Source organism: Cavia porcellus, unplaced genomic scaffold, assembly GCF_034190915.1.
Source record: "Cavia porcellus strain 051 isolate PalLab524CR breed Dunkin Hartley unplaced genomic scaffold, mCavPor4.1 scaffold_6, whole genome shotgun sequence".
NCBI classification, from domain to species: domain Eukaryota; kingdom Metazoa; phylum Chordata; class Mammalia; order Rodentia; family Caviidae; genus Cavia; species Cavia porcellus.
In genome coordinates this window covers 92,951,687-93,019,824 of record NW_026947489.1, presented here as the reverse complement: position 1 = coordinate 93,019,824, position 68,138 = coordinate 92,951,687, and the positions used below count along the sequence as shown (strand labels likewise).

Sequence of the window (68,138 nt, the reverse complement as noted above, 5' to 3'; positions counted from 1 at the left end):
GGTGGGGTGCAAAGCCTGCCCTGTGCCTTCTAGATGCGGTCCTCACCTGCTCTGCTTTGTCACCAGCCTCCTACTTTCTTATTCTCCCCCTCCTCCTCCTTTTCTTTCTCCTCCTCCTTCTTCTTCTTTGGTGTCAGGAATCGAACTCAGGACCTTGCACTTGCCAGGCAGGCGCTGCACTGCTGAGCTAATATCCCTGGATTCCTAGTTCTTCTCTGGAAGAATTTATGTGTGTTACTAGGAGTACATTGCCAGAGAAGCAGGAAATCAGGCCGTGTACACTTGGTCTCTGTGGAGCGGAAATCCTATCTCCCTCCGACAGAGAGGGACGGATATGGAACGTGTCCTTCTTTACAGTTTTATGAGCTGTGATTGAAAATCTCAGGGCATGTTTAGATTTTTCAAAACCTGATTACACTGAGATCGTGTCGCGTTGCCCCCAGGAAAGACCTTCCCTGCCCTTGGACTGTTCTCACCACTTTCTGCAGCGGGCCTGGAAGCTCTCTCTCACATGCGGCTGCCATTGAGCCACTGTGGCTGCCCGGATGGCCTGAAAGGATTCAAAACATTTCCCTTTCATGGTCATTTTGACTCTGGGGAGGAGCCAGAAACCACACAGTGCCAGATCTGTGAACGAGGTTGAGGAGGACGCAGTGCACTGGTTTTTACAAGCGTGCTTTTCTGCGGGTGACACTCGGTGGCTGCAGTCACCGTGTTTCTGATCGTACCTCACAAAGACACAAAGAAAGACCTTGCAGACCTGCTTCAGAGGAGATGGCGGGGCTCCTGTGTTTGAAGCAAGGGGAGCATTCTGGGGGGTTTCATGGCAATGTGGGGTGTTGCTTTGTTTTGTTATGTTTTTGAGACAGGGTTTCACTACACAATTCAGGCTGACCTTAAACACATTCTGTTGCCCAGGCAGCCTCGCTCTTGCAGAGATCCTCCCGCCTCAGCCTCCAGAGTGATGGTTTTACAGGCATATGTCACCACATCCAGCTAGGGAAATATACTTTGACTATAAGAATTTTTTTTTAAATTTCAAAACATGTCCTATTTCTTTTTTTTAATCAGTCCTTGTATAGTATAGACCTGGGCAGACCTGTGTGGTCTTTTCTTTTTTCTTTTATTTGTTCTGGGGGTTGAACTCATGACCTCTCAACCTCACACTTGCCAGGCAGGCACTTATGCCACTGAGCTAAATCTCCAGCCCACTGTGTAGTTTTTTTCCAATCAATGGGACACAGAAGAAATTCAAAAACATACACAGGTGTAAGAGAAAAACTTTTTTTGTTACATAACACAATTCAGTGTCTGTTGATTAAATTTTAAATACGAGACTAGAATCATAAATGTCCTTAAGTGACCTCCCCAGAATCCCAGGAATTTTATAGAATACACTCAGGGAACCACTGGTATGTTAAAACAAAACTGCACTTGGAATTTGAATTTAAACAAACCTCACTCAAGCCCTCACTCAACCATCTGCCTCCCCCCACCCCCACCCTCCACCACTCCCCCTGTCTGTCTTCTCCTCCCCCAGCAGCTCCCCCCACAGATCCCTTCGCAGAGCTCCAGGCTCTGTGTTCCATAAATGCTATCGCAACCGGGCAACCGGGCATGGTGGAGCACGCCTGTAACCCCAGCACTCAGGAGGCTGTAGCAGGAGGATCTCTATGAGTTCAACCGGCCAGCCTGGGCTACAAAGTGAGACCCCGTCTCCCAAAACAACAAAGTTAGCATTAGAGCTGAGTCGAACTGCAACACACCGAACTGGATCACAGCAGCCCTCACCCACTGCCAGGCTGAGACAGGAAACCCAAACTGTGATCCAGGTGGACAGACCCCAACGCATCCCATGCAAACACTCGGTTCCATCCTGCAGGAACTTCTGAGCCGCTGTCACAAGGATCTCCACAGCCGAGCCCAGCCCACCACTTTGCCAAGGCGGAGTAAACACCATCATCTCCCAGCAAACGCAGCATCAGTTTGGCTGGGCTCTGGCCCCCGGAGAAGGGGCGCGTGCAGGGTAGTCAGAAGGGATGGAGGTCATGGGGACCTCTGCAAAGAACTGGGGCGCGGCCAGGAAGCTGGTGCTGGCAGGGGATTAAGGCGGGACGGCTCTCTGCTCTTCTCTGCCTCCTCATGCAGCCCAGAACAGGAGGAAATGTCTTGTGCTGGGCCTTTCCCAGCCGCCTCCCTCTAATTGAATCTCCATCAAGCAGGCTCCAGCGATTAGTCAGGCAACAGCGGAGTCCAAGCAGCATCTGGGAGCAGAGCCTGAGGGCAGAGAAACACAGCCCATGCGAGGAGCCCTTGGTCTAGCAAAGAACGCAAGGCCCTGGAGTGGAAGGAGCTCCCTCCCAGGTCTTGGGGGAGCCCCGCCATGGGAGACAGCATCCCACCAGCGGAGAGGACAGAGCTGCGATGTCTAACCACACAGGATCACAGGGTCCTGAGTTCAATTCCTGGTACCGAAAACAAACAAAACACCACGAAAAATCCAGTCTGCACTGGTGTGGAGGATGTCAACCCTAAGAAAATCCCTTCTAAGAGACTCTGCTTGTTTGTTTGAGTTTCTCCTAGCCATGTGGGTATGGTTTTTGTTTTTATTTTTGTTTGAGGGGTATCAGGAATCAAACTCAGGACCTCGTGCTTGCCAGGCAGGTGCTGTGCCACTGAGATAAATCTCCGGCCACTGTTTGAATTTCTTAGCCCTGCGAGAGCCCGGCTGTCCAAGCCGTGAGTCTCAAGCTTCTTCCTCTCCCTCCTCTCCAGGTCCGGTCTGATCCTTCTTCCTCCTCACCTTTCTTCTCAGTCCCACATCCCAGATTCCTGAGGATGACTCCCGAAGGGTGGAGCAGGCTGTGTTGGGCTTTTCTTCAGGGAAAGACTGCTCCTACTACCTCATTTAAACCATCTGAGCCCCCCACGAGGGTGCCACTGTTATTCCTACTCTGGAAATGAAAACCAAGCCTCAGGGAACCCGCGCGGGCTTGCACCCAACTCGGACAGCTCAGAAATCCTCAGCCCCCGCGGGTGTTCTGTGACGGGAGGGTGAACAGTGACTCAGGCTTGCGGGAGAGGCTCTGTGGGAAGCCTTCTGGGGTGTGGCGGATTCTTCTCGCCGCCCCAGGACACACATGTGTCTGTGCCTCCGAGTGGGTGAGGGGAGGCCCCTGCCACCACCCCTGGAGGGGCATTCCAGGGACCAGCTCACCTGGTGCAGGGAGGCTGGGACCCAGGGGACCCGACCGGACTGAGCACTGGCTCCTTGGGAACTATGCTGTTTCAGGGTGCGAAGGACCTGTGTGCTGCGAGCTCCCAGGACTGTGCCTCCCTCACTGGGAGGACGTGGAGGGAGGAAACCTCGCCAGGCCGAAACCGAGCCCTGCCGACTCCCCACGGCCCCGCACCCCCACCCTGCTCCCCCAGCCCACCCCGAGTGGTGTCACAGAGGGGCTTTGACACTTCTTGCTTTTGTGCAGTCACCAAGGGACCTGGTCTCTGGATCTGACAGGGAAGTCACTGAGCCACTCTGAATTCAAACAGCAATTCTCTCCGAGACCCCCTCCCCCTCCACACCTTTCCCCTGCCCCACCCCAGACACCTGCACCTCCTGACCCATCAGTCTCCCTCTCTTACTCCACCGTCTAGTTGACCTCTGCACTTCTCAGGGGAGTTCAAGGTCCTCGAAGACACAGGTCCCCCCATGCCCTCTGATCTCCAATGCCCTGGTCCCCACTTGGAAGGATTCCTGCGGGGACTCGGGACCCCTTCTCTTCCCTTTCTCCTCCCTGGCCAGCTCATCAAGATTCGAGACCCCACTGCCTTCTTCCAAATCACGGGGCCCATAGACCCCAAAATGAAAGCGCCATCCCTGGAGGGGGGCAGCCTGGATGACCCCCCCATACTGCTCTAGGCTCTCCTGCGCCTAGAAGGCCACTGAGGACCCCCCACCCCCACCCAGGATCCGCCTATACAGCAGGCCCATGGGCCAGGTCCGTCTACACTGCAGGCAGGGATGGCAATCCAAGACCAGAGGTTCAAGCAGTATCCCAACCCTGAGCCCTTTCACAGCCACAGCAGGAGTGGGCTCCAGGGCTGCGTGGGGTGAAATGGGCAGAGTGGGCCCCCATGGGGTGCACCCCAGTGCTGGCACTGTCCTCAGCATCGGAGAAACAGGTAAAGGGGCAGAAGCCGAGCCCTGCACGTCCCCCACCATCCTGTACATGGGGTGCCCTGAGAAAAAGTCCTCCAGAGCTTGCCCCTGGGGACCCATGGACCCCCCACGACTCCTTCCTCCGTCTGGGTACGTGGAGGATGGAGGCCCAGAAGAAAGGGCTGCCCAGGAAGCTCTTCTGGGGACCTCGGGCAGAGGCAGGAAGGGAGGAGAGCCAGGCCAGAGCCTCAGGGGCAGGGACAGGCTCAGGGGGTTCGGGGAAGGCCCCTGGAGCCACAAGTCGAGCAAACGATGATGACCCCACGGGGAGGCCGTGGGGGACAGGGAGCCACCCCACTGCAGGCACAGTCCGCAGGATCCCTGGGCCACGTGCTGAGAGGGAGGACAGACCACCAGCTAAGCACCACACTGCCCAAGGCCAGGCATGTGCCGGCACCTGCATGCCATCACCCTCCTCCGGCTGCTCCCTCTCAGGCTGCCCCAGCCTCAGGGCCCAGCCAGCTCCTGCTCCCCTCACTCGGCCCCTCTGCTGTCTTTCAGCCATGCTATGATCTTTCCCAGTAGAATATCCTCATGCCACTTCACACGTGCCGCTGTTCCCCATTGTACCTAGCAGGGCACACAGGCTGGGGCCTGCCACCCTCAGCCGCACTGGTAGGAGCCCTGTGTCTCTTGCTGCACTAGCTGCCCTCAGGTTTCCTCGGCTCAGCAAATCACTACCACTCCTACCTCAGGATCCTTGCACTTGCAGTTGCTTCTGCCTGCAAACTCTCCTGCTCCTTCACCCCCTTTGCCTAGCTAACTCTTATCTTAGGTTTGGGGTCCACAGCGGGAGGCTTCCTGACCCCTCCAAGGGCAGGTCAAAGTGTCTTTCACAGTCGGTGATGATATAGCTGCGTGCTTGTTTCATGGATGTTGACCCTCGGTCCTCCTCTCTCCCCCTTCTGGCTTCACAAGGGCTGGGATCTGGCCAACCCTGGGCTCTGGTGCTATGCCTGAGACACAGAAAGGAAGCTCAGTGCTAGGTGTGAAGCACACTCACCTGGAAAGAGAGCGGGGAGTGTGGGGAGAGATAAGGTGGTCAGAAGGCAGGAAATGAGTTGCCCGGGCAGTTGAGAACTGAGACTGTGATCAAAGGCACAGGAAGTGGGCTGGTTTCTTCTGGTTTCTTGGGTAACGGAAGAATCTGATCAAAGCCACACTTTCCCGTCTGGGTGGGGCGGGCAATTCATTCACCATTCACCAGGATCTGGGCATCTGGGCGAACCACAGGATCCCCCATCCACCACGGAGCACCTGTGTCGTGCCAGGTGCTGTGCCCGGGGAGTTGTGTCCCTCCTCCCCCTCCCTCTTCCCCCCTCCCCCTCCCTTCCTTCGACTCCCCCTCCACCCGAGTTCATGGGCATCCAGCCTCGGGGGAGACTGCTTTCCACTCCAGCCGCAGCCCAGGTAGTGACTCATAGGCAGCAGTTTTTTTAAATGCAAACAGAATGGAACAGAAAATGTCAGCAGATCCCCCATGGGAGGGAGAGGCAATGTGTGTGTGTGTGTGTGTGTGTGTGTGTGTGTATGCGCGTGCATGTGTGTTAGAGACCCAGGTCCCCGAGTGGAAGCATTCTTAACTGTGGGTCATAATCAAAGAAAGTTTGGCAAACACCAGAGTAGGCATTATTTAAATAATTCCATTTCCACAGGCCACGGAGCACAGCCAAGAACAGAGCTCTGGGAACAAAAGAACAGTGGGACCCATAGGGGCTGGGCCGGAGAGGGGCGACAGGAAATCATCCCTGCGGGCAGGGTGCTTGGGACAGGAGGAGGGTCAGAGGGGAACTCGGCAGAGAAGAAGAGAGCAAGACAACCAAGGGGAAGGAGAGGCAGAAGTCTGTTGGGAACGGGGACACGGGTCTATCACAGGAACGGTGGCTGGAAAATCTGGGGGGAGGAGAAGCCAGAGGGGGTGTGGGGTGAGGGAAGGGGAGGGCAGTGGGATACAGGGCAGGAGCCTGGGGACAGAAGGAGAGCTTGGCTTCCACCCCCAACCCAGGAGAGGCTGGGGGTTCCCTCCGGCACTTACCCAGCCAGAGCCTGCTGAGCAGCCTGACCCAGCCCACCCTGAAGCCGCCCACAGACCAGGCTGGGGTCAGGGCGACACGAAGCTCCAGCAACAGTCCAGACAGGAAGCGGTCACCGCAGGCCATTGTCTGCCAAGTACCCCATGCCTTGGGGCAGCTCCCAGGCACAGCTGCTGAGGCCAGGATGAGCAGGGTCCCCAGCTGGGGACCTGGAAGAAAACGGGCCAGGGACACAGAGACAGGGCTAGGTGGGGGCCCAGAGAACTGTCCTTCCTGAGGGGCAGAACGAGTGGCCTTCATCATCCAAGTCCCCAGGTCACTGCTGAGGGCTGGCGCAGTTGCACACCAGCCGGGGGACAAGAGGACCTGGGCAGAGGACATACGCTGGCCGCCTCTGCCATGGTCACCCTCTGCAGCCTCCAGAGTGCTCCAGGGTCCCCTACGGCCTCCACGTTTGATTTAGAGCGATGGCCCTCAAATCCCTAGCTCCAGCCCTCCAATCTCCAATCCTATGTCAGCTGCCACCCAGCCCTCTCTATGAGCCCCTCAAATGGGGTCCCCAGAGAGCATTCACCCGAGCCCCAGTCCCCCTCAAACCTGCACCTACAGCTTCCCAGTGGCACCCTGGTGATAGCCACCAGGAAGTGGCCCCTGCCAGTCACAGCCCTCAGTTCAGCCCTCCTCTCCTCCCAAATACAGGTCAGCCCCCTCCCAAGTCCTTCTGCATCCAGAGTCCTCAGAGGACCTGGCTGAACCCCTTCTCTGTGATAGAGACTTGCATGCTGGCGGCACTCCCAACTAAGCCAATGCCCCCACGTGTTATTACCACTAACAACCTCTACTTTAGTCACCTAGCAAATACCTCTTTCCCATCCCTCCTCAGCCCTCCTCCTCCAGAAAGCCTGACCTGATTGCTTCCAGCCCCCCCCCCACTGCTGTCCATCTGTCCATCTGCAGCTCAGCCTCCCGCATTAACCCGGAAGAGCTTGGCTTGCTTCCTCTTGGCTTCTCCATCACCTGGACAGCTCCCAGGAGCCCCCACCCAATGAAGTGACCCTGGGCTCTACCCGTGTGGACCAGATGTCCATCTGCTATCCACCTGGGTGACAGGATAAACTGCTCCCCTTCCGAGCCTCAGTTCTTCCATCTGTAGCTTGCAACTAGCAGCAGGTCCATGCCAGCTCGAGCGACTGTGATTCCAGTTGCAATCCCACCAAGGATAAGTCCAATGCCAGTGCAGGGACCAGAGGGCAAGGGAGAAAGGGCACAGGGCTTGGGGACAGTGTCCTCCACCAGCCTCTGCCCTGACTTAGCGCCTGTGACTTAGCACCCAGCGTCGGAGGCTGTAGGACGAAAGGCAACCAATTCCTCCGAGCGCCGGAGCAGTGCTGGGGCCCTAACCAGGCCATCGCCAACCTGGCTGAGGCTGGTGAGGGATCCAGCAGCCAGGGGGACATGGAGAGGCACATGCGTGACCACCTGTGACCCCACGAGCGAAGGGAAGGCCGGGCCCGCCCTGAGATGCTGGATATCCAAGCCCAGTGTTCTCAGCACAGGACGGTGGACTCCCCCACACACACCACTGGGCCCTGGGCCCCCAGCTCCTGTGTCCCCAGGTGACCCCACTGCATTCCTGCGGCTTGGGTTTTGCTGGTGTGGCGGCAGTGACTACAATCTTGGCACCGGCCCTCTGGAGAGTGAGGAGGGGTCTCCAGGGGCCAAATTCCTCTTCCAGTGAGCTTCCCGGCGGTCGCCTCCTCAGAGGCAGCTGCGGAGCAAAGAACAAACAATGTGGGATTCAGTTTCACTGCAAAATGAGCCCCTGGCGAAAGCAAAGGAGCAGGGAGGGCCTGAGCAGCTCAGGGCCAGGCTGCGCCCCCTCCCCTATGTCCCGCTCAGTGGTTGAGCAGCCCCATTCCTGAAGCTCTGCGCTCTCTCCCTCGATCCCCCACACCAGGTCCTCAGCCCTGTCACAGCACTGGCTCCAGCTCTCCCTGGACACCCTGACCTGACCATAGACTGTGGGGAACCCCAGCCACTGAACCTTCTAGGGATGGGTCCACACCAGTGGGGTCTTATGTTGCCACCACTGCTGGGCAAGATTCAGGCTCCAATGGCAAAGACCAAGAGACAAGACGGGCTGTCTCCCTGCAGCATCCCTAGAATGACCTGCAACACCAGGAGCAAAGAGGAGGAAAGGGCAAAGGGTCAGAACCACAGCCAACCTCCCCCAGCCCTGGCCAAGGTCCTCACAGACCCCAGCAAGGAAGATCCCTGCAACGCAGTGCAAGGTGGTGCACGCCTATAATCCCAGCTCTCAGGAGGCTGAGGCAGGAGGATTGTCGAGTGTGTGAGGTCAGCCTGGGCTACGTGGTGAATTCAGGGGCAGCTTGGGCCCTTGAGATGCAGTTCTACTGTGTCTCAAAAACAAGAACTACAACAACAACAGAGAGAAAGCCCCCTGCTGACGTGGTCTCCACACGGTGGGCAGGCACTCAGCCACGAGGACTGAAGACCTCACACAGGTGGTGGCACGGGTAACCTCAGAGTCACTATGATCAGAGAAAAAAACCAGACACCCAAGGTCACTTACTGTACGATCCCGTTTATATCAAATGTCCAGAATGGTAAAGCCATAAAGATGGAGCCCAGATTGTGGTTGCAGGGCCTGGGGGGAGGGCTGTGAGGGCCCGTGGGTATCGAGTCCCCTTTGGGAGATAAAAATGCTCTGAATTACACAGAGATGGTGGCTGCACGGTACTAAATGTCACCAGTGGCCAATTTTCCTTTATTTACACTTTACAATAAAAGGGAAAAAAGTCTGTGTCCCGGGTCACCAGCTGTCCAAGGGTTCTGCTCCAGCCACCACGGGGTGAAGAGTCTGTGGGTTTTGTGGATGTGCCCGCCAGATGTCAGCGTGCATGAAGAGGACCAGGAAGTCCTCCCCAGACTCCCCGGGGTTCCTTTGCCTGGGTACCCCCTATCCTGGCCCAGGGATGGCTCTCTCCAGGGCAGGGGCTGGAACTCAGCGTCTCCAGGCTGGGCTGCTGCAGGACAGAGCCAGGGATGAGATGAGGAGGGGCAGGTCACAGGCTGGGCACCTGGGCACACTTCATTCCGCTGGTGAGCGTGGCTTACATTTGATTCCTTACACTTGGGAGTGTATAATGGTTCTTTCACTGCTGTGTAACAAGGAATCACAGGTTTAGTGTGTAGTAAAACCACACTCATTCATGAACATATATGAGAATCTACTTCTAGAGTCCTTTTGGGCTGTCAGTAGAATTCAGTTCCCCGTGGTTGTAGGGCCTAGGTCTCCGCTTCCCTGCTGGCTGTCTTGAGAGGAATCCTTCAGTGCTTCTAATCTCTCTTACGCCCCAGGCAGCAGGAAACTTCTTACAAACAGCTCAACTGATTTGGCCAGGCCCACCAGGTCATCTCCCTATTGAGACCCCTGACTTGGGACCTCTTCAAAATCCTGCTATACCAGTACTTGAATTAGTATTTGACTGGGTAACTATTCTTGGGGTACAGGGATGGGAAGGGCATTGTTAAATTCTGGCACCAGGGGGCTGGGGATTTACCTCAGCGGCATAAGCTCCTGCCTTGCAAGCAAGCAGTCGTGAGTTCAATCCCTGGTACCAATAAAAACGAAAAAGACAAAAAAAAAAAATTCTGGCACCACCCATCCTCCTTCCCCGCCCCCCCCCCATGACCTTTCCCCAGGCATGTCGAGCCCTGTCTTCCTTCCCAGGACTTAACTCAGGGGATTTCTCTTCACCTAGCACGCCTTGCCAGCTGCCCTGTCTGCCGGGAGTGCCAGGCCACCTTGAATCACAGGAGAAACCACAGTTCTGAGATGTGAATCCACTTCCCCAGTCTAGGAGGAAGGAGTCCCCAGTAAGAGTCCAGTGCCGGGTGCAAACTCGTTCCTACATCCTTGGACTTGTCCTATCAGGTCAGTAGTTAAGGAGATCTGGGGACACGAGTGAGGCCCCCTGCTCCTTCCTGGCCACCTGCACACCCTGCCTGTCGGCCCTCCCGGAGCTCTGCTCTGTTGACCCCGACTGCCCCTTGCCTTCAGTGCTCCTGGACCCCCAAGAGGGTCCTTTTCCTGCTGAGCACATGGTGGGACTACATTTCCCAGGATTCCGTGCAGCCAGCCGGGCTACCTCTTGGTGTGGCTCTAGAGAACCGGCCTTGTCCTCTCTCTTCCCTGTTTGCTGTTGGGTGAGGAAGACCAAGAGTGGAAGGAAGTCAAGGCCTCACTGCAGTGGGTAGAAGAGTCTGGCACTGTGAGAGTCAGCACATTAGGACCCAAAGCCACACACTGATGCTTGTCCCTGAGAGGGCCACCAGGTGCACATATGGAGCTGGACTGGGGGATGGACATTCACCCTGCACCGCCTCCACACCCAGCCAGTGAGGGCCTGGGTTTCAGGCTGATTCACACAGCAGGCAATGGAGCCCCAGCAAGGCAGCTGGGATCGGTTTGGGTGTTACATTTAGACCTGGATTGCTTTCTTGCTTTTAGAGTTGCAGACGTGCTGGTCATGGCAGCACATGCCTGTCATCCCAGCACTCGGGAGGCTGAGGCAGGAGGATCGCAGTGAGTTTGAGACCAGCCCAGACTACACAGTGAAGTTCAAGGCCAGCCAGCACTGCACATTGAGACCCCATCTTAAAAAGACAAAATTTTAAAAATAAACAGGGCTTGGGGTGTAGCTCACCATGAAGCCCTGAATTCCTGCCAGGTACCACAGAAGCGGGAAGAAGAAAGGAAGGACAGATGGGGAAGAAGGAAGAGGACAAAAAGGACAATTTGTCTAAATCTACAGTCAGACAGTAGAAAAATGGCAGTTTCCCCAAATCTGAAGACATTTCATTTGGTATAATAGAGGAAAAACAAGCACATAAATTCTATCTACTGAGAGCTACCTCAGACATTTCCAAAAATGAAGTCTCTTCACTGGGATAAAGGTGAAATTATCAAGAAAGCAGCTCTTTGGAAAGAAAAATAAAAGGAGAGAGCACTTAGAGATAAAATTTGGAAGTGTTCCCATTGTTACATGATGTTGCTAAAAAAGAAAAAAATTCTGTACTCTTAAGATGCTTATCCACCCTTCAAACAACAAACCAAAAAAGAACATTTTAACTTGCTTAAAAATCTTCTAAATGAAGCATTTGAGTGGGTTTAAAATTCATTGGCTGAAAGTATTAAAATGCAAGTTATCCCAATTTCTTTGCAAGAACTGCTTGACATGATGGAAAATGGAAATTTGCTCGCCGATGCTGCACGAAATCTTTGCATCGCTGGGGACAGAATTGAAAATTAATGCCATGCTTTAATGAGTTGATCCCACAACGCGTCCACTCCGCCTGGACCTAGGTGTTTTCAGCCATGACAGCCATTAAATCCGAAGAGGGCAGTAAACCAGGTGTAGGGAGAAACGTGCAAATCAGTGCCCCGCAAAGTGTGAAACCAGGATTTTCAAAACTAAGCAAGCACTGCACGCCGCTCTCAGGGTGAGAGCAAAAAACGTGTTTGCTGAGTGAAACCACAAAAATCCCCTCTAAGGTTGCTCAGAGTCCTTCTAGCCTTGCAAGTAATCTAGGTCTCTCTCTTTCCCTACTGCAGTGCTGACATACGCTCTCACGTGTGTGGCTCCTGTGTGTGATTTCTAAGGTTCCACGAGTACCATTTATAAAAAAACAGCTCTCGGGGTGGCTGCCCATTGTAAAGTTTGAGTTTGTGGATATCGGCAGAGCTTAAGGGTCCTCCAGTTCTGTCCTGGGCATGGACATTTATAATAAAGTTATTCCTGGACTGGGCCTCACCTGCCTGCACCGGCAGGACCATGAGTGTTTTATAGGGAAGCAGTCACGTGGCCCATACTTGTAAAGTCAGGATTCTGGGAGGCTGAGACAGGAGAAGCTCCTGCCTACCCAGAGCAGATTCTTGGTCTGCATAAGAAAGGCTTGTGTACACAATCTCCTCACCCCTTCACTCTGGGGTCCAGGGTGTGGGCTATGCCGCTCAGATGATACACAGCTGCCCACCAAGCCAGGAGCCAACAGGGACACCAGGGCACCTGTTAATGCCACCACGGGACTGGTGCCCACAGGCTGACACCTCCACTGCACACTGACCTGCCCAGACCGGGCTCTGCCACCAGAGCCCTCTCCTCATGGCCAGATGTCCCCTACATTGGGACACCCCACGGGAGAGCGGAAGCCTGGAAGAGGAGGGGCAGGCTTGCTTCCTGCACCCCACCCCGTGGGGCTTCCAGCCCTGGAGTTAGGGGCGGTCAGTGATTGGGGGCACAGCCCACCCCACCCCACCCTCTGGCTGCTCCAGCTGCGGCCCCTGCCCAGGCTGGAGAATCTCGAATGAAAGCAAACAAGAAGGAAGACAAGATCGGAACTTGCTTCCCAGGGCTCCATGCAGCCTAGGGGACCCCGCTTTGCCAAGATGCACCCCTACCCCCACCCCCGCTGGCTCACCTGCAACAGGAAGGCCGCGCCCACCTCTGCCAGCCCTCCCAGCCCGGCTCCCTGCCTGCTTGGTGACGGGATCAGCAGGAGCCTCCGCGGGGGCCGCCCAGCGCCCAGCGGCCACACCTGGGGACCCTATAGGGGCGGGCGCCGGCTCAAGGCCACGTGCTGGCCAGGAGAAGGGCGGGCCGGGGGCGGGGCCGGGCTCCTCACCTGGCCCCAGCAGCCTCAGACAGACCGACCATGCAGTCCGGCCCCAGCAGCTGCCCGGCCGCTGGCTCGCACAGGTAGGGGCCTGCGCTCCACAAGGAGAGCTGGGGTCGCGCCTTTGCCCGGGTCCCCCACCTGCCTGAGCTGGGAGGGACGCGGAGAGGAGAGGGAAGGGAGAGAGGGTCTGCGCCCCGCCCTGAGCCAGCTCTTTAGGGACCTGAATCTGGACTCTTGGTGGACAGATAGGGGAGCAGAGGTCACAGACGCTGCGGGGGTGCGGGGGGAGGTACCGGACCCAGCACCTGGGCCTCCTGTGTTGGGCCAGCGGGGGCCCTGTGGGGGCAGCGGGATGGGGGGTTAGATTTGCCTTTCGAGAGTCTAAGCTTCAGGGGCTGGGGATTTAGCTCAGCAGCATAAGCGCCTGCCTTGCAGGCGTATGGTCGAGAGTTCGATCCCTGGTACCGGTAAAAATACAAAAAAAAAGAGTCTAAGCTTTGGGGAGGGGTCTCCAGAGGCCTTGTGCTTTGGGGGGGACCCAGCTTCACTGGCTGCCTTCTCAGCAGGAGAGAGGGGTGAGGAGGAGTGGTTGGCCAGGAAGGGGGGTCAGGGGCGCTGCCTTGGAGCCTGGGGAGTAAAGAGGAGGAATGTGAAGGGGAAAGGGGAGAGGACAGAGAGGAGAGAGAGAACCCCACAATAAGGCGGCACAGGGAGGGCCCCACCTGATGCACAGGGGACACCAGCCCAGCCCTGGACCCTCCCATCTGGGACAACTTAGAGCCAGGGCAACGGGGAAGGGACAGGCCAGGAATCCTGGGGCCCAATGACTGAGGGAGAGTTTGGGGTTTATCAGCAGGCAGTGTGGACACCAAGCTCAGCCACTCCCACGGCCCCCAGGGCAGATCCTCAGCTTCTCCTGAAATGAGTTAGGGTTCACTTTGCTTTGTTGTGTTGTTTTGTTTTGTTGTTTGTTTTGTTTTGCAGTGCGGGCACCGCCCTGGGCCTGGGCACTGAGCTCCATTCCCAGCCTTTTGTTTATTGTTTGTTTAGGGACAGGAGCTCACAAAGGTGCCCAAGCTGGACTTGAACTTGTGGTCCTCCTGCCTCAGCCTCCCAAAGTGGCAGGATAGCAAGCTTGTGCCACATGGAGCCTGGCTGAAACGAGTTAAGGACGCTTGCCGGGCTGGCACAGAACCGTGTTGTGGTCACACACCCTGCAGAGCCAGAGCCCTGTCCCAGTAAACCCAGGACAGGCTGCGGCCGACTCACTCCGTGTCCTTGGCTGCCCCCAGGAAGGATTCAAGGCCAGCTCCATCCACTCCATTTATAGGCACTCGTCCTTTCCAGGGCCAGCCACAAGCAAAGTTGGAGAGGCCTGGAGAGCCCGCCTGGCTTTTGTCGTCACTGATGATCCAATCCCTGACACAGCGGATCCCTCTCCCCACCCCCTTTGAGGGTGGTGGTTGTTGTTGATGTTATTTACATCAGGGATGCTCTGCCGCTGTGCGACACCCTCAGCCCTTCTTTATTTTTTGAGACATAGTCTCACTAAGTTGCCCAGGCTGGGCTCACACTGGCGACCTTCCCGCCTCAGCCTCCCTGAGTGCTGGGCTGATTGGCCTGCCCCCCTGTGCTGGGCTGTAAACCTCTGCCCCATGCAGGTGGGAATCCTCACCCTCATCCCACGCAGGGGGACCCTGAGGGCCAGAGTCCCACATAAAGACCAGGCTCCGCTTGAAGCTGAATGGAACCTGCAGGTTCCTGTCTGGCCCTGGCTGGTCCCTAAGAGACCAAAAAGGAAACAACTGGGAAAAGGGGTGTTGGGAAAAGGAGGAGCAGGTGCTGGAGCCTCACACTGTGTTCTCAGTCCCCTCTGAGCCTCTTACCTCCCCTCATCTGCATCTGTGAAAGAACAGCGTGTGGCCCTGAGGTTAGACCACAGGAAGGGCTTCCCCAGTTTTGAGGAGCCCCAGGGGAGTGAGTAGCATCTGATGACGTCACCTCCCCTGCCAGCCCTGCTCTGAACTCCTCCCGTGGCTTCCCATGGCCCCAGAGCTGGGCTGGCAGGCACCCCAAGCCTGCTAGGCCCTGCAGGTGTAGCCCGCCCCTCCTCCACCTCTCCCTGCACCCACCCAGCTGCCCTGTTCTCCTGGCACTCGGCAGTGCCCATCTGTCCCCCAGGCTTTGCACATCCCCTCCTCCAGGAAGCCCCCCGACTGCTCCCCCTGCTCCCTATGACTCGGTCTACTGCCCCCAGCTGCTTACTTGCCTCCCACCACATGACCGAGGCCCGCCCTGCTCTGACACAAAAGGCAGCATGGCCGTGGGCAAGTGGCTTCTCCGCCCTGTACCCCCTTTGCTTCGTTGTACAATGGGGTGATAACGGGAAGGACGCTGCGTATGAACACGGGGCCTGTGTGTGTAGAATCACTCAGCAAACACTGGCTGTCGTCTCTAGCAAACATGCCTGGCCCGGGAGATGGTCTGAAACCATCTAGAGAAATCTCTTAAGGTCTGCACCGAGCCAGGCACTCGGTGCAAGCATCTTACAAACGTCAGCTTACTTGAGACAGAAGGAAACCGAGGCACAGGAAAAAGTTAGTTCACTTCCCCAAACATGTACAGCTCCTGAGTAGCGGAGCTGGGGTACAAACCCAGGCGGGCGGCCTCAGCCACATGCGTTCATTTATTTACTTATTTGTTCCATGGAAGTGGGAATTGGACCCCGGGGCTCGTGCCCCCAGGCTTTTAAATGCCCTTGTTTGGGGTAATACAAGCTGCTCAGGCCCCCCACATGCCTGGCTCTTCCAGGTCCAGCTGACGAGTGACAGCTCTGGGATGTAAGTGAGGCTGGTGGATGCCGGAAGCCGACCGCTTGGGACAGCGCCCCTCCATGTCGCTGGCAGGAGGCCACACTGTCCGACCGGTGCCCCACGCGGAGCCCAGGACGACCTTGCACTCAGCACCCAGCCCCAGCCTGCCAGCCCCGTGTCCTTACTACACCACGGAAGGCTGGGGGGCCCAGGCACTGATGGCTCCCACACCCAGCAAGGGGCCCCCAAGCCCAGTCCAGCAGACTCCAGAGCCACACGGCAAAGCCTCAGGAACCCCACAGGACCTGGACTCCTATGTGGACTTCTCACTGGAGACCCTCAACCAGATGATCCTGGAACTGGACCCTACTTTCCAGCTGCTTCCCCCGGGCTTGGAGGGGCCCCAGGCCCAGGCTGCCCAAAGCCAGGACTCCAGGAGTAAGGAGGAGCCCAAAGGCATAGGTAAGGAGCCCCTGCCTCAACCTCCCAGTGTACAGGGATTCAGGCATGCGCTATCATGCCCAGCTCTCTAATGTGGTTTTTAATAATGGCTGAGTTTAGCAAGCAGCTGGACAAAATCTCAAAAGTTTAGCAATCAGCTCTAAACAAGCTGCCACAAGCAAGATACAACTAGGGTACCAAGTCCAAGGGCATTGGGAAATCCTTGCTTCTGGACTCCATTTCAGGTCCACTCTGAGCATGAAGTTCATAGAGTCCCATTAGACAGATGGGAAAACTGAGGCCTCCGGAGATTTAAACCTTCAGCAGCAATGAAGGTTTAAATCTAGTCAGAATCTAGGGTGACTTCCGTTAATTGAGCACTTACTAGATAGACTACCAGGAACTGCTGTGCTGACCACTCTGTCCTCCCAGCCTGGCACAGAATTTTTTTTTTTTAAATGGGGTGTCACTATACAGTTCAGGCTGACCTTGAACTCACTGTGTAGCCCAGGCTGGCAGTGATTCTCCTGCCTCAGCTTCCCGAGCACTGGATCACATGCGTGCACCACCATGATGCTTGGCTTCCAACACAAAATATTTCATCCCATTTTATGGAGGGAAAAACTGAGATAGATGGGTTGGGGAGGAGCCAGCCTGGCCTAACAGCCAGGGTCAGCGAAGCCCACTACTTCCTTCTTAGTGTTTTTACATGCCTCACTGTAAAGTGGAGATAGAATCCTTACTTTAAAGGCCATGCAGGGCTGACAAGAAATAACCCTGATCACAGGCTTACCACAAAACCTCGTCACCAAGCCTGGCCCACGTGAATCACTACCGGGGGTGGCTGTTTTTATTAACGTCAGGGTGCAGGTAGAGCCAACCCCAGGCAGATCTGGCTCCAAGCCAGCGCCCGGTTCCTGCTTGCTTGCGGTCGGCCCTGGGCACATCACCCAGGAAGTGTCTTGCACCTAATTAGTGTCGGCAGGAGGAGCCCGGTGCTAACGCTCTGCCCCTAGGCTGGGCCGGCTGAGGCATGACCAGACTCCTCGGGCATCCACGTGCACGGGTGGGGTGGCTGCCATGCCACCCCTGTCCTCCCTGGAAGGAACAACGAGACCCCTAAATGGAGCTAAACCACCATCTCTGGCTGTGTGGTCTCAGCACCGTCTCAGGTGCCATCGTGAAGTGCAGCAGGGCTGGCAGTGGTCAGGCAGTGGTCAGAGGGTCCTGACCGAGCAGCCAAGCTCAGGCCAGCCCCTGATGGTGGAGGAGGAAACTTCTCCTACCTGGGAGGGATCACTACCTACCAAGATGGCCCAGCCGGCCTCATCGGCCTCCCTGGAGGGATTTCTTTGCCACTACTGAGAAGAGCAGACCACTGCACTGCTGGTGACAAAGCTTGTGAGGCCCCAAGCCAGGCTGAGGGGGACAGACGCTGTCACTTTCTGACAGATGGTCACTGTCCTCCTCCTCCCACCCTGGCCAAGTTCAAGGCCTGAACACGGGAGTCCTCGTGTACACCTCCCCCAGACGGAGGCAGACAGGCTTTAAATAGGTGTCCCCCCTGGTCCCTTGTGACCTGGGGTGTGGCCCTTGAAGGAAATGGAGGAGATTTCATTTTACAGTCAGTAAACTGAGGCTCTGGGAAGGAAGTGGAGACCCCGGCCACACAGCTGGCACCAGTGGGTCAGACCTGGAAACCCCATTCCTGGGCTCTGGAGTCCCTGTCCCGTCTTGTCTCTTTGGAGGGGGGGTCGCATAGGGAGGCTTTGGAGGCCCTGGGGTCCCGTCCTGAGCCTCAGTCTCCCCACACGTGGCTGAGTCCTGACTCCCTCAGACCTGTCCCATGGAGTCCCTGTTCACAGGGACCGTGACTCTTAGAAGTCCCTGTTCACAGGGACCGTGACTCTTAGAAGCCCCTGTGACTCTTAGAACCTCCCACGCTGCTCCCCCAGGCCCCCCAGCCCATCTTTGACACAGGCCCCGGTTCATTTCCCAGCCTTGCTGCAGCCCCAAGGGCAGGGCACTCAGTCATGCGCCCTCCGCCCCCCACCCACGTGCCTGCTTGCCTCCACCACCCTGCCCTGCCCAAACTTGCCCTCCAGCCCGTAAACAGCAGCTGCACCTCAGGGCCAGGGTGGGAGCCCCACCACCTGACCATCCTCCTAGGTGACTCACAGCACGGGACTCCTCCCCCTCCCTGCCCACTCGGCCCCAGCTAGGGCACTTTGCTGGGGTGTTGGGGTGACCCAGGACATGGGGGAGCAGAGCCTCACCAGGCCAAGAGGCCCTCCTAAAGCACGCCAGCAACCTCCTCCGAGGACAAGGCCTTGGTACAGGGTTCCAAGGAGCCCCCTTTTCCTCCCCGACGAGTCCCCTAAATGGAGCTAAGCCACCGTCTCTGGCTGTGTGACACTGGACTCCCGCCTCACCTTACTGGGCCTTGATTTCCCCTTTGGTGTGTGGCATGAACACTAGTTCCTATTGGAGCAGGGGGTAAAAAGAAACCCACACCTCAGCTGGCTACAGCCTCGCTGGCTCACGGTACCCAGATGTCACCTCTTAACAATTGTTGTGCAATCCTAGCCTCAGTTTCCTCCTCTGTAAATGCAGAGCCTGTCCTGCCCCGGGCTTTCCGAGGTCCAAAGGTGGAGATGGGTAAACACTATCAGGTCCCATAAAAGTGGAAGTGGCATTGCCGGCCTTGCAGGGCTCCCAGCGCTCTCCTGGCATTTGCTGGCCATGTTCTGCTGAGCAGAAGGGCGTCCACATTTACCCTCTGCTTCTTGGCTGGAAGGGCAGCAAAGCTAGGATTGCCCCAAGTCCTCCTCCCTCCAGCCTCAGGGAGTAGGAAGCAAATCCAGGTCAGCAACAGGGTCCCCTGATGCCCTGCAGGCCCAGACAAAGGCAGCCACTCAGCGAGCTGGCCAGGAGCCCCATCCAGGCGGCTGGCTGGGCTGGGGCTGTGCGGGCTCTCAATGTGGCTGGAGGATGGAGGCTGGACGACCAGGGCCCAGGAGACCACAGACAGAGTCCAGGCTGGGTTCTCACTGTCTCTGTCCCATAGAGCTCAGGGAACCCCCAGGTCTTGACTACTGGACCTGAGGGTCCCTGGGGCTGAGGTGCAGCTGGTACTCCACCCTGGGGACCTGCCCAGGGTCCATGACACAACCAGGATGAGTCTCGGGGTTGAGACTCCCTGCACAGGAGTTCCCCAGGAAACTAAGCAAACATGCAAACCATCCCATCAATCGGAGGCCAGGGGTCCCTCACAGAGTCTGATCCAGCTGGCGTCGGGGGGCAGCCAAACTCTTAGAACCCCATGGGGAGAAAGAGTGTGAAAGCCCTCTCTCACTGTGGGTGCAGATGGGAGGCAGCCCTGGGTGCCCTGAGTGACAGGCATGGTGGAAACACTCTGGACCCTCAGCGCCTGCCTGGCGTGGTGTTGCTGCCCCAGCCAATCCCATTCCACCCTTCCTGTGACGCCAAGGGGTGGACACGGTGACACTGTCCAATGGGTATGGACACTGAGAAGGCTTGAAGTGACTCAAAGCCCCATCTCTACCCCAAGGACGTCACAGACGGGGTGAATTTAGAACTGGGCCCCAAAGGAGGCCCCAGGTGCTGGTTCTCCTGTCTGGGCCTCATCTGTATAAAATCGTAGGGTGACCCACCCCTTCTTGAGAGTCTTTTCCAAGTCTGCATCCTGAATGTCCAGTCTTACTTGTGCTCTGTTTGTCTTCCCAAGATATCAAGTACATCGAAGTGACTTCCCCTGGAAGGAGGTACCACGATAGCTCCCCGTGCTGCTCTAGCCCATCTGTCACCCCGCCCTTTGGCTCCCCACGCAGTGGCGGCCTCCTCTGCAGGGACGTTCCCCGGGAGACCCGCAGCAGCTCCGAGAGCCTCATCTTCTCAGGGAGCCAGGGCAGGGCTTCCTCCCCCTGCTCCTCCCCCAGCATCGCCATCCCTTGTGTGGGGGGCAGGGCCTCAGGCCCCCCTGGCTCGGGCTCCCCATTGATCACCTCCCCGGGCCTGGAGAAGGGACTGACGGCCCTAATGCCTCATCGGGGCAGCAGGGTGTCCATGCTGTCAGCCAGCCCGGGTTCCGACGTCAGCTACGTGTTCGGAAGGTGGGTTCTGTCCTTCTGACCCGGTATGACAGGAGTAAATGTGTTTCTTTGCTCTTCCCGACACTCCGCTCTCCACGACTATTTAGGGCACAACACAGAGATCTCAGCTTACATCTTCCCGGGGATAAAGCTGCCATGATCTCAAGGGTCACCTGGGTACCTTCAGCCCCGGCACAGCCCATGCTAATGATGAGCTTTCCAAAACTGCAAACACAGGGCCGGTGCTGTCTGGGCTTCCCGCCCAGCGTGCCTGTCACCACTCTGTGGCAGAATCGCACACCCACCCAGGAAGACCAAAGCCAGGCCCCACACACCAGTTCCAAAGTGTGGGCCAAGGCAGTGCCTGTCGGGGAGGCCGGGGTCCCCAGCTGTGCCCTCTGACTCCACGCAAAGCCTGCCTCTCCCCCCTGCCTCTTCCTCTACCAGCTGTGCTCCCTCTGTGCACCTTGGACCTGTCCACCCCAGGTCCACCTGTCCAAGGGCTCTTGGAAGGAGCAAACCGGGGCTCTAGCTGGGAGAGCAGAGGGAATCCTACAGGGATCGGCCCACAGGCCTCGCTAAGTGACCAAAGACCCTGCAGTCCGGGGACGTTTCTCCATCCTTGGGCATTGGGTGGGCCTGATTCCAGCCTGATCCCTTGGTTCCGGCCACGAGGGCCCCCACAGGAGTCCCTAACACAGGTCCTTCCTCTCTCTGCAGCAGCCAGTCTCTGGTCCACTCTAGCAGCTCTGGCCACCAGTCATCTTTGAGGTCCTTGGAAAGCCCAGCCAGCTCTTCCTCCAGCCTCCACAGCCTCGGTTCCGTGTCCCCGTGCACGAGACCCAGTGATGTGCAGGCCCCCAGCAACCCCACCTCGGGCATGGTGCAGCCCAGAACCACCCACTCCCTTCCGCTGGCCACAGAGCACCCCAGCAGCTGTCCCTCGTCCATCACCAACTCCATGGTGGACATCCCCATTGTGCTGATCAACGGCTGTCCCGAACCTCAGTCTCCCCCACTCCATCAGACATCAGGACACCAGGGCTTGGTCCAGGCTGGAGCTGCTCCTCCCAAGTACCCCTGCCCGGCCACCGAGAGCTGCAGCCAGACCCTGCCGGACTCCCTCTCTGCCATGGCCCCAACCAATCATCAAATGATGGAAGATTCAGGTAAGGGAAGTAGACCAGAGCACCAGTGGGCTTTGGGAACAGCCAGCTGACACATTTATTGAGCACCTCCTGTGTACTGGGCACTGTGCCAAGTTGTAAGGACACACAGATGGACCAAAACCAAGACCCACACAGAGTAGGAAGGGCTCGGTGATACAGACACAGCACTCCACAGTCATGATGGGGTACAAGCTCCTGGCATGCTTAGGAAATACCTTTAATACTGGAGTTGCAAGAGAAGTCACTGAGAAGGCATCTGGAGACAGACTGCAAAAGGCCTTGAATGCCAAGCCAAAAAGTTGAATCCACCCTTTAGACAGCAGGGATCAGAGACCCCAGACAGGGAGGAGCCGGGGTCAGCCGTACACTCTGGAGGGTTTATTTAATCCAGCAGCTGCGGGGCAGATGGGTCGAAGGCTGGGAGCCAGGGCAGGCAGGGCGTAGGGGCGGAGAGGACGGAGCCAGGCCCCCTCTGGATGGTGACTAACCCAGGAACGGCCTGGGGCAGCCTCTGTCCTCGCTCTGACGTCCGACGATGACGAGCACACGGTGGGGTGGGCAAGGGGAGTTGCGCAGAGGAACAGGGCAGCGCGTTCCAAGTGAGAGAGCCCCAAACCACAAAATGGCAAACACCCTGCTTCCCGGAGCCCAGACGAAAGACGTCGGAAAGGCATGCAATTCACGAACCCACAGCAGTAAACACAAAGGCCCCTCCCTCGGGGGTCTCCATCAGGGCTTCGGGGTGACTCCAGGGGCAAGAGACACACGTCCACGCAAGCATCAAGAGGGTGGCATGCAGCGGGAGGGGGCTTCCAGAGTGGCTCCAGGGTTGTGAGACGCACATCCACAGGGAGGGGGTCCCAGGGCAAATCTTTTGCAGGTCGCCGTGCAGCCTTCTTGCTAGTGCACTGGTCATAGACTCCTCCTTACACCACCAGAATTGAGAACCAGTGCTGTCTGCCTCAGGGACCTAGGACCATGGGCACTGTGGCATCTTAAAGTGTCGGTGTGCCCAGCGGGGTGATATTCCCAGTCTGCTATGGGGATCACTAATTATGCTTCAGGATCGTACCACATTCCACACATTTCAGTTCACACATTCTGGGGGCATTAAAGACCCTCGGGATTGTCCAGTCCACTCGGTCCCCTCTGGACTTTTGGTGCTGAATACATGTGACAAAATCAGGAATCCAGGTTCTTGGTTTTTGAGTACAACTCTTCCACCCTCTGCCTTTTCCCTTGTTTTCTCTTCTGAGCAGAGGTTCCCTAAGAAACTGTCGGCCTCATTCGGGGGAGCAGGGTGTGAGGTCAGGCAGGCATAGGAGAATCCTTTAGGTCTGTTCCAGTCCCTCTGCCAGGCAACATTAGGTTTGTTATCTGTTTTTGATTTATTACCAAGGCTACTAGGAGGCTTGTGTCCCAGATGTGCCAAGTCCTGGAGTCCTTCGGTCTGGTTTTGACTCTTTAGGCAGTTTAGAGATAACACTGGGTCTGGATCATGGAAGGTGGGTGGAATGGGGCCTCTGGGCAGAGGAACAGGGTGGAGTCCCCAGCTTTTTCTGCTGGTCACCTTCCAACAAACTTCAGTTCAGCCTACTTTGTTCCCCTCCTCTCTCTGCCTTCAGGTCCTGCCAGGGACACACAACCCACCATGAAGTTTGTGATGGATACATCGAAATACTGGTTTAAGCCAAGCATCACCAGAGAGCAAGGTGAACAGAACCTGGGTGCCAGGCAGGTGGGGCCCTGGATCATGGCAAAAAAAAGGGGGGGTGGCAGATGGCCCAAGAAAGGAGGTGTCCTACAGACCTCTCAAGGGAACAGAAATGTAGCAAAAATGGCAGATTGGACACTAGGAAGACTTCCTCAGTCTAAAGGTCACCCTGTTACACTGCCTCAGGAAGATTCTGTGTGGGGCTAGGGAGGGAGAGTCCCCATGGGGCAGGACCTGCACCTGATCCAAGAATCATTCCAGCCATTGAGCTGCTGAAGAAGGAGGAGCCAGGGGCCTTCGTCATCAGGGACAGTTCCTCCTACCGAGGCTCCTTCGGCCTGGCCCTGAAGGTCCCTGCATCTGCCCAGCACCGATCAGGTATGCATCGGCCTGCTCCCACCAGGGCTCCTGCACACGGCAGGCATTAGCTCACCAGGCATCCCCAGGCTGGTCCTGTGGCCATGCCTGAAGGACAGTCCCCCTCCCAGACAGCTCCCAGTAGCCCTGAGGCACTGTGCAAAGCACCCTTCCCTGCAGGTCCAACCCCTGCTCAGGCTGCTCTCTACTCCTACCCTTTGTGTACACACTACACTCATCTCCTGGCCCCCTAATGTGATGACCGGTGTGCTTACCACATGTCTAAGTAGCATGATGACCAATCCATTGTGGGCGAGAGCTTATCAGGTGTATCCTATAACCCACCACCTGTGTGTTGTAGCATGATGTGTGCCTAATCGCTTATCGCAAGTGTGCAATATTGTACACACGTCTACGGGTCTCTCCCTGTGCCAAGATCTGGGTTAAGGAACCAGGGAATCTGAGGGGCCCAGGCGAGCAGCATCTTTTCGGGGAGGTGGATGGAAACAGATAACCCAGCACAAGCACCTCAGACCCCCCACCCCACCCCGGAAGCCCTAGGACCGTGACTCTCCTGTAACGGATGACAGAGTAGGCCTCACAGTAACTGCGGGAGCGGGAGAGGGGGCGAGGGAGAAACCCCAGCCCGTGCTCTGCCCACTCTGCTTTCTGTGAAACTTATAAAAGGAGGCGGGCTGGCGCGGGCTCTGTTACCAGGAAGCTTGGGGCGGGCCCTGGGAGAGGTCAGGGAAGAGGATGCAGATGGTGGGGGAGAGTCCAGAGCCAGCCTGGTTCCAGCAGGCACGACCTGGTGGAAAATTTCCACCAGCGCCAGGGAGGAGGTGGGAGGAGACGGGAACCGCAAAAGGAGCTGATGCTCGGTCCACACGGTAATGAACAATCCCCGATAACTCTTCCAGAAGAAAGTTTTCCTAGCGGATACTGGGGCCCAGAAGCCCTAGAGCAAACGTGATGGCCCCTCGTGTGGCCATAGGATGTCCACATGTAGCGCAAGCCTTGCAAAGGGATCAGGATAGGCTGGGTGGGCAGGGAGGGGCAGGCCAACACGCGGGTGCCCTTTCTCCTCTGCGCACATGCGCATTCTCTTCAGGCGTGCACTTTTTCTCTTCTCCGTACATACGTGTTCTCTGCACGCATGCGCCCTTTCTCTGTGTACTTGCGTGCTCTGCACGCATGCGCTGTTCGTCTTGCTCAGTGTACTCTGCGCTTTCTCCTCAGCAGGCGAGGACAGCAGTGACCTTATTCGCCACTTCCTCATCGAGTCTTCTGCCAAAGGGGTGCACCTCAAAGGAGCGGATGAGGAACCCTACTTTGGTAAGCATCCCCCAGCCTCCGGGCCCCTGGACGCGGGCTCCCACCCTCTTGAGCTGCAAGGGGTGGGAAAGCCCTTCTCATGCGGTGCCTGTGCCCTCGCAGGGAGCCTCTCTGCCTTCGTGTGCCAGCACTCCATCATGGCCCTGGCCCTGCCCTGCCCGCTTGCTATCCCGCAGCAAGGTAGGTCTGCACCCCGCCTCCCCCCCCCCCCCAGGCGTCGCTTCTGCCCCTAACTCCTCGGGTAGTGCAGGGCTGTAATCTCAGCACTTGGGAGGCTGTGGCAGGAGGATCGACGTGGGCCAACCATCTGGACTTACACAGCGAGACCCTGACTCAAAAAATAAAAATAAATTTAAAAAAGAAAAAACACCTGGTCTTGAACTCGCTGTGTAGCTTGAGTTGGCCGGCAGCTCGCAGCAGTCCTCCTGCCTCAGCCTCCCAGGTGTAAGGATTATACCGCGGTGCCCAGCTCACCAGGTGCAGCATTTCTTGAGCACTCACTGTATTGCATCTCACCGCAGCCCCCAAAGGCACAGAGTTAGACTGAGCACACCCCACCCGGGTGCACAGCCCAGAGGGAAGGGTCATTTTGGAGGTCCACAGGGCAAGCTATAAAAGCGGAGTTTCTGGGTGAGGACCAAGGGCCAGAGAACCCCAGATGAGGGGTGATGAGAGGGTCCCCCACTTCCTGCACAGAGAAACCTGGGGTTGGGATGGAGTCAGAAGGAAATGGGGGGTTCAGGGGCCTGGGAGTTCAAGATCAAGGCCGCAGTCTGGGACATGGGGGTCAGGGAGGAGAGTGGGGTCCAGGGCTTGCAGGCTGGGCCCTTGGGAGCCCGGAGCGACCCCCATTTGCATAATCGCAGTCCCCACGCATGGTTTCTCACTTCCTGGAGACTGGGGTTGGGAGAGGGTCCGGGGACCCTTGAGGGGTCCCCTAACCCCGTCCGCCTTTTGGGGACTGTTCCTTCACCTTGGCTCAGAGCTGGGAGCTGCAGATGGAGCCGCAGATCTCCCAACAGACAACCCTGCCTGCCTGAAACAATCTGCAGGTGAGTGTCAAGCGGGCGCCCAGCCCTGCGCATGCGCTGGCACACTGGCACACGGGCCCTCACATTTCCCGCAGCTTGGCCATGTGCCCCTCACCCCACCGTGGTCCAGGCATGCACCACCCGGGAAAGCACACCCCAGCACTAGAGGACAAAAGCCCGGCAGAGTCAGCCTTCCCCTCCCCTGGGTGACAGCTGGCTCAGGGTCACTGCTACCATCTTGTACTCTGTCCCCTGCATGGTGAGCAGGGGCAGCGGTGTTCCAGACAGACTTCCCGGACACCCCTCAGCAACCTCTAAACAATGTCATCTCCCTCCCGTCCTACCCTGGAGGCCAGGACAGTGCAAAGGGGGTGTCGCCCACCCCCGCAGGATTCCTGCAGGGGGTGCAGGGACCATCCCACGGGGTCCGGAGCCACCCCCAGCACTGTGTCTGGGCCCGTAGGCTGCCACAGCTTGTACCTGAGCTCGGTGAGCGTGGAGACCCTGAGTGGGGCCCTGGCCGTGCAGAAGGCCATCTCGACCACCTTGGAGCAGGACGTCCTCCCCACGCCCACTGTGGTCCACTTCAGAGTCACCGAGCAGGGCATCACACTGACCGACGTCCAGAGGAAGTAAGGGCCCCAGGCAGGCAGGGTGACAGGGGGGCCGCAAAGCTGAGCTGCTGGACAGACTTCACCAGGTCCCTACTCTCTCTGCCCCCGCCCAGGGTCTTCTTCCGGCGTCACTACCCGCTCAGCACCCTGCGCTTCTGCGGCCTGGACCCCGAGCAGCGGAAGTAAGTGCAGGTGGGGCTGAGCCAGGAGGCAGCCTCCCTGGGACCTCAATGGCAGAGGAAGCTGGGAAGGGAGAGACCTAAAGGCAGGCAGGCACTGTGGGCAGGGTTCTGTGGGGTGGAGTGGAGTCTGTTTACTCAGGACCTGCATGTTCTCTCCCACAGGTGGCAGAAGTACTGCAAGTCTTCCCGGTAAGGCCCAACACCCCCCAGTCCACCATCCCATGAGGGGTCCCTGTGATGGGTTCCAGACCCACCGAGGGAGGCCCCATCCTGCCTCAGGGGCTCACGGTGTTGGAAAGGCTGAGGCTGGGTGCCGCCGTGGTGCACACCTGTCATCCCAGTGCTCTGGAGGCTGAGGCAGGAAGATCATGAGGTGGAGCCCAACCCGGGCAACTCAGTGAGACCTTGCATCAAAATAAAGAATTTTAAAGGGCTGGGGATAGTGCTTAATGGGAAGCCCCTGATTTTAACCCCCAGGACTGGAAGAAATACAGAGGCCAAAGCATGAATGGACACACAGGCCCTGTCCTAGGGAAGTCCCCGCCCAAGGGACACCCTCAGTCTCTTCCAGAGACACAGGCTCTACTCGGGAGTCTTGGCCTATAGGGGGCTCCAGTCTGATTTGGGGGTCCACCCTGCCCTCAGGCAGCCTCCTGTCCTCAGGGATTGATTCCCCCGCAGAATGGAGGAGAGCAGGAGCCTGAACTTGGGGTGGCAGACCCAGGGGCTGGGCGGGACCTGACACCCCTTCCTCAAGCCCCCCACTCCACTGCACTCACACTGCACCCCCCCACCACAGCATCTTCGGGTTTGTGGCCAAGACCCAGACGGAGCGGCAGGAGAACGTGTGCCACCTCTTCGCAGAGTACGACACGGTGCAGCCGGCCTCGCATGTCATCAGCCTTGTGAAGGTGCTGCTGCAAGCGGCCGAGAAGCCGTAGTGGGCGCTGGACTCCCCGCACTCCCTGGCCGCTGGGCTCCTGGAAGCTTCTGCCTGCCCTGCTGCCCCACCGGTGTGGTGGCTGGGGAGAGGCGGACTGCTCTCACCCTGAGGCTGGTGACGTGTGAGCGAGGGCTAGGGACAGGCTGTGTGTCCCCGGTGCCTGTCCTGTCCCCACTTTCCTGACGTCCTTTGGAATCCACCTGTCCAGGGGTGGCTGCTGTGACTGTCGCCAAGTGGGAGGTGTGGGCGGTGACAGAAGAGCTCTAGGGATGCTTGGAGGGGTCTGCGTCTGGCGGCAGCTGGGCCTCAGTGCAGTCCTGCTGGGTCCTCTGCCCAAGACCCTCACACCTAGGGACCCCAGGGACCCTAGGGAGGGGCAGCCCTGCCCGGGTCAACCCTCCAGCCCCGCAGCCACCACCGGCATCACAGCCACCAGGGGGCAGCAGAGAGTCAAGAATGCAAAGCGTCCACTTGCCTCTCTTCGAAGGTCTCTTCAAAGTTGAGTCTTTTCTGCCCCTTTCCACCAGCGGGAGGAAGCCCCAGAGACAGCAGCTGCTTCTCCAGCAGCCTTGGGCTCCCCAAGAAACGGTGTGGGGCAGGAGGCGGGGTGCACAGCAAGAGCAGCAGCAGCATCTTGAGCTGAAGTCGGGCCTGAAGCTGTGATTTCAGCTCGGAGAGGAGCTGGGACTGCAGGGCCCCTACTGGTGGGAGTCTGGGACTGGACGGCCACCCACCGGGCCCACGTTCAGATGTGGGGCTGGTGGGGTCCCCCGGCACTGTAAATGACTGTCTTTCCCATCACCAGAAATAAAGCATCCAGCGCTGCACAGTGGTTGGTCCCGAAGCTCATGGGGCTGTATCCTTGAAGATGGGGCCCCCAACACGAGGTGACAGGTGGTCACCTCAAGACCAGGTGTGCCTCACAGGCTCCTGTGTCACAGCCACTTGCACCACTCTGTCCCCCTGGCCCTGCCAGGGAGGAGGGCTGGGTTTCCAGGCCATGCCCCAGCAGCCTGGGCACTGGCCCTGTGCTGCCCCAAGAGGCCAGGGTCACCAGAGAGTCCAGAAGAAGCCCTGAACCCTGTTGACCTGAGCCACCGGCCCAGGCCTGCTGCGCTGGACAATGGCCCCTTTACAGCTCCCGGGCCCCGGGTTCTCTGGCTGCTGCCAGCTGGCTGTGCGCCCCCACCCCTCGCCTGTCCCAGGCAGTGCCCCCTCCGGACCCCAAGGCACAAAAGGTCACCAAGCGGTGGTGCAGGGCCGCAGAGGATCCGCCTTCCAGCCTAATTCCCTCCCACTGTGTCCCAGAGGCTGGGTCACCGCAGAGGCCACCCTGATGCCCACGCCCTATGCCCTGCCTCCTCTGGCAGGACCAGCGACCTCTCACCCTGTACCCTCTGACTGGACTCCTGTCCCCTGGCACCGGCCCCACCCACTCACATGAACTGTCCATCTGCACCCTCCTCTGGGCCTTTGCCCTGTGTGGCCCCACAGTGTGTGAGCTCAGTGCCTGGGCAGGAGGCAGAGGCTGCCAATCAGCACCTGAGGCCCCCATTCATGCAGCCTGTGCTTCCCAGCAGCAGGCAGGCTGAGCAGGAAGAAGGCCCACAGGCCAGGATGCTTCCCACACCGGGAAGGAACAGAGTGGTATTAACCCCGGGGGTAACATTTGAGCTGGGTTTTCAGGGGTGGATAGGAGTTGACAGGCAAAGAGGATAACCAGCTCTTACTGGAGGGGATCTTACGTGCTAAATGTACAGGACGCATGTTGTATGTTTAGTTCTGTTTTACAGGGTCATCAGGAACCTTGGTAACCAGCTGAGGGTGAATGGGATTTTGTTTTGTCTTTTTGAGTCAGGGTCTTGCTGTGCAGTTCAGGCTGGCCTTGAACTCACTTTGTAGCCCACTTTGTAGCTGCTCTCAAACTTGCAAGGATCCTCCTGCCTCAGCCTCCTGAGTGCTGGGGTGATAGGCCTGTGCCACCTCAGCAGGCTCAAAAAAGAATGTTTCTGAGTGGGTGAATGAGGTTGGACACAGGACCACTCATACAATTGTTCAGGCTGTGCAGTGCACAGTTGCACATGGCAACCTGCTTGGACTTCATCCTGTAGATAAAACAGAGGTTGGGGCCGGGAGGAATAGAGTGTATTTGTACTCTAGTGAGGCTGGGGTGCAGAGCCAGCATCTGGGACCTGCGTCAGGAGGGCCAGTGGGATGAGGCCCAGAAGAGGGACTCTGGCTCCCCACAGGCCGCACTGGGTCTGGGTCCCTTCTCACGTGGCTCACCTCCGAGTGTGTGCAGGGCTGGCTTGGGCTCGTGTGTCCCAGGCTGGCCTGGAACTCAAGATTCTCCTGCCTCTGCCTCCTGGAAACCCTTCTCTTCCTCCTCGGAAGCTGCCCATCCCACTGCACTGACCCCGCCTCTAGGACCTCACTCAGCCCCCATCACCTGGGATGCTTCCCGTCACATCCACACAGTCACCTGGGCTCGGTGAATCTTGGAGACAGCATTCACCCATCCAGAGCTCCTCTCTGCAGGGCCTGGCCCCAGTGAGGCCCCCACCCCGCCACCCTCCTCAGGGTCAGGCCAGGGTCCCAGCCTCAGGAAGCAGAGCCTCCCCTCCACCTAAGCCTGCTGCCCCAAGAGGCTGAGGAATCTGCTCCCCGCTTCCCCAGTACTTGCTGTGCCCACGAGGTCCGGGGCTGCACCTGGTCACCGCCGTACTCAGGCCACAGTCCACTCTGCTGGACATTTCACCCTGTCATCTCCTGTCCCTGGGCTGCGCCCCGCAGGTCCCAGGACTTTAGTCAGGTGTGGGGCTATGGATTGCAATGTTAAAGAGCTTCCCATGGGCGACCATTGTGGATGGCACAGTAGGATTCGCACCCAGGCCCTGTGTACCCAAACATGAAGACGAGGAGGAGCGAGTTCAGCAGAGCCAGTCCCCTGCCTCCAAGGACATAGCTGTCCACTTCTCCCCAGTAAAGACTAAATCCCCTGTCCTACTCTGTCCCCAGCCCTGAGCTGCTCAGAACACTGGAACGATCACTCGCTTGTCCCCCTCTCTGCCTGGAAGCAGGCACTTGTGCGCTGCAGTCGCCTGCCCCCCAGCACAGCCGACCCCTGGCTTCCTGTCTCACGGAGATTTCCTGTCTCCGGAGGTGTCTCCTGCCACCAGAGCTGTCCCCAGGATGGCAGGGGCAGGATAAGAAGAAAGGAAGCGAGTGGCCACAGCTGGGAGCTGGACAAGGACTCTGGGCCCACGGACAGAGGCCACCAGTCACAGATGCTTCCCTTGGTCATTTGCCCCCAGCAGGAGCCGGCTCAGGAGGCACAAGACAGGCATGGCGGCATTTAGAAAAACAGAGAAAATAGCAACTGAGGAAACCTCACCACCTGATACAGGAAGCAAGTGTGGGAGGAAGTAGCGTGGAGGGAGATGTCCTGCCTGGGAGGGCCAGCAAGGAACCCTCAAAAGAGGTGACATCTGGATAAAAGCTGACAAGCCAGGGGCAAGAGTGATTCAGGAACAGCATGTGCAAAGTTCCTGAGGTTGGCACCAGGCATAATGGAGGGGCTGAAGGAACCTTACAGGAAACACTGGCTCATAGGGAGACCCCTTCCATCACCTTCTTCTGCCCCTGAGCTGGTGACAAAACTCCCCCCCCCCACCTAGGTTTGCAGCCCCCAGCTGCTGCTTGTGCCCATACATAGCCGTCCGTTCCCCGGGACTGTGGCTCATCCAAGCCCTCACCTCTTTGCTGCCCGAGTGGCCCTTCCTCTGTGAGTATCCAAGGCACCCTTGGCCTGGCTTGGCCTCCTGGGAGATATTGGGACTGGGATGCTGCCCCAGCCTCTGACCCAGCCCTGTCCTAGCCCAGCACTGCCCTTGGACAGGCAAAGCCCAAGCCACCTAAGGCTGGGTCCTTGCCTTCCTCAGGGGCCAGGCAGAGGAGAAGCCCACATCCCCTGCCAGGCCACCACCTGCACAGACGTGCCCGGGCCTTCTTCTTGGTCACAGTTCCGAGACTGTCCCCACTCAGGGGTGACATGTGCGTTCCAGAGGCCACTGTCCCTTCCTCCACCAGAAAAAGCAAAGAGAAGACAGAAATGCAGAACCTTTAACATCGGCCTCGGGACCTGGCACTGGGGCTGGGGACTCTCAGTCCCTAATCTCACACCACATTGACACCAGTGCCCAGGCCACAGGGGCCCCTGGAACCGACCCCATAGGCTTCGGGCAGCAGACACCCAGGTTGCGCGCTGACCTGGCCCAGTGTCCAGGCCTGGGCGACTTTGAATGAGCAGCCTTGGACCATGGCTGAGAGGTGACGTCCAGGAATGGCTCAGCTAAAGGCAGCTGGACTCTTTGTTTTGCTGTTGTTTTGGGTTTTTTTTTTGGGGGGGGGGGGCTCCATTGTCCAACTAAGCTCCCATGAGGCTGGAAAACTGAGCCTATTTCCTGAGCGGTCAGCTCTCATTTTCCCCTCCCGAGTAGGAGCCGGAAGGGAGGCGGAGACCCCGAGCTCCAGGTCAGGATGAGGGACAGCACTGGTTCCCACCATCCCCAGCTGTCCTCCCTCCAGCAGCCCTGACTCCCAGGATGGCGGCACCTGTTTCCGGGGCATCCCCTTCCTGTTCAATCCCACCGCCCCAGCGACCATGGCCAGCGGGCAGCTGCCCTGGCATGTGTCCAACCCTCCCGGCCTCCATGGGCATCTCGGGACTCTGGGGTACCAATAGTGGCCTAGCTGTGAGGCGTTTGCAGGGCTGCTAGGCCGGCAGGGGAACGGCCCCAAGGGGACAGGAAACCTAACCCCAGCCTGGCCGGAGGACCCTCTGACCAGGACGCAGGAAAAGGACATGCACCCCCGCTTCTCTCCCACCTAATCCTGGCCAGGGGTGGCCTTGGCATCTGGGCCTCTGTGTCCCCATCTGGAAAACGGGCGGGGGGGGGGGCAGTAACTGTGTGTCTGTCATCTGGCTGTGTCCCCTTGGCCTAGGTGGTCCCTAGGAAGAGGGCTCTGGCCTCCATTGGAGAATTTAGAGTTTGCAAAGGGGGCCACTGAGGAAGCCTCTGATCTGCATCTCCTCCACTCCCCAGCCCGGGGGACCTCAGCCGCCTCCACTAACAGCAATTTGTCATGCCCTGAATTAAGCGATTCCAACAAGGGTTTAATTTCAGTTTAATGGCTCTGTTTTTATTGTAATTAAACACCACTGCATGGTGAAAATATGTTGTTTGCCTTCAGAGACTGTGGAAGGCCTGGAAGCCTCGCCCTGCACCAGGCCTCCACCCCTCCCCCGCTGAAGCCGGCCAGATCCCCAGAGGGGTGGGGGTCCTGGGCATCCGCTCCCACAGTAAAGCATAGCTCTGACTGTGGGGTGCAGCACCCCTCACTCCTGCTCACTGACCACAACCGCCCCAGCCCCGGGGACCCTCAGGCACAGAGGGCACACAGAGGGGACAGGTCACCCAGCTCCGTCCAACCACTGTCCCCCAACTCTAGGTCAGAGGGGACCCCACCCTGGGGTTCCAGGACACAAAGTTAGAGCCTCTTGCTGGGGATGTTTCAGGGTCCCCCAGAAGGGGGATGAGTGTCCCCCAGTGAGGGAACACACAGCCCCCTCGTCCTGTACACTCCCAGAGCAGCTGGGGGCAGAATCCGGCCCCAGGGCAGAGGGCTGAGGACCCTCGGCTTTTCCCCAAGGTCAGCGACCAAGCTGCAGGAGCTTGATGGGGGGATGGTCCCCCCACCAGAACCATTGGAGTCCCCTCCAGACCCCACCCTGCCATGGAAACTCAGCCCCAGCAGCAATACAGGTGGAAATGGAAACCAAATTACAGAGCAACGCGGAGCAGCAGCTGGCGTCCCCAGGGCGAGTCTCTGCCCCAGCACTGAGCTTACCCCATAGGGTGGCCCATGAGACACAGCTGTCTAGACTTTGCACCTCCCTCCCATGCTGCCAGTGGTGCCCCCTCCCCTGCAGCACCTTGAGGGCCTTCAAGGGCATCCGGAAGCGGAGGTAGGTCTGGGTGCAGAAGTTTTGCCCTTTTTTGTTTGGTTTGTTTGTCTGTTTGGAGACAGGGTCTCACTCTGCAGCGCAGGCTGGCCCTGACCTCACTATAAAGCCTCAGCTGGCCTCGGACTCACAGTGATTCTCCTGCCTCAGCCTCCAGAGTGCACCACCAAGCCTAGACTGACGTTTCCTCCCTTTGATCCTCATTGTAGGAGCAAGGTGTCCAGCAGGGGTGTGGACTCCAGGTAGCATGTGGGCCCTCCCCCGAAGTGCTGGACACCTCCCCACAGCCCCTCAGAGGGGACCTTGGATGAGTGTGGGCCCCGGGAACACCTGCTGTGCTGTGCTGTGAATGCCTCCATCTCTCTGCTCACCTCACACATTCACACCCAGATACACACCCGGGCTCGCACACCCAGTGGGCATTCACACGAGCGTGTGCCAGTCTGCACGGAACTCCAGCATCACCAGGGCACCTTTGCACACACACAGGCGTGTGTGCATGCAGGCAGACACGTGGCTCACAGAGGCGCACCTCAGGGCACCCTGATTACTTCTTGGCACACGTGTGCATGTGTGCCTGGTGGGGACCGAAGCCTGGGCCTGGCAGGCACTGAGCTCACTGTAAGAGAAGCTTCCTGCCAAAGTCCCGAGGTCACGGATGAGGGGCTTTGGGAAGGGTCACTTCCTCACTGGCCTTCAGACCTCAGATGTCATCAGCAACCTGTGCCACCTCTGCCCAACCAGCCCTGGCGGGGACCCCAAGAGCTACACACACCTCCCCACGTACAGGCAGCGCCAGTACTGCGGAGTCAGGGGGCAGTGAGACCTGGCAACCCTCCTGGAGGCAGGAGGTGGTGGTGTGAGCAGGAGCAGCATTGGGGCAGGGGTAAGAATCCATGTGGGCACAAAGTGTGCCAGGCACAGAGGCCCCTATCTATAACCCCAACTACTCGGGAGGCTGAGGCAGAAAGATTGCTAAGTCTGGGCAACCTAGCAAGACTGTCTCAAAATACAAACTGGAAGAGGCTGGGAAGTGGCTCAGCAGCAGAAGCACCCCTGGGCCCCCGTACCTCCAAAAAGAAAACACTTGGGCATAAATGCTCAGCCTACATCAAGGTAAAGATGTCTCCATTCCCAAAGCTTCAGGATCAAAACGGGTCAGCACACTCCCACCCCCCCACCCCCCACCCCGTCAGGAATCTGGGATACGCTGCTGCTCCCCTCCCCCCACCACCCAAGCAACACTAAACCAAACCCAGATGTGGATCCAGCTGCCAGGCCCCTGAACAATGCCCCACTGATCCTGGCCCCGCCCCCGCCCCTCAGGGGTCTGAGCACCCCAGCTCTGCAGGCAGGAAGGAGAGGGGCCTGGTGCCCCACAGCCTCTGCAACTCAGGCAAAACTGGGCACTGCACACTGCCCGCCTCGCCCCACCCCTGCAGCATCTCTGTAAATAAATCAAGCAGACACAATGATCTGGATGTTTTTTGGCTTTGTTCTGTTTTATTTAAAAAAAAAAAAAAGGTAGAAAGAAAGAAAAGAAAGGTATCACAGGCAGCCAGCGGGTCCCCAAGTCACATGCCCTTCAGCCAAGCCGGAAATACCCGGGGGCTGGAGTAGGGGCAACAGAGATGGGGAGAGAGGCAGAGTCACCGGCAGGGCCCCTACTCCAGGGAACTGGGGTCCCTCTGAAGGGGAGGGAACAGAACCCAGTGAAACCTTGCCTCACCCCAGCACATACACCTGGCTGCCTCCTGCCCTTCCCTGAAAGCCCTCCCCAAGCCCAGGTCTGAAGGTGGGTGAGAGGTGCCTGCTAGGGGGCCCTGCCCTGGGCCACTTGCACCTCCTCTGTGGCTCCCAACCTCTGGCCTGGCCAGAGGAGGGGAGGAAAGATGGCAGTGTTCACACCTCTTTTCCTCTCAGCATTCTATCAACACCGAAAGCCGAAAGCCTACATGGGAGGGAGTCAGGATGCGGCTTCGGGTGAGAACCAGCGCTGGCATATAGCATGTGATCAATAAATGTTTTCAGGTGGGTGAATGGGTGAATGAATACATGAATGGATCCAGGATGGATCTGGAAACACGTCAGGGCTCCCCATTGCCGTACTCGAACCTCTTGGGCCATCTAAGCCCCAAAGGACACTGGGCACACTCATGTCCACACACACACACACACACACACACACACACACACCTAAGAAAAACTTCTGGGCCAACTCTGCAGCCCCGGGGCTCAGGGAAGGACAGCACGGAGCCCCTGATGCGCTGCGCCCGGCTCACTCTCGGAAGCTGTCAGCCAGCTGGTGGCAGTCCAGCTCTCCCTTGGCCTCCAGGCCCCCCGGGAGCTTCACGCCTGTCTTTCGGTCCACGCACCAGCATTTGCCACGTTGCCCATCTAGAGCTGGGTGACACTGCCAAGAAAGGGCACGGGGAGAGAGTCAGCTGCAGGAGGGAGCCCGGAGGCCCCAGAGAAAAAAGGATCAAACACCATAACTTTCACTCTGGTAGGAACAGGGCAGAGAAGCCCAAGTAGATCAGGTAACACCCAAAGTGACCCTGATGTAAATTTTGGACTTCAGCTAATAATCATCAATCGATATTGGCTCATCAAATACATCACATGTACCACACTCATAAAAGATGTCAGTAACATGGGAAACCAAGTCAGGCATTGTGGCACATGCCTGGCATCCCAGCTTCTCAGTAGGCTGAGGCAGGAGGATCCCAAGATCTGAACCAGCTTGGGCAATTTAGACTGTGTCAAAAACAAAAAAACTGCGGCTGTAGCTCAGTGGAAAAGTGCTTAAGGCCCAGAGCTCAGTCCCTGGGCTAACGATGCCCGATGGTGATGGGTCTGGTTCGGCAGGACTGTCCCCCACAGCCTGTCCAGGAAGTAGGGTGTGCCACAGGCTCCCTCAGTGACTTAATCTGGGGTCTTCCTGGGCCTCGGCAGCGTCTTCATCTCCACAGGGTCGGGTTCGGGGACCCAAGAGTCAAGTGCAAGGTGAAGACAACCCCCTCCCTAAACACGCCCTCCCACCAGGTGGGGGATGGGGGGTAAGCCCCGGGGCCCACGCGGGGCGGGACGCACCTGCTTGGGGTGGAAATTGCCGTTGCGGTCACAGTTGGGGATGGGGATGACGAAGAGGTCCTCGTGGGTGCGGCCCTGCGAGGCGGCCAGGCGCTCCAGGGCGCGGTGCAGCTCGCTCTGACAGGAGCCCTGCGGCTGAGAGGGGCGCACAGGGCTGTTCAGTGTGGGTACCCGGGAGTGGGGGGACACCAGGTGGGAGACACAAGCACTGAATTGTGGGGTTGACCCGTGCAGCCCAGGCCTGGGCCCCGGAAAACCCCCCCCCCTCCATCGTAAGCACTGAGCCCGCAATTGCAGGCCTAACATGACCAAGATGCGTGTGTGCACACGTGCGTCTGTGTAACAGGCTGTGCATGTGCGCATGCGCGTCCTCACCACGGGCCGTGCGTCCTCCCGCGGCGCCCCGACGACCTTCATCTTGCCGGCACTGCTGCTCCGGTCACGCAGCTTGGCCAGGTGCTTCTGCAGGCACCTGCGGTCCTGGGCACTGCAGGGGCTGAAGCTGTTGTTGGGGTGCTCGCCCTCATCCTTGTCTGGGAGGTGGGGCGAAAATGGTAGGGGTCAGCGGCCCAGAAGGACAGCCACACGCCCCGCACCTGCCTTCTCCCCACCCTACCCCAGGGTCCTGCAGCCTGGCGCTGGGGACTGGCCGGGAGCCCCCCCGGGGGGGGGGGAAGGCGGGCAGAAAATAGCCCGGCTCCGCCCCAGCTCCTCCCAGACCTCGGCTTGCCCCTGGCCCTACCAGGGCCAGCCCTCAGATGAGTCACCAGCTGCAGGAGGGTCCCCTGGGCCCTGCAGGGAGGTCTGAGGCCTGTCCGGGTGGGGCCAGGCCTACCAGGTCTTGTACCCCTTTCATCACTCCCCCTACCCGCCTGGCCATCTGCTTCACCCTCCCGTCCTGTCTCAGGGCAGGCTCTCCCCACAGCCTGGATGAGGGTTCATGTGCATGCTTGCACAGGGAAGTGTGTGCATCTGTGTACAAGGGAGCATGCCAGCTGGCGTGGCCCCAGGACCCAAAGAAGGGCCACACACATGGCCCCCAGCCCTGGACCTCTAAGTCTCACCCCAGATTCAGCCCCCACCAGCAGCTGGTCCTGACCCCCTCTGGGGACTCTCCGGGCCCTCACTGGCTCTCCTGCCTCCTTCCTCTCCCACTGCCAGCGCAGACACAGGACTCGAGGCTTGGCAGCTCGCTGAGGCCCCGAGTGCCGAGGCTCTGCCAGCAGCATTCCAGATGCTGGCAGCCGGACAGGAGGGTACATCTGGTTTGTGTCAAGACTTTTTTTCCTGAGGACTTAGCAGGTTGTTCACTCGTGGCAGGACTCCCCACAGCTGCCTCTGGGTCAAACGGTATTTTTCTGCTTAGCCAAGGCTGGGGGTTGGTTCTCAGCTTGTGCTTCTCCTTCCGGAGGGGTGGGCAGAGGCCCAGGGAAAAAGGGAGCCAGGTCAGCAGGCATGGAGCCCCCACACTCAGAAAAGAACCCACAGCGGCAAACCTGAGCAAGCGAGGGTCCTGGGATGGGGGGTTTTGTCCAGCAGAGCGCTAGGTTAAGACACAGAAGAACAGAGGCCACTCGCCCTGGATAAGGCTGGCAGGGTCACCAGGACATGAGTCCAGGGGGGTCCCTTGCCACCTAGAAAGCCTTTCTGCCAGCCAGGTGTGCTTTGATTTTGCCACCGTGGAGGAAACCATGACTGTGATACTTCCTGTTGATAAATGGGAGGAGCTCTGGCTCCAGCTCAGGGTCAAGAAAGAGTCCTCCAAAAAAGGGGTGACGTAGGAAGTCCCCCTCCGTGGAGAGCTGAGCAAGCCATGGGCAGCTGCCTGTCAGCCTGGCACCTGAGAGGATGAGACAGGACCATCGCTACGAGCTTGAGGCCAGCCTGGGTTACATAGTGGGCTCGAGGCCAGCCCAGACTACACAGCGAGACCCTGGCTCCCACGGAACAGAACTGAGCCGGACATAGGGCAGAGGCTGGACCACAGCCCTGAGGTCCAAGGAGACCCTGGCCTTGCTATGAGGGGAGCTCACAAAGACTGACCCTCCAGGATCATCCTTCATCATTATGGAGGGTGACCCTGCCAAGAGCTAGGGTCCCGGAGGCTGAGCTGTCCCACCCCATGCTCTGCTGCGGGGGGGGGGGGGGGGGGGAGCCTGTGTCACATGTCAGCCTACCTGGCCTCTGCAGAGCTGGAGTCCCCAGCCCACTGGTCCCTAGATTATATCTGAGTTTAGCAGATTTGTAAAGTGGCTCCTTACCCTCACCCGAGGGCACAGGGACACCAAGTCTGTGTCTATCCTCCTGCACAGACAGCTGGAATCATAAACAGTCAGGTTTTCAGATCTCTGAGGTCCCCATGCACACACCCCACTCTCTGACCCAGACCCCCAGGCACAGCACATGGCCCACCAGACTCTCAGCCTTGATGCTGACTCTCCACGTAATCTGTAACTTCCCCTGGCCAGCCATGCTCGCCGGGCAGCGGGTTTGGGGGTGCAGGTTGGAGTACCATGTCTCTGGAAAACATGACCCTCCCAAGCCACTCCCCAGGCCATGCCCCCTGCAAACATCCCAGTGACCCTGTCTCCCTCCAAGAAGAAGCCGAAGTGGGACATCTTCCTTAGGGGTCTGACCCTGGGAAGCTGCAGTGGGAGGCAAAGCTTCCGGAGCGGCTTGGCTGGGAGCTGGGCCAACCGCCATCTGCCGAGGAGAGCCAGGCTCTGCACTCAGTCAGGCAGCAGAGGAGGTGAGGAGCTCAGAGCTCGGGCAGCAGCGGCTACAAAGTTCCAGCTGCCTGATGTCACCCCAAGATTTCCCCTCACCCCAATTTTGCACCCCCGTGTTCACAAAGGCTAGGAGCTGGGTGCCCCTGCTGTGCCCCAGAGGGTCGCCCACTGCCCTGCCAGGAAAGGCCTTTCCTCTCCTCCTCCCCAGGACTTCCCTGGTTGGGTTCCAGGCCAGGAGGTCTGCTCAATGGGGGTCCCCTCCTGTCACTGCTAAGGCAGGTGGCTCCATCCACAAAGGGCAGCAGAAGGTGCCAGGGTCAAGCGACCCTCTCCACTCCCGACTATCTCCCCAGCCCACAGTGTCAACACCCTGGCCACCACCCTAACCCTGTGCTGTATCCCACCCTCCTCTGTCTGTAACCTGGAGGCTTCCGCAGCCTGGGCTTTGCCTACACTGAGGAACAAGGCTGAGCCCAGCTCCTCCTCCCTCCCCCAGGGCATGGACTTTCTGGGAAGGGCCTGTTCCCAGGACCCGACTGGATTCCCAGCACTGAAGCAGAGAGGACAATATTTGCTGCATTGACTAAAAATTAACCCAGGCTTCCCGGTCCCTCATGCTGTCCGAGACAGGGAGCCCTCCTCCCCAGCCTGATGTCCCCACCTGAGTCCAGGGTCAGTGCCACCCACTGAATCGCATGCTTCTGATGCACAGGTCCACCCTCAGCTCCAGTGGCCAACAGTGACAATGAGAGGGGGCACCTGACCCTGGGGCAAAAGGGCAAAGAGGGCACTTGCCAGGAGACCACCCCACCCAGACCGCCTGCTCTGGCACGGCCCTGCAGTAAAGGGCAAAAAAATAGCCTGACCTCTACCAAGCTACTCTGGGACAGCGGGCCCAAGTCCAGGGACCAGAGAGAAACAGGGGCCTGCAGAAAACATAAGGTTAAACAGGACAGTGAGAACTGGGAAGGGCGGTGCACGGTAATCTCAGCGCTCTGGAAGGCTGAAGCAGGAGGATCCTAAATTCAAGCCCAGCCTGAATGTAGTGATTTAGGGAAATCCTAACTTGCAAAATGAATCCAGAAAAAGAGCGCAGGCTGTAGCTCAGTGTGAAATGCCTGGGTTCAGAAAAAGAGGGACAAAGGTCCATGGGGACAGGGCCTGTACCCTGCTCAAGTTCCCTTCCAGACATCCTGCAGGGCCACTGCACAGCTCAAGGGTGCCTTTCCCATAATGCAACGCAGCCTGGCTCATGCAGAGTGGACGGAGCCTCCTTGACAGCAATTGAGAAAGAGGCATGGGTGGAGCTTGCCAGGCAGGAGCCCCACTCTGCCAGGGTCCTCCTGGCTTCGCCTTCTCCCTCTCCAGATGCCACGGCACAGGTGAAGGACAAGGACGGAGGGGCTGTGTCACCCATGGGGGACCTAACGGGCGCCTGGAGGCCAGTCTGTTCACGCCCCTCAGGGCTCCTGCCTGAGCAGGGAAGGCACAGCAGAGCTTTTCTGCCTCTGTTCAAGTGGGTGCCAGAGGCAGGTACCAGCCAGCCCATCTGCTGCCCGAGCCCCACTGCGGGGAAGGTGGCCCCACCATAACCCGGAGCCCAGGCTCAGCTCACACAGCTGTCGCACTGCCCCTGGCATCCATGCCCCAGGGTCCCCCGGGATCCCCTTTCCCAGAAGCGCCAGGTGCCAGGCTGGCATTTCTCCCAGAACGCTTTCTGCTGAGCCATCTCTGGTGCCCAGGGGCAGGAAGGGCAGAGAGGCCCGAGGCCCAGACCCCTGGGGTCCACTCCTTCCTGTTTTCCCCATCCTGCTCTCCTCTCTAGCAGGCTGCAGAGGATTGAGGAAGTGCAGGCATCCCGGGACAGGAAGCTGGGGCCGGAGTTCCAGCATCCGGAAGGCAACAATGGAGGCTTCGGGCAGCGGGAGAGAGAGGCAGAGACCCAGACAGCAAAGCGGACAGGGGACAGAGCCAGGGCGGACACACAGGCAGACGAATGCCCAGAAAGACAGACACTGCCAGGGTGAGGGAGCAGGAGGTGCGGGGCGGCAGCAAAAGAGGATGGGAAATCAGGCAAGGCCGGAAAGAAAGGGGGAAGGCAAGGAGAGGAAGCCAGGAGGGCAGGGTGGGATCCCAGGCCAGCAGCTCCAGCTCGCAGGAAACCGCAGAAGGACAAAGGGACTGAGACACGTGTCCAAGAGAGTGCAGAGCGCAGGGGGAAGACCTGCTACGAGTCTGTCCTTGTCCCTGTCTCTGTCCCCCTCTCCAGATCCCTGAGCTTTCTGCAGCACCGGGTGGGTGGCCAGACATCTCTCTCCTGCGACCTCAGGTGGCACCTGAAAGGAGGAAGCCGGAGCAGCACAGCAGCGGGAACAGAGGTGCAGGCTGCCCCGAGACCCCTGCCGTTCCTGGGCTGTGGCCCAGGGCTCCAGAGAGGGGCGAGCCTGACCCCTCACCAGCGCCCTTGGGGGCCACCCCGTGGAGGATGGGGGGGTCCAGACCCAGGCTCCTCAGACTCCCGGGGTTTCACTTCCCAGAGAGGAGCAAGAACAAGAAAGCAGCCTCCCCAAACCCCGCCTGGCCCTCTGGTTTTCCAGGCCCAGACGGTGGCTGCGGGCTTAGCTGGCGAGGCTCCCTCGCTCCGCCTCTTAGCATCGGCTGCCCCACCAGCCCCGCAGCTCTCGCTTCCCAGACGGGCGCCCGCGAAGGCGGCGGGCGATGGACGGGACGAAGTTCCCCCCGGGGGTGGCAGCTGGCGGCCAGGGCCTCCCGCGCCAGGTGGACCCGATTGCCACGTCCCTGCCGCCTCGCAAGGGACGTCTCACGCCCCCGGGGAGGGCGGGCGCCTTACCGGCGGGCTGCAGACTGTCCTGGATGGCCTCGATCTCCGCGGGCTCCATGCACACGCCCTGCCCGTGCATCAGCGTGCGCAGGGGCCTCTCCACCCCGCGCGGCGGGTAGCAGCGTAGACCCGAGCCGCAGCGCGGGGTGTACACCCCGCAGGGCATCCCCAAGCCCAGGGCACAAGTGGCGCAACAGCCGCAGCCCGGCTCGCGCACCAGCTCCTCGCAGCCCACCGGGGGGCGGCAGCGCGCCAGCTTCTCCTCCGTGCAGGGCGGGCAGTGGATGGCCTCGTCTCCCAGGCTCCGCGCGGGCCCTGCGGCCAACAGCAAGGCGGCCACGAGGCCGAGGGACAGCATGGCCGGGCGAGGCGGGGCGCGGGGCGCGGGAGAACCGAGCGAGGGGTGCCCGGCGGAGACGCGGCGGGGTCAGCGAGCGCGCTCGAGCGCAGCAAGCCTGGCGGCCGGGGCGCAGCGCCGCATCCTCGCACGGCCCAGCAGGCGGCAGGGCGGGGGGCTGTGCGGCTCCTGGCCGGCGCCCCGGACTTTATAGAGGGCCTGGCCACACCCCCAGCGCCGGCCCGAGGTGGGGGAGCCCGGGGCGGGCAGGCGGGCACCGGGGGGTGGGGGAGCGGGCGAGGCGTCGTCAGGGGGAGGGGGTGCCGTCCCGAGGTGCCCAAGTGCCGCGCTCCGGAGCGGCGGGCGGTGGGCAGCGGAACGGGACTCGGGGAGCAGGGCGCGGGGAGAGGGAGCGAGGGCCCCCGCGACCCCGAGAGTCCCCACCCGAGCCCGAACGCCCCCGCGGATCCCCTGTCGGCATTTCTCTTCACCCCTCCCCGGTGCGCCCGGCGAGGTGGGCGAGGGGTGCGGGCCCCAGCGATAGCCCCCCCCCAAGACGCCGCGGAGAAGCGGGTGCCCTGTTACTCCCGCAGCCTCCGCCTCTCAACCCCGGAGCTCCCTGGGGCCGCCTTGCCCTCCCCGCAGGATGAAGTGGACCCAACTTCGGGGAAGCGGGGCGCCCGGCCCCTTTCTCCTCCCCAGGTCTTGCCTCCACGGCCCAGACCCGCTCCTGGGGGGAGGGGGCGCCCCGCCTGGAGGCTGCGCCTCGCACCCGGTGCGGGCTGCGCGTGGACAAGTCCGGGGGGCACCGTGCCTCGTGGTCGCTGCGTCTGCAAACCGCTGCCACCGCTCCCCGGCAGGTGGCAGTCGAGGTTCGGGAGGGAAGGGCGGCTCTTTGCAACTCTCCGGAGCCCTCTGGGTTGGCGGCCTGCCGCCTCTCACCCTTGGTCCAGGCCTGCCGGCCCGGCAGGAACCCTGCAGGGGCATGTGGAGGGCCTAGGAGGGCCAACTCCTAGCTGCCGTCTCGGGTCCCCCGATTCGCACCCCCACCCCACCCCCAAAGGTTCTGCTGGTCAGGGGCCCGGTGTTAGCGTGAGGTCTCCGGAAGGCTTCGGAGCAGCAGGGCTGAAGCGCACGCAACTCCCGGACCCGCTTCCTGCGGCTTCCCCTGGGGTTGAGGTTTTCAGTGGACGGTGGCCTCCGGCTTGATGCAAGTGCAGCACTGGGGTGATGGAGGAAAAGCGCGGCCTGTCAGGACCCGAGCACCAACGAAACGTTGCGAGCTGACGCCACCTACTGGCCACTGTGGAGACTGCGGCAGGGCGTGGAGTTGGAGCTACGGACCAGGTCCTGGCTTCTCTCCCGCCATCTCATCTCAATGGTGAGGACCTGGAAAGGTTTGCGGGGGACAGCGGCGCACACACCTCAGCCCCAACACCCAGTCTCTCCTGTGTGTCCTTTCCAGTCATTCTAGGAGGCAGGAGTGGACAGAGGGCGAGGAGGCACAGCCTACCTGTCTGCCTGGACCCTGGGCTCTATCCTGGGCATACAAGGTCAGCCAAGGCGGGGCTGCCCTCCAGGGGCTCCCTGCCCACTGAGGAAAGGAAACAAAATCCATCCGGGAAGCAGGCAGGTGCCCAGGGAAACAGAGCCTACAGACACGAGGGGTCAGCTCTCCCCCCAAGATGCAGGAGGACCTCCCTGGGGGTGATCCTTGGGCCACATCTTCCATGGCAAAGCAGAGCACAGGTGTCCGCTTTGTCCGACGGGACTGAATTTAAACCCCACCTCTATCACTTGGACTCACTAGGGACACTGAAACTGATCCAGCTTCAGGCCTTGTCTGGAAGAGACAGAGGCCCGGGCACAGGACCACACGTGATAGGCCTGCTGGGCTCTCTCCCACCTCTTCCCCACTGGCTGGAGATCTGTAGCAGGACCTGGGGCCTTCTGAAGGCACAGCTTGGCCTCCCCTCCTGGGCTCAGCCAGAGAATGAGGCGAGGCCTTCTCCCGGCCTCCTCCTATGTGCTGCCCTTGAGGGGATGGGGAAACCCTGCCCCTCTCAGCCTCCCACACACACTCCTGCTGGATGCCGGTGGGCAGTCTCGCTGGGCCCTCGCTGGGACAGCTTTAGACCTCTGCCGGGCACGGATGGGAGCTGGGCCCTGGGAAAGACGCAGCTTTGCCGTCAGGGATTGCCCGACCTGCTGGGCTTGCCTCCAGCTGGGCTGCAAAGGATGCAGGTCTAACCTTTACGCTCAGCGCCTTCGAAAGCAGCTATCAGAGTGGTCTTCAGTACTGGTTACACTGGGTCCAGCCCCTTCCTGACTGTCCTCCACTGACCACTGTGTCCACACCAAGTAGGGGGCACAGACTCTGAAGCCTCCCTGGGCGTCAACAAGCCACTGAGCATGGTTGCTGTCCCAACCTCCAGACCCCATCAGAGAAACCAGGGTCTCCATAGCAACCTCACAGGCGCAGAGAGGCCTGGTCCAGCCCGGGTGCTTGGAGCCCAGATTCTCCCCCCAGTACAGGAGGGAAGGGGGCAGGGAGCTTGCACCAGGCTCCTATGCAGTCCAGCCCGCTCTGTGACCACTTCCTCTTCCTCAGGCTCAGTTTTACCACCTGCACAATGGGAGCGAGCCTGTGAGCTGGGACACCCTCCAGCTCCAGCAACGTGGCAGTCTAAGAGCACAGGCTCTCTTTTGTGTGGTTCTGGATGTCACCCGTGGCATCTCTTTCTCATTGGCTGAAGCCTGTGCAGGACACCAGCAAAGTGAAGGGGGCTGGAACCTGGCAGACTGTCACCACCTGGAGAGGTGACCAGGCTCCCCTAAGTGCACACAGCTAGTAGCCAATCCAGTGAGAATGTTGAATGTGTGTAGTGCGCCCTGCGCCACCCGGCCACTATGACTAGAGCTATCACCAGGAACCCTCGGGCTGGGACTCCAGCAGGGAGAGTGCATCCTGGGACCCAGGGCACCGGCAGAGGGCAGGAGGGCCACCTGCTGGCCTCGCCTAACATCTGTCACATGGAGGGGGAGGCTGGTTGCTTTAGGTGGCCTTTGGCCTGGCAGATGCAGAGACCCTTGTCCTTCCCCACATTGGCTGAGACCTGTCTCCCCCTCTGCCAGCCCTGGGAGTGAGGTGCCACCCGCCCCTTAAAAGACCCCAAGAAGACACTGCTGAGGGATGGCTGTATCCAGAGAGATCCCCCAAAGGCCTTGAGGCTCACAGAGACCCTGCAGAGGGTCTGCAGACTCAGTGAACCTCCCGGGAGAGGGCAGGGCTCACTTCCACCCCTGTGGCCCCCACCTCCCTCCTCTTCCTCTCTGGCAGAAGGGGACACCCAAGTTTGGTGGTGTCCAGACACCCTAATACCACTGGGAAAGTAGGTGGGGGCCCCAGGAAAGGAGACTGATCACTTCAGGACAGCAGAGAGCACGGTCTACCTGCATTCACTCATCTGCAAAATTCCTAGCTCATCAGATTGTCATGAGAAGCTGGATGGTTGATGCTGCTTGTTTTTAAGCACATACACATGATCCCAACACTCAGGAGGCTGAGACAGGAGGATCTCCAGTTCAAGGCCAGCCCAAGCTACATAGTTTTCAAGGCCAGTCTGGACTACCAAAAAAAAAAAAAAAAAATCCTTGCTTTTACTTATGCTTTATTTCATAAATACACATAAAAAAAAAACAGGAATGACACCACTACTTAGCCACTGGATAGGTAAGATTTTAAATCCTAACCATACCAGGGTGGGAAGTAAGAGGCCTTTCATACCATGCTAGTAGGAAACCAAATTTTTCCAACCACTTGGAAGCAACCAGTAATTCCACTGCTAGATATAAACCCAGTAAAATATATTCCAAAATATACGCTCAACGTTCCTAATGGGCCGGGGATGTAGCTCAGTGGCACAGTACCTGCCTGGCAAGCGCAAGGTCCTGGGTTTGATTCCCAGAACGACAATAAACAAAAAAAAATCTACAGTAGAATAGAAAGTTATTTACACCTAACAATATAGACAAATCATAGTTGATCAAAGGACTACTACTGAACAACTACATAAAATTCAAAAACAGGCAAAATTAATCCAACAATTTAAAAATCAGGATAGAGAGGCTGGTACAGACCCACACCTGTAATCCCAGCTAATAGAGAGCTGAGACAAGAGGACTGGAAGTTTGAAGCCACCATGGGCAACTTAATGAGACACTGTCTCAAATTCAAAATAACAAAAACCAAAGTGGGGGCTGAGGCTGCAGCCCAAAGGCCCTCAGTCCAGCCCTTGGTACAGGAGACCTCAGGACCAAGGTCAGCTTTGGGGAAAAGGACGAGACAGGCTCGGAGTCCAGGTCACTTCTACTTACCACTTAGGTGGCACGCGGCTGTCAGCATCCCTGGCACTACACGGTTCCAGTTCTGCACTCTCTTGAGTGCTTCTTATGCTTCATTTTTCTAAGGAAAAACAATCTTCGCTTTTTTTTTTTTTTTTTTTAACAGTGCTGACTTTCCAGCCTGGCTGGATTCCTGCTAATAGATTCAGACGCCGGCCTTGCCTGGGAGGGAGCCCCCTCTTCCGGAGAACGCGAGTAACCCTGGAGTGGCTCGAGGATTCAATGAGTGCACCCGTATAAAATGCTTTAAAGGGCATCTGACGCCTGGCAGTGCCCACCCGGGAGTGGGAGTTATCCCACGGGCAGCCCAGGAAGCGAGACAGAGAGTCAGGATGCAATTACAAAGCTCTGACAAGGTGCCACCCCCCACCATGATGCCCTCTGCTGTAACTGAGGGATACGGTATACGCCAGGGTGGCCTGGGAAAGTCCCCAAGCATGTTAGCCATCAGGGCTCTGGGTCACCGTGGAATCATTCCCCCCCCCCCCCCGTGGGATCATTTAATAAGTAGGGCTCCAGGAAACAAAAGGTCGGCTTCAGGTCACATGCCGTGTGACCTTGATCCACTCAGAAAATGGAGCATATGTCTTCCGCACACCAGTGTCCAGCGTTCAGTGGTGCCCCACACACACCCCGGCCCCCACAGGCCGAGTCCTCAGGCTCCACTGTCCCCCTGGCAGCCTGACTCTAGCGCCAAGCTGGCAACTCTGAACCCCTTCACCAGAGGTCTTTTCTGTCCTGGGCCTCTCAGCTGTCCCCATCAGGAAGCTTGTGATGTGGAGGAAAGGGAAATGGTGGAGTCAAGGAGACCACAGAACTCTTGTCTAGACTCCAGCTCTCTCCACCCACCTGCCCTTCTGTCCTCCAGAGGAAGGAGCAAGACAGTAGCCATCAAAGCCCGCACCTCTGAGCCCCACCAGCTCAGCAGGACTGCTCCCAGCAGTCCCGTCCTGACCCCATGTGCTCTTCTGACACCCCTGGGCTCCTGGCCCCTGCCCACATGACCCAGCTGGCCTGGGGGAGAAGGCTCCAGCGCCCTGCAGGAGAGTGGCCAGGCTCTACATGTCCACCCCCGCCCCAACCTGCAGAGGCCTCAGTTCACCTGTGCAGGGGCACCGAAGCCCTGATCTGGCCCCAGGGCCATGGTAGCATCAGCAGGTGTCAGACAGCTGCCTCCTTGGAGTAGACTCCACTCCTCCCTGGAGGTGGAGAATTGGAGTTGGTGACCTTCCATGGGGTAACCTTCCACAGGATGCCAAGTAAAACACCCTGGGGTATGCACTCAAGTACCCCAAAGCCACCAAGGTAACCCACTCCTGCCTCCTTTGCTGGAGCCGCCATGGCCTCTGGTCCCACTCCCTTGACCGCTTCCACTCTGCGGGAACCGAAGCTGGACGTGGAGAGCTGCAGCCCAGTCGAGAGCGCCGAGTGGCTTGTGCTGGCCCAGCTCTTGCTGACCAAGCCTCCAAGGGGCAGGATCAAGGCCAGTGACAGCCCTAGCAGTGACCTGCGAAGCCAATGGTGCCAGAGAGGGGAACCGAGGATGCCCTGGGGACTTAGCAGAAACCTAAGGTGGGATCAGCCATGCCACTGGGCTGGGGGTGGGGGAGGGGGCACACAGGAGCAGGAAGCGATGGATGCCATGGGGAAAGGATTGCAAGGTGCCACTTCTCGGGATAAAACAGAAAAGGGACCAGACTCCTGCCACTGCTCACAGGGGAACTCGGCCGGTCCCTCACTTCTGGCTTGTGAGCTTTTGGTGACACCCTGCAGCCAAACCCATAGCTCCACCACCACGTTGCTGCTCCGGCCAGGCCCATGGAAAAGCGGAGGAGACAGAAGCTAAGCCAATTAAACCAGCTCGAGGCCAGGATGCCCTGCTTGGGACTCTATAATGTTAGAACCAGCAGGGCCCTTGGCAACCACAGAGCCAGGGGATTCAAGGAGCATCTCAGCTGGGCACTGGTACAGGCCTGTCATGCCAGCACCCGAGAGCCAAGGTAGGAGGATTGTGAGTTTGAGTCCAGCCTGGGCTATGTAGAAGTGATCTCGTCTTGCTAAGAAAAAAAAAAAGTTTGAACAGCAGACCCATCTCCAAATGAAATCTTAGAAACAAGATATAAACATAAAACAAGGCTGTGGAAGACCCGGGGCCACCATCCCCTGGCTGAACCCCCTTGCCTGGTTTAGTCAGGAATCCAGGACTCTGGAAGAGGCCCCGAGCCAGGCTCGCACAGCCACTGAGAGCAGGGGGCTCCTCACAACCACTCCTGACCAACCCCTGCCCCCTGGGGAGGGCCCAGCCTTCCCAGAGACGCATGTGCAAGCAGATGCAGATGGAGACCTACACTCCAGGCCACGTGCTGGCCATGGTGACAGATACTTGTGGGGCTCTAACTCCTCGGGGAGATCTTGTAACTTGTGCTAAGCTAAACTTTTATACTATAAAACTAGTGCATGAGGCCATCCTGAACTGCATAGTGAGACCCTGTCTCAAAACGCCAAAAACACATTAAGAAACAACCCCCCCAAAAAACACATTATACTTTCAGATTTTTCAAATAGGATAAAAGGAAATGCCATGTCTCTTCCCCTACTGATATTCAGCCGCAGAGGTTTCCAGTGCCTACCCACACATCTAAAATGATAACCTTAGTTACCCAAGGGAGACATGGCCAGCTTGCTCAGCTCGTTTTAAAATGCAGTGAGACTCCCATGTCACACCAACTTCATTTGCTGTTTTAAGACAAGGTCCCACTGTGTAGTCCAGGCTGGCCTGAACTCTCGACTCTTGGTTACCCTCCTGCCTCACCTTCCCGAGTCCTGGGATTACAGGTGTGCACCACCACGCCAGGGAAACTTCATCCTTTTTTTTTCCCTTTTCCTTCTTTCTTTTCTTTTGGTACCAGGGATGGAACTCACAACCTCACGCCTGCCAAGCAAGTGCTTGTGCAGCTGAGCTATATCCTCCGCACTCGTTCTGTTTAATAGCTAACTAGTGTACTCCGTTAGACTGCTTCTAGTTCTTTCCTACTAAAAACAATATTATCAATAATCCTGTACTGACACATGCCTGGAGTCCCAACTACTGGGAGGCTGAGGCAGGAGAATCACTGAAACCCAAGAGTTCAAGGCCAGCTTAGGCAACCCAGTAGTACCTCATCTTAAAATATATATGAATTATACTACTAATCTATTAGTTCATCAAAAAGAACAATTTGTGCTTTCATTGTTTGACCATCTTTTCATGCCTGTATCAGTCATCTGAGCAACTACTTTAAAGATAACAGCAGCACTATATTAACCACTGTTAGTCTCCTATTCTGTGCAATCCTGATGTGCAATTGTTTTAAAATAAAATATACATATATAATAGAATAAATGCTCCGCCCACACATTGAGCTTTGCACAGCTGTGGAAACTCACTCCCCTCTCCCAGAAGTCAGCCAGCAGGCAGAGAAGGGCAGGCAGTAGCCCAAAGCCTGACAAAGTGCACTAGGCCTCCCTCCGATCCCCAGAACCACCTGGAAAAGTAAAAGCTATACTCGCCACCAGCCAGCATAGCTCCTTGCCATAGTGATAATAAAAATTAGAACCAAAGTGTGAGTTTGCAGAAAGGCTCTGAGAGAAAATAAAGGGGAGCACAGTTGTGAGATTTATCCAGCCACCACCAAGGAAAGTCAGAGCGGCAGGAAGGAACTCTGCCTGAGGAGCTGGAGGGGCCCACTCTGATGCAGAGTTCAGCTGCTGCACCCATGAAGCAGGAGGGGGCTCTCAAGGGCCAGCTGCGGTGGTCGGGTCCCTCTGATCCCGTGCCCGCCATATCCTGGTTGCGGTTCCCTGCTCTGGAGGGACCCTCACATTGCTCAGCAGTTCCAGTTGTTCCGTGACTTGCGTGTCTCTCTGTCTGTGAGGCTCAGTCCTGAGAGGCTCTGCTTCCACCCAGAACCCAGGGGATCTCGAGGTTCTAAGTGTCCCTCCAGGGACCTAGAAAAACTGACCTCAGATCTACCTGTGAATCCTGAAACCTAAACTTACCTCGGTGTCCTCATCTTAAAGGGATGAGTAGCTCTAGGGCCAATAAACTTGGAACACACCCATGTGCACGGTTGAGAATCTGACCCAGAGTTTCCCAAAGCAAAGGTCAAGCTTGTACTCCTGTCAGTTACCTACCGGGCATGGGCAGGCCTGAGTAAAGGGAATGGGCGTTAGCAAAAACTGCTTTTAAGTCCCTGAGTGACTCTGAAGAAAACACGAATCGCATTTTGAATGAGTAACAGGTTAAAACCCAGGAGTAAGTACACTTTTTGTCTCCATGGTGGTCTCTGGGTCATGACCATGTCACTCTCACATCTTCTGGAGGCACTGGCAGGCTGAGCTGGGGCTTCTAGAAGCTTCCACCTCTTCAGGAGCCTCAGAAGGTTGAGCTAGCTGTTCCTGATCATGGGGAGAAGGTTCAATCTCTCTCAGAGAGCTGGGAGGCTGAGAGAGGGCCTGCTGCTGGGCAGATGATTCCATCTCATCAGGACTCTGCAGGCCAGGCTGGAGCCCCCTGCTGGCTTGGAGCGGTTGCTGGACAAGACTCAGGTGGAAAAATAAGAAAGCAGTGGCGTGGAATAATTCACTGATCGGAGGCCCCAAGGACTGCCATAGCCTTGTGAGAGACACCCCAACTAAAGTTATAAAAATACATTACTGTAATATGTTCACACTGGTCACCACCAGAAGAAATAGTACAATAAGGTTTTGATGCTCCGATACAAAGGTTTCATATGGCTGTGACAAATGCCTGTTATAAACTGCATGAGTATTCATGTACTTACGCTCCCAGATGTACAGGGTTTCCAAATGTAAAACAGGGTTTGTTTATGATGACAGAGTGGGTTCAGATTCAGACCTCGGACTTTAACAAAAGCTTAGGAGCTACACACCCCACTAAAGGTCAGCATGTTAGATAAACGCTTATGTATGCCATAGGGATGACTAACGGGTGTTTTACGTAGAAATGGAAATTTAGGCGTGTTACAAACTGCCATGACTGTCATGCTATTTGCTGATTTCTAATTTTCCATGTAAAATATCTGTTACTCTACAGGTATTCAAACGTTAAAACATCCATGGTTGTTTAAAAAAAAATAATGGTTAGAGCCGGGCACGGTGGCTCATGCGTGTAATCCCAGCACTCAGGAGGCTGAGGCAGGAAGATTGTTGGGAGTTTGAGACCAGCCTGGGCTACAAAGTGAGCTCAAGGCCAGCCTGAACTGCACAGTGAGACCCTATCTCAAAAAGACAAAAAATAAATAAATAACAGCTCCATTTTATGTTCCAGGATGTCTAATATTTACATAAGGCAATAGTGCTAAGCTTCCTGCCTCCACCGCACTGTACTGTTATCAATCTTTGCTTCTGGGTGTTCAGCAACTGTGGGTTAGTTGAAAACTTAAAGCGATCGATGGGCTAAGAGGACAGCCAGTTTAGCCCTGGCCCTCTGAGGTCAACGAGGACCCAGGATATCAGAGAATCTCTGCTGCGACATCCTATACTCAACGAGTCCCTGATCTTCTCTGATCAAGATGATTTTGAGACCACAGTGGAAAATGATCAGCAGTGTGTGGTATATCCAAGGAGAGTCACTAGCAGAGAAGGTCTCCCAGACTTTCACAGAAAGCAACCTGGGCAAGCACGGGCCATGACTCATCCAGAGGGATGACGCTCACAGAACTAAGAGATGCCATGCACGGTTTCAAGGCAATTCCTGAGGAGACCTAACTGACCCTGACTCGGTCTTGGGCGTCCAGCAGAAAAGCATAACCACCAAATGTATAAAACATAACTATAGTAATACGTTAGTTACAATGGAAATGCAAATCAGTAACACTTCTGCCAGCTACACTGACAGCTGTCTACTGTTATGGATTAATGGGCTTTAAGGGTTAAATCACTGAATGCCAGAACTTAAAATCCTTGGACTGCATTTAAAATGAAAAGGTTCAAGGATAAAAGGTCTTCCTCAGAGCTCTCCAACACAGCTCCTCCAGCTTCAACTGACCACCCAGCCTGAGCTACAACAAAACAAAAAGAGGGACATGTAGGGAGCCGTTGAAGCTGGACATTTATCACATGTGCGGCTAAAGCAAGGCCAGCCCTGGAAACACAAGGAGCCCAAAGCAAGCTATGTAAAGCAGCTGTTCCCGCTCCAAAGCAGGGGCCCAGGCAGCCAGGCAGCGGGGGCTAGGACTGCCGACATCCTCCCAAGTGTACAAACAAAGGCTGCAGTGGCTGAACAGTCCCTTCCCTCTCACCAGGAGAGGGCGCCAGCTGACGCCAGCTTTCTGCATTTGCTCTGTGTCACGGTCCTCACCCCAGGAACCTCAAGAGCCACACAGGTGGTGGTAAAAAGGACCACTACTGGACAGCAGTTAGAATCTTCTATGCGAAGGCAGCACCGCCAGGGCCTGGATCCAATCCCCATACATCGCAGCCCTCGAGGCACCTCTCTGGCCATCCTGCAGACTCCAAAATGGAATAGCAAATGGGTCTTGCTCCAGGGACAGCTGTCCAGCTGCATCTCTGTCCAGGAATGGGAACAAACTGGCAGTCCATTCTGGAGGTGGGATTGGCATCTACAAGGGAGGAGATCCCAGGTCATCAAAGCTCCCTGGGCATGCAGGGGTGGTGGTGGTAAAGGCATGGGCAATTCAGGTGGGAGCTGAGTGAGGACCAGAGGTTAGTAGGCCTGGGCATCAGGGTTGAGTGGGACCAGGGGTCAGGTTCACTCTGGATGGGGTTCAGCCAGACCGGCAGCCACAGCTGCTGCCTCGAGGAGATAGAGGCCAGAGGTGCAGCACGAATATGATGTGCTGACGCTGGGGCGCGGTGCTGCAGGTGAGTGGGCTGTCAGTGCCACCCCTGCAGGGCTAATCCTTACCACAAGACAGTGCTGGCCTGTGCCTTGGGAACAGAGCATGCCGCACCCCGTCCCTTTGTTTATAAAATCTTCACTAGGCTCTGACCCAGATAGGCTTGTGAGATGTGAGACAAGGGAAAGCCTTTTCTACCGTGACCAGGACTGACCTGCAGCAGGATTGACATGGTGCACACGCACATGTGCCCATACACACACGCGCACACGCACACACGCACACACACACACACACACACAGCGAGAGGTGAGCCTCAGGCCTGGCATGAGCAGGGCCTTCAAAAAGGGAGAGGGGGGCTGGGGATTTAGCTCAGCGGCATAAGCACCTGCCGTGCAAGCAGGTGGTCGTGAGTTCGATCCCTGGTACCGATAAAAATGAAAAAGACAAAAAAAAAAAAAAAGAAAGGGAGAGGGGCACTGAGCTTCCCACCTAGGTCAAGGGCTGGTCCTGCTCCAGGAGCCCGACCTCCTCCTCCTCCATGTTGAAATCCCGGAAATCTTCTTCCCCTAGACTGTGCTGCTCCCAAGCAAAGCGACCAACCTGCAAAGTGAGGACCAGTTAGGGTGCAGCTGGGAGCTCACGCAGCACTTAGGCCAGTGCTGCCACCTGCTCTGACTCAGTCTCACTCATTCCCCCCAGAAGGCTATGGCTACACTGGCTCTGGGATGGCAGCACGGTTTTGGCAGCAAATGGGCCGTTTCCCCGGACAGGGCCTGAGTCCCAGGGCACAGCTCTTCACGCAGGCCCAGGAGGAGGCTCCCCACCCTGCCGGGCTCCACCCAATCACCCACCCAGACAGGCACCGCTGGAGGTAAGGTCTACAAGGGTAAAACCCTTCCTGAACGCTGCTCCGAGATGCCCCGTCACAGCCTCCTCAGAGGATGCCCTTCCTTCCCGTTTACTACTGGCACAGCCCTGGCGTGTGACATCAAGTGGAGATGCCTGCTTACCCCCAACCTGCACACGCCAGGCACTCAGCAGGGGCCTACTGCAGCACTGACTCCAAATCACCTTCCCTGGGGTGGACCCGATGCCCTCAGGCTGGCTCCCTCCTCTCATCTCACAAGACAGGCTCCCAGAGCTGCTCGTTCCTGGACTAATCCTTTTGTTCACGTGGAAAAGAAACTCCCACTACCTCTCCAGCGGGCGACTCCTTCCTCTGCCTCTTCCAAACAAACCACTCCCTGACTCTGGGATGTCGGACCACCATCAAAAATCCCCAAACGGAGTTCCCACTGGCACCAGACACAAAGATACATCTTTTATCCACTTCCTAGAACCCTGGCTATTTTCTTTCAGCAACTACTTTGGGACTTAATCCCTGATTAAGGGTTTTCCTAGGACTGATTTATGGAAAGATTCTTCAGCCAAATATTCTACTCAAGATGCAAGGAGCTGCTGAGATGTGAGAAATGAGCCATCTCCGGGAAGCAGAGAGGGCGAAGCTGCGGCACGAGCAAAGCTGTGGGAATTCTGACCCCCGGGATCTAGAAGAGGAGTGCTGTCCTGATTCCCTAGGACCTTTCATGGAGGCCCCACCCTCCCTTCTCCCATGTGTCCACAGCTGCAGCCCCACCTGAGGGGCCTTAGCTCTGCTCCCCAAGCTCCAGACAAGGGCTCAGGGCCAAGACCTTAGGAAAAGCCCTAGAAATGCATTCAAAAGCGGCGGCAGAATTTCGTATCTTCTTCAGAACAATACACCCGAACACCTGCAAATCCTGCTTTTCTTCTGTTTCCTGCGGTGCTGACACTGGAACCAGGGCCTCACACCTGCTAGGCGAGCGCTCACACAGGCGGCTGCACCAGCCCTTTCCACCTACTCCTGCTGCATGAGCTGAATCACGAATGTTGATGACAGAGCCCTCGAGCTCCCACCCCCACGTACTTGAATTAAACCCTGAAGCTCTTCTTCACTCCAGGCGTCTCCAGTCTCCTCTCTGGGTCTGTACTCCACAGCTATTTTACCGCTCTCTGAAACACAGTTAATAAGGAACGAGTCAGAACTTTTCTTGCTCTAAAGTTTTCTGCATACCGCAGCAGCACCCAAGTGCGACATTCCCAAAAGCAGAAAATGAGCACATCTTCCTAGAAATGTGCTCATCTCATACTTCAGTTCTGACACAACTATTTGCTTAAATGTACGCATCCAGTAGCCACTGCGTTTCTGTCTGAATCACTTTCTCATCACTGGGACAAAATATGTGATACCCACAGCTTCAGGGGAGGCGGGCGGTGCTATCCTGGCTGATGGTTTGGAAGCTTTGAGCCATGGTTGGTACGGCGGAAGGGCCTGGTGTGAGCAGAGCTGGGTGTGTCACCAGAGACAAGGGAGGCAGGGCAGGAGACACATCCAGTGACCCATCCCTAAGAGCAAGGTCAGCTCTCATCAATGAATTAATCCATGGATGAGCACAGCACCCCCTAAGATCCAGTCACCTTCTAACAGCCCCACCTCCGAACCCGTGGAAGTTTGGGGACCCTTCTAGAGCTAAATAACAATCTGTTTCAAAGAACTTAGTGATCTTAAAGATAGGAATCATGGCCAGGAATCTGGAGCAAACAGGTGCAATGACTGAACAAGAAAGCATAAGGTGGAGTCCAAGTGAGTTTAGGCCTGGGACGGAGACCACGGGACCAGTAGATACCGTGGAACCAGTAGATACTACAGACCCGAAGTGAGGGGCGATTTTTGCTAAGAACCAAAATGCCATGGGTACAATGAGCAAAGCTTTAAAGAAAGCACTGCAACCTTGCATCACCAGCAACCAGCCACATTCGCAAGCAGAGTAGAACCTCTGGCTCCAGGAGTTTCAAGTCTATGCTGGGCACAGCATGGCACATGATGGTGAGGCTCTTAAAGGCCCTGACTGAGTGTCCACATCGAGGGGAATCCCGGCTGACGACTATGGAAGTCCGACTGTCACCAGGAGGGTTGCACAGGCTGGAAGACTGAGACCAGGCAGACCCACCCCGTGCAAGCAGACAGGGATGAGGACTTCTCAGGGTCACAGCCTCGCAGGCTGTGAAGCAGGAGAGCAGTTCCGTTGAGGGGCCTTGCTCATCTAGCTGAAATGTGCACCCCAGGGTAAAATTCAATAGGAAGCTCAAAAGCACTCAGCAGAGTGAGCACTGCCAAGGCAAGGCCCACGGAAAGAGGCTCCCCGGAGTGTCAGCGCCATGAGTGGAAACATGGAGTGGATGCTTGACTGAGCAGAGCTCATTTATTTGGAGAGAAAACTGTTGTCACAATAATTAACATGCGGGCTGTGTGGTGCACTCTTGGAGCCCTAGCACACAGGAGGCTGAGACAGGAGGATCGTTGGGAGTTCGAGAGCAGCCTGGGCTACAAAGCAAGCCCAAGGCCAGCCTTTACTGCATAGCAAGACCCTGTCTCAAAATGACTAAAATAAAATAAAAATTAACGTATTTCTCTGCCTACCATGCAAACACCATTTGGAGACTTTCCGTTCATCCTTTCAGGTGCTCTTACCATACCTCCCTATATGGTAGGTGGAATCACTGGCCTTGTTTTCATAGCTAGAGACTGCAGATTAGATCTATAATATCTACAAATCCCTTTGGCTATAAACAGAAAAGCCATTTAAAAATATAAGAGGCAGGATCAGGGCTCAAGTACACTTTCCATGTGAGTTCCAGCAAGTGGTTGGACATTGCTAAACTGGGGACAATATTTGAGGTCGTTTTTCTCACAGATGCTAAAAAGAACAAATTTGAGACCACTACCATGAAAGAATCGAGAGTCAAAGCACAATGTAGATTGTTTTAAACAGCCATATTTTTGTCCCCATTTCAAAATAAGGTATCTGCTCACTGAAACAGAAGTCCTGGGACAACCAGGAAAGTCTCTCACCCAGAACCACAATGCACAGTTTCTGGAACGCATCCAACAAAGCCTTCTGGACAGCAAGCTTCTGGGCCTCCTTTCTTCTCGTCACCAGCGCAGTCAGTCCTAGACCCAGCCCACACAAAGGAATTGACAACTGTCATGTGCTTGAAAGGTCATCCCCGACTGTCAGGTGGTTATCCTGTGGACTCAACGCATAGTACGAGAGCCTAGTGGAATGGTCAGTGGCCAGCAGGCCCTGGTAGGGCCTTGTCCCTGCCCTGATCCACTGAGGCATAATTCTCACTCCCCTTCTCCCCACAGAGGTCCCTAATAACTAGAAACCCTGGCCTGCAGACCCCAGCCTGTGGTGCATCCGGGATACAGTCACAGTGAGAAGGGCTTGGAGCCAACCCCTGCCCAGCAGCCACTGCAGCCTGTCTGCTCCAGTCCAACAGCCTGCTCCCGACTTAGCCCCAGAGCAGAAGGCTGTGGACTCTAGGAAAACTCACTATCTGTGGGCACATCCTTCCAGGCATCCTTAGCCAATTCTTTTACTCCTCCAGTTCTTTGTGAGTACACAAGGGGCTGACAGTGTACGTAAGGCTTTATGAAAATCTTCAGATGATGATTTTGCAGAGATAACTAAAGACTACCAGAGATCTGTATTTGAAGAATTATTTTACACAAAACAACTTCATAATCAAAACCCAGAGAAACATTATTTCCTTCCTTCTCCTAAGCCTCTTGGCTGGAAGAGACTGTTCTAGTTTTCAATTCAAAAGTCCTTCCAGAAAAAAAAAAAAGTCCTTCCAGGTTTTGCCCAAGGGCAAAACCTATGTTGTAAGACACAAAAACACTGCCCAGGAAGGACTTTAGTAGCTCTTCAAGGTAGCTAAGAAGTGGGTTATGAAAAAAAAGAGACAGCCGTACTTGGTGGTGTCTATAATCCCAACACTCAAGGAAGCTGAGGCAGGAAGATCACTGTTTGAAGGCAGCCTGGGCTACAAAGTGAGTTCAAAACCAGCCTGAACTGCATGGTGAAACCCTGTCTCAAAAAGACAAAGACAAACTGTTGGGAGCCGCAGCCCCGAGCCCGGTCGCCTCACTTGGCGGACGTGAGGCCTGTAGTAAAGAGTAAAGCCTGAGGTAGATTACCCCTCCCATCGAGCACGTTAGTTTCCTGCTTACCGCGTAAGCAACCCGCTCAACAATATAGTCTGCCTGGCAACTGATGATGTTAGCCAATCAGCTTGCCTTGCTCACTTTAACATGATTGGACACTGTATCCGTATATATACTGGTGCCACCCCTGGGGGGGAAGAAGAAGCCCGGAAGTAGAAGCCCAGAAGGAGCCGCGGGGAGCGGACCAAAGGAGGCTTCGGCTGGGAGCGATCCCAGGGCAGGCTGTACGGAGAAGAAAAATAAAAGAAAAGGTTGTCCACTGCCAGACTTTGTCGTGTGTCCTTCCTGCCGGCCGGGAGCGACATCGACATTTGGTGGCCCGCACGGGGACTGATCACCCCCGAGACGTGACAGCGGACAACGCTCCAGTACAGAGCTGCGAGACAGGTGAGTTGGGGATAAGCCTGGGCTCTGGGTGGCGCGCACCTACAGGGCTTTTAGACTCCCCTCAGGCTCACGCGTAAGTGGCGGATTCCTTGGGCCTCACGCGGTGAGTAACATATTAAAAAATGGGAAACATGCTAGGTAGCAACACTAAGAGCGAGGGTGGTTGTGGAGAAAGCTCTCAAGAGCTTACAAAAGTACGCAGGGTATCTGAGCAGGCCCAGTCAGGGAGCTCCCGAGAGGGGCCCGTCAAGGGGAACAAAGATGCTAAGGAGGAGGACGGGGCTCTAGCCTCGGAGTCGTCTGACTCCGAGGCCGAGGGAAAGTTGAATGGCAAGGAGGCCAAAGAGACCAGCTGTCAGGAGCCCAAGTCGCTCGATAAGGAGTCACAGGGTTCTTTTCCAGCGTTGCGCCGCGAATTGCGCTCTGCTCAACCTGGTCTGCGGAGGAGTAGAGAGCTCCTGAGCGCTCCCCGGCGCGAGAGGGAGGCGATCCCTCACCACGAGGCGGCCGCCTGGGAGCTCCCTCCCCTTTCGCCAGAACAGGAAGTGATGCACGGGCCCCCATTTTCCGCCCAATCACGGCCGCCGTCTTATGCTCCGCCGCCGGCGGGTCAGTATTTTTACAGGCGGCTTTGGCAGGGGGGACGCTTGTCTCATGAGGTACATCCACCTGGGATAGATAGTGGCCCCTACGGGATATTTCCTGTACAAGTAGCTATGGGCCAGGGACGCAATGTATGGGAGCCTTTTGAGATAAAGCAGATTAGAGAACTTAAAAATGCAGTTACAACCTTTGGACCGACTGCGCCTTACACCATTGCCATGCTGGAGAACCTGTCTTCTGGGCCCCTCACCCCCGCGGACTGGATTCAGCTGGCAAAGGCGTGTCTGTCCTCGGGTAATTACCTGGATTGGCGAGCCTGGTACGCAGAGTTCTCTGCAGAGCAGGCTGAGAGAAACGCCAATCGGGGAAACCGGGGGTGGAACAAGGAAATGCTTATGGGAGAAGGTCGGCACGCTGATGATCAGACTCAATTCCCCGGCGCTGTCTATGAACAAATCAATGCCATAGGGCTCCGCGCCTGGAAGCAAGTAAGTGGTGCCGGAACAGCCTCCTTGTGTCTTTCAAAAATAATTCAGGGTACCACAGAGCCATTTGTTGACTTTGTGGCCCGAATGCAAGATGCTGCCGATAAGATATTCTCTGATCCGGGAGTGGCTCGACCGCTGGTAAGGCAGCTGATTTTTGAGCAATGTACAAAGGAGTGCAAGGCAGCGATAGCTCCTCATAAGAACAAGGACCTCAACGCCTGGATTAGGATATGCAGAGAGATAGGGGGGCCGCTCTCCAACTCGGGAGTGGCTGCTCTCCTGGCCACGGCTGTACAGCAGAGGGGACCTCGCGGGTTAGAAGGGGAATGTAAGGCTAAAGGGTGTTTTGCCTGCGGGGAGCCAGGACACATTAAACGTCACTGCCCAAACAATGCAGATGCTAGGCCTCGTCCTAGGAATGAAGAACCATATGTTTGTGGGCGATGCAAGAGGGGATCACACAAAGCTGAGGAGTGTAGGTCGGTCTTTGATGCTCAGGGCAACCGTATTTGTGGACGAGATGCTAGAGGGCCAAAAAACAGCCAGAGGGGGCCCCCTTCACAGGCGGGCCCCCGCCCCAGAGACAGGACAGCTCAGGATGGCAGCCTTCAACAAGGGCCACCCCTGGGTCAGCAGGTGTGGACCTCAGTGTCGCCTCCAGACTTATACAGAAGGTCACCATTAGGACAGATGGCGTTAGGACCCTAAATGACATGCATAAACTATTGGGAGACATTAATTGGATTAGGCCATATTTACATATACCAAATTCAGATCTCAAACCCCTGTTCGACCTTCTAAAGGGAGACCCAGATATAGCCTCCCACAGGAGGCTCACTCCTGAGGCAAGAGCTGCCTTACAGAGAGTGGAAAAAGCCTTAGGTGGGGCTACCTTACACAGAATTAAACCAGGGCGACCCTTTGATGTCTGTTTGCTACAGACTAGTCTACAGCCTACAGCGGTGATTTGGCAGAAAGGACCACTACTGTGGATACACCCTAAGGTCTCACCTGCAAAAGTCATAGAGCATTACCCGGAGGCAGTCGCTTCATTGGCCCTTGAAGCGCATGATAGAGCTGTCCAACATTTTGGCTCAGGACCACAAGCCATCCGAGTACCCTATACCGCCAGCCAGATCAAGACCCTGGCTGCCTGCATAGATACTTGGGCCATTCTGAGATGTGTTTTCCATGGGGATATAAACAATCAATACCCTAAAGACCCTATCTTGTCATTTGTCACTCAGCACCCTATAATTTTTCCAAAGGTTACTGCCTCTGAGCCATTAGTCCCAGCAACTACAATATATACAGATGGCTCCAAGACGGGGATAGGCGCCTATGTGATCCTAGGCAAGCCCCCGGTTACCATACAATTTGAACCAGATCAGCCTCAGGTGGTAGAACTGCAGATCGTTAAAATGATTCTTGAACGGTTCTCAGAAGCCATTAACATTGTCTCCGATTCTAGGTATGTGGTCAATGCTATGCAAGTGCTTGAGACTGCCGGTTTAATTAGATCCACTTCCACAGTGGCTGGGCTGTTCCTGTCTATCCAGACATTGCTTCAGAACAGACACCATAAGGTCTTCACCACCCACATAAGAGCACATACATCCCTGCCAGGGCCTATGGCACAGGGGAATGCGGCTGCTGACACTACCACTCGCCCGTTATGGATTTTTACCTTACTAACACCAATCGAGCGAGCCCGTGCCTTCCATGATAAGTTTCATGTCAATGCCAGGACACTAGCAAACCATTTCCATGTTTCCAGAGCAGATGCACGAGATATCGTGCGACTATGTGACTCCTGTGCCACATACAAACCTGCCATACCGACGGGAGTAAACCCTCGAGGTTTGATCCCTGGTGATGTTTGGCAGATGGACATCACACATATACAGGAGTTTGGGACTCTTAAATATGTTCATGTTTCCACAGACACCTGTTCTCACGTCATATTCGCAACAGCAGAAACAGGTGAAAAAGTGTCTAATGTGATCAATCATTGCCTGGCGGCTTGGGCCGCATGGGGCAAACCAAAAATATTAAAAACTGATAATGGACCAGCCTATATAGGCAAAGCCTTCAATGAGTTCTGCAAAATGATGGAGGTTCAATTAAAACATGGTATCCCATACAATCCCCAAGGTCAAGGAATCATTGAGAGGGCTCATAGAAGCCTCAAAGAAATTTTACAAAAACAAAAAGGGGGAGTAGGCCAAGGCCTGGCCCCAAAGGCACGATTATCCATGGCACTATTCACACACAATTTTTTAAATTTAAATAATGATAATTGCTCCCCAGCCGTGGAGCACTGCAACCCTTCCCCCAACCATAAAGGGTGGGTGAAGTGGAAAGATGTCCTGACAGGACAATGGATGGGCCCGGATCCGGTAATCAGCTGGAACCGAGGCGCGGTTTGTGTTTTCCCACAGGAATCGGGACGAGAACCACTGTGGGTACCGGAGAGACTGACACGGGCGACAAAGCCCTCGACTGAAGATCAGACCTGCCCTACCGGAGATCCATCACAGACCAACCAACAAGATGAATAGAAATAGCGGTAGCCTGAAATGGACAAGAAGATCCTCAGGCATATGCATGGCTCGCTCGCCTAGCCTACGACCGAGTCTAGGGACGGTGAGCTTCCCACACTCCTCCTCTAAAAAATTATGACATAGCTGGGTAGGAGAGTCAATGACGGGTAAGAGCGTACTCCCCCGGTGCGACTCAACCTAAGCCAGGCCCTACCCCATCCTGCACGTAAGCCGCTGGACTGTTAGATGCTGCCCAGGTCTAAATTTCTCTCCGAGGGGATTTCTTTACGGAGAGGAAATGAGTGCAAGCTTGTGTGCATCCAGGTTCCGTCCAGTTTGTGCCTGGCCCTAGAAAAAGGACGAGGGCCTCAGGGCCTTGGCAGACCATGGGACGGCCGACCAGGGTCTAAGCCAAGGACCTACGGTGGGCCTACACATAGGGCATAAGCCTCTGCACCCAGTCCAGAAAGGGCTACGATGCGCACATTCATAAAAAATAAAAAAGGGGGAGATGTTGGGAGCCGCAGCCCCGAGCCCGGTCGCCTCACTTGGCGGACGTGAGGCCTGTAGTAAAGAGTAAAGCCTGAGGTAGATTACCCCTCCCATCGAGCACGTTAGTTTCCTGCTTACCGCGTAAGCAACCCGCTCAACAATATAGTCTGCCTGGCAACTGATGATGTTAGCCAATCAGCTTGCCTTGCTCACTTTAACATGATTGGACACTGTATCCGTATATATACTGGTGCCACCCCTGGGGGGGAAGAAGAAGCCCGGAAGTAGAAGCCCAGAAGGAGCCGCGGGGAGCGGACCAAAGGAGGCTTCGGCTGGGAGCGATCCCAGGGCAGGCTGTACGGAGAAGAAAAATAAAAGAAAAGGTTGTCCACTGCCAGACTTTGTCGTGTGTCCTTCCTGCCAGCCGGGAGCGACATCGACAACAAACAAAGACCCTTCTCCTCCTTGCTCGGCCCAGTGGGAACAGACCTTCCTCAAGCTCCTCCACCGGCTCCTCCACGATGGCGAACCCAGGGCTCCTGCACTGGTAGGACGGCAGCACCACCTCTACGGCACACAGGAACTTCAGGCTCCGCTTCCCCAGTGGTGCTGCAAGAGCCCCCACTTCCCCTCCTTCAAGGTCAGAGACTTCCTGAAGCTGTTAGGGTTTTGGATTAAAAGTCCTTGCTGGGCCCAGATTTAGCTCAGCAGCACAAGTGCTTGCCTGGCAAGTGCAAGGTCCTGAGTTCAATCTCTGGTACTGAAAAGTAAAAACAAAGATCTTTGCTACCGTACACAGGGTTTGGGGTTGAATTCAGGACCTCACACTTGTTGGCAAGTGCTCTACCACTGAGCTACATCCCCAACCCAGAATTTTTAAAATAAAGAAAGAAAAACCAACCTCCAATAATCCCAGTTAAAAATTGAGGTGTCTTACATCTTTGAGATCGAATAAGATTTGCAGATGAATTACTACATGTACACAACCATTTTTTACTAAACACCTCACAAACACTGGAGGAACACTGACTGAGATGACTATGATTCCTTCTAGGTGGTGGGCTAGTCCAGCTCCCTCCGTAAAGCCTCCACAAGGGCACGGCCACACATGTGCTCCTCAAACCCACTCAGCCCTTCTGTCGGAAGCCCAGAGTTATAATGTTGAAAACACAGTGTGGTTAGTCAGAGAGGACACGATGCTTACCTTGATGATCCTTTTCGACCATCCGTTGAAACCGAAGTAGTAATTTGCCAGCTCCTGGCATCGTGAGCTGTTCAGGGGAAGCGTCTGATGTTGAACTGCCTTGTGTCTGCTCCCAAGGTGGACCTGAGGTCACAGAAGATGGGCCAGCAAATAGGTAAGCAGCCAGGGATCTTACTCTGGACTTTTCTTGGATTATCAATACCGATTTCACAGGTTGTGAAGGTGAAATGGGATAGAAAGCACATTTGAAGCAATGCGTCATAGTGAGGCCCAAATAGATGCTTTTTATTATTTTTCAATTTCTGCACCATTTTCAAGGGGCTTTGAGCCACAGGATGGTTTCCCAGATGTCTGGTGAGGAACACTGACCATAAAAACAACTGAGGAAACGCTGTAGGAAAATGTGAAGCCCATGAGCAGAGAAGTCGTTCTGTCTCCCTATTCAGTAACCCCTGCTTGCAAGTATGACCTCAAGGCAGATGACAAGAACCTCTGCCATACTCTCCGCAGTTACTAACCCTGGTAGAGGGGCACACACATGGCCTGGTGCACTGTTACCTGTGACTGACCCATCTCAGGCTCATCGGCATTACCATGCTCCTGCGGGAATATGAGGTCAATATTGCTAACTTTAACATCTTACATGGTGCCGTGCACTTCTATCACTAGTCTTTTTACATGTCTATTCCATTTTTAAAGGAGTATCATTTATGACTACCTCAATCAATTCAACAACATAAAGTCAAAGCCTTCTTAATTCTTTATTGATCTGTTTATGCATCTTCTCCCTCTATTACTCCCTCTAGTTTTTTATCAGCTCCTTAAATGCCCCAGGGGACCAATTTTTATACTTGGCTCACTCTGAGAATCCAGTAGAGTTCCTGGTTTCTAATAGAGGACTGATGGTCTGATGACTGAAGGAAGGAGAAATGAAGGCTGATTTTTAAATGTCCAGGCCCGGTCTGCACCGGGAGTCACAACGGAGCTTTGCTAGACAAGCAGGAAGTGCAGAGGGTTCTAGGTAGGACAGGTGTCACCTTAGCCACCCTTGCCACAGTTCTTGCTGGCTACCATCTTCCTTCATGACGTAGAATGGAGCACCACTCTCTCAGGCCTTTCCTTGATCTTACTTTAAAATATTATCTCTTTTCTGTAATTATAAAAGACAAAAACCACATGTCCTTGCCCAAGCATAAAAGAACACATTAAAATCAAACCAGATATAATTTGGGGAGGAAAAGACCTAAGATTCTATGTTAAGTAAATAAATCTAACATGGATGTTTCCTCTCAAATATACACTGACTCGCTGTCAATTCTTTCATCACTCCAGCAGTGATGGGCTTTACACAGCACAATTCTTAAAACTTAATGTCTATAAGTCTCAATGCCCAAGGAGCACTAAAACTCATGGCTCACAAAATGATACCCAGGGGCCAAGGATACAGCTCAGGGCTCAGCACCTGCCTGGCAAGCTCAAGGTCCAGAGTTCCATCCTCTGTACCAAAAAACAAACAGAAAAACAAAATGATACAAAGTCACTGTATTAAGTGGATTCCAGATTACACGCTAAAACTTAAAGAACATCTAGAGGGTAATCATTTCCATCACAAGAAGTGAATCTAGGAGGGAAGAGGGTGTAGAAGAGGGTAGAGAAGTTCAAGGAGTACACGTGGAGTCACTACTGAGTAGCATTGTTAACTCAAACAGGGAAACAGTATGAACAAGAACAGGTAGCACTCAGCATGGAGCAGATCAAAGGCCTGGTTAGGAATGGAATCGGCAGGTGACAGGAATGAAGGGACACACCACACAATGGGACATCATCCTGGGCCTCCGAGAATGGAGAGTCTGTTGGCAGGTTCCCACTCAACAGGGTCCCCAAGACGCACTGAAGACGCATGCTTCACCTGCCTTCTGGGGCCCAAGGGTGCTCTAAAGGCAATGGGGGGCCAGAGTGATAAAGCACCCTTTATGTTTCAGCTGACAAGAGTTTAACAAGCTCACGTTTTAAATCCACATTAAATCCACGTTTCGTGAAGAATTTTTTGCAGGGTAATATAGAACGGCATGAGTTTCCAGGTCCTGTCGTGAACCTGTAGGGTTCCCTCAATTATCTGGTTGTGTTTTTCTCCACCTAAGGAAGACTGGCACTAGAAGCCCGTGGCTGTGCATTGGAAGCACCCAGTGCCCAGCGCGCCCCGAGGCCCTCTGTCGCCGAGCTCAGTACTGACCCAGGACCCAGGACCCAGGACCGAGTGGAACCCACCTTCACCGGGGCGCTCTGGGCCAGCGGCCTCCCGTCGAAGGCCTTCTGGGCTCTTCTGGCATCTCTGGCAGAGTAAAATTTGACAACGGCGTAGAAACCCGGCCGGGCCACGGCGGCGTTGGGAAGAACGCGGACCGAGTGCAGGAGGCCGAAGCGGGACAGCGCTGTGGACAGAGACCGCTGGGGCGGCGCGGCCCGGCCCGGGAAGGAGCTGAGCCCCAGACGGCCCCGCGACCCCAACGCCGCGCACGCTCTCGAGTGGGCAGCCCCGGGGGAGGACCCTGGCGGGCGGGGTGCCGAGAGGCTCCTCCGACTCCTCCAAGCCCAGCGTCCCCGCTGTTCCCCGTGGGACCTGAGCCCTCGAGGGGGCGGTACTAAGTGGGGGGGGGGTCCTGGACCCAGTTAACGAGGGCAACCTCCCCCTCCCTCCTGCCTCCGGCCCCGGCTCACATGCAAAGCCTCAGCAGTGGGTCCGGAGTTCAAATCCCAAACCAGCAAGGTTTTGTCACTCGCGGTAGGAACCGCAAAAGGAATCAACTCCGCCATCCTCCGCCACAGAGCCTGTGCGGAGGCATTCAAGCGGTACAGCGCCTGCGCGATTAGGGCTCAAACTATTACGGCGCCTGCGCGGCTGCGTTCAAGCATTACTGCGCCTTCGTAGCTCGCACGCGGGCACTACTGCGCACGCGCAACTAAATTCGTGCGGCACTGCCCTTGCGCAGGACACACCCCCGAATTTTTAAAAAGGGCGCGTCCTTGGGGGCGGTGTCCGTTTGTAGGCAAGGAGGGGGCGGAGCCTGATTGGACGAGGCGGGCAAGAGGCGGGGCTTTCCTCAGAGCGTGCTTACATGCTTCCCTTCCTGCAATGTTGGGACCCCACAATTGACCCTCCGTAAATAAGTTTGAGTTGGCTTCTGCCTCTTGTCATCAAGCAGGATCAGCCTATTAAAGCTGGCATCAGGGTAACTCTCTGTGGAACGGGTGACCTGACAACCCGGCACTGCCCCATGAAGGCCACAGCAACTCAATGTCCTGGAGGAATTTCCGCCAGCTGTAGAAAAAGGGAGGTAGGAGAGAAAGTTCTGTCACGACTGCCTCTCTACCTG

General features: G+C 56.7%; 3 protein-coding genes across 10 annotated transcripts; 1 reads left to right on the top strand and 2 right to left on the bottom strand.

The window, feature by feature from the left end:
• The first annotated feature begins 12,891 nt into the window (after positions 1-12,891).
• Tns4 (tensin 4) lies at positions 12,892-28,497 on the top strand. Of its 3 annotated transcripts, none has more exons than XM_013149636.2 (13): positions 12,893-13,034; positions 15,766-16,229; positions 19,957-20,341; positions 21,041-21,489; positions 23,115-23,201; positions 23,465-23,581; positions 24,803-24,895; positions 24,998-25,075; positions 25,879-25,947; positions 26,390-26,558; positions 26,654-26,722; positions 26,885-26,911; positions 27,522-28,497. In XM_013149636.2, exons 2-13 carry the CDS (start codon positions 15,812-15,814, stop codon positions 27,661-27,663), a joined length of 2,103 nt encoding a protein of 700 aa, XP_013005090.1. In that variant the 5' UTR covers positions 12,893-13,034; positions 15,766-15,811; the 3' UTR covers positions 27,664-28,497. The 3 variants fall into 3 exon arrangements, with proteins under 3 accessions (XP_063107581.1, XP_013005090.1, XP_013005089.1); XM_013149635.2 differs by having other exon boundaries at positions 24,800-24,895; XM_063251511.1 differs by lacking the exon at positions 26,390-26,558 and having other exon boundaries at positions 12,892-13,034; positions 24,800-24,895.
• Positions 28,498-35,167: 6,670 nt separating this feature from the next.
• Positions 35,168-42,883, bottom strand: Igfbp4 (insulin like growth factor binding protein 4). Of its 2 annotated transcripts, XM_063251510.1 has the most exons (5): positions 39,196-39,561; positions 39,045-39,099; positions 37,159-37,316; positions 36,784-36,918; positions 35,168-36,103 (listed from the first exon to the last, which is right to left on the bottom strand). In XM_063251510.1, the coding sequence occupies exons 1-5, from the start codon at positions 39,484-39,486 to the stop codon at positions 35,969-35,971; spliced, it is 774 nt and encodes a 257-aa protein (XP_063107580.1). In that variant the 5' UTR covers positions 39,487-39,561; the 3' UTR covers positions 35,168-35,968. The 2 variants fall into 2 exon arrangements, with proteins under 2 accessions (XP_063107580.1, XP_063107579.1); XM_063251509.1 differs by lacking the exons at positions 39,045-39,099; positions 39,196-39,561 and adding an exon at positions 42,364-42,883.
• A 10,307-nt stretch (positions 42,884-53,190) lies between these two features.
• On the bottom strand, positions 53,191-67,622 carry Rdm1 (RAD52 motif containing 1). Of its 5 annotated transcripts, XM_003467086.5 has the most exons (8): positions 67,483-67,622; positions 67,033-67,212; positions 64,765-64,887; positions 64,050-64,218; positions 57,890-57,988; positions 55,904-55,989; positions 54,448-54,558; positions 53,191-53,718 (listed from the first exon to the last, which is right to left on the bottom strand). In XM_003467086.5, the coding sequence occupies exons 1-7, from the start codon at positions 67,576-67,578 to the stop codon at positions 54,448-54,450; spliced, it is 864 nt and encodes a 287-aa protein (XP_003467134.1). In that variant the 5' UTR covers positions 67,579-67,622; the 3' UTR covers positions 53,191-53,718. The 5 variants fall into 5 exon arrangements, 3 of the variants coding, with proteins under 3 accessions (XP_003467134.1, XP_013005085.1, XP_063107578.1); XM_013149631.3 differs by lacking the exon at positions 57,890-57,988; XR_002790481.2 differs by lacking the exons at positions 53,191-53,718; positions 57,890-57,988; positions 64,050-64,218 and having other exon boundaries at positions 54,442-54,558.
• Positions 67,623-68,138: the final 516 nt, after the last annotated feature.

Excerpts from the sequence above, each read along its gene's own strand:
- Tns4 (XM_013149635.2), top strand. The coding sequence starts at position 15,812 with ATGCCGGAAGCCGACCGCTTGGGACAGCGCCCCTCCATGTCGCTGGCA. Across the intron at positions 23,582-24,799 it reads ATCTGCCCAGCACCGATCAG|CAGGCGAGGACAGCAGTGAC; the intron begins GTATGCATCGGC and ends CTTTCTCCTCAG. Across the intron at positions 24,896-24,997 it reads GGATGAGGAACCCTACTTTG|GGAGCCTCTCTGCCTTCGTG; the intron begins GTAAGCATCCCC and ends GTGCCCTCGCAG.
- Igfbp4 (XM_063251509.1), bottom strand. The coding sequence starts at position 42,712 with ATGCTGTCCCTCGGCCTCGTGGCCGCCTTGCTGTTGGCCGCAGGGCCC. Across the intron at positions 36,919-37,158 it reads GGGAGGACGCACGGCCCGTG|CCGCAGGGCTCCTGTCAGAG; the intron begins GTGAGGACGCGC and ends CGCCCCTCTCAG. Across the intron at positions 36,104-36,783 it reads GCAATTTCCACCCCAAGCAG|TGTCACCCAGCTCTAGATGG; the intron begins GTGCGTCCCGCC and ends CTTTCTTGGCAG.
- Rdm1 (XM_003467086.5), bottom strand. The coding sequence starts at position 67,578 with ATGGCGGAGTTGATTCCTTTTGCGGTTCCTACCGCGAGTGACAAAACC. Across the intron at positions 64,219-64,764 it reads GGTCGAAAAGGATCATCAAG|CTTCAGGAAGTCTCTGACCT; the intron begins GTAAGCATCGTG and ends AAACCCTAACAG. Across the intron at positions 57,989-64,049 it reads GGTGGAGGAGCTTGAGGAAG|GACTGACTGCGCTGGTGACG; the intron begins GTCTGTTCCCAC and ends GGCTGGGTCTAG.